Below are 72089 nucleotides of genomic sequence, written 5' to 3' on the forward strand. Positions count from 1 at the left end.
AAGCCCTGAAGAGGTGGCAGTCCCTAGGACCATTCATTATTATTAAAGCCCCGGGGAGATGGCGGTCTCGGAGCTGTGGGGGCCCCCCTAGATTCACTGTAATAATTGCCCCGGGGGAGTGGCAGTCCCCAGGGCTTCAGCAAGCCCAAGAAGGTGGTCCTGCACACCCCCTCCTTATTTCCAACATGCCCCCGGGACCTTGCCCACCCGGAGGTTCAACAATATCAAGCACGGGAGCTCGCACTTTAAAAAAATATTTTTTGTTGTGAATTTGCGATTTTTTAAAAAGTGCTTTTTTGCCCTGGTGAGATCCATCTGTGACACCAGCACCAGAGCTAAGCCATCAAGGTGTACCTGCTCTGTCCCTTTTTCTTGTTTTTTTCACTTTTTTCTGGGACTCAGCTGAAGCCGAGGCCCAAGATCTCTGCCAACCCTTCCGGATTTGAAGTGTTGGTAGCCAATCAGAGCTCTGCAGCTTTCTGCATAATCTCTTATTATTTGTGAAGTAGTTTGGGAGGATCCGCGGCCCTAGATATACAATTTTGTTTTCTGTTTAAAAGCTCAAAAACTGCTTAATGGATTTAAACCAAATAACCAAAAGCACAATCTGTGAAACAAAATCTAGCTTTCTGCCAAATTTGGTCTAATTCCATCGAGTTGTTTGGGCTGTAATCACCGAAGCGACGCTCTCAAAAATCAGAAAAAGTCTTGCCACTGCATGAACTTATTGTAATTCAGTGTTTATTGTGCAGAGAAATCGTCAACCCGTTTCTGCGTCCTCTGCACCTTTGTACCGACATAAATTGTGAGTAAGTTGTTTACATATATAAAATGTCACCTGTGAAGATAATGACCATGAACATTAACAAAGAATACTGCAATTACAATGGCACCATCTTTAAATGGAACATGCTTCATAAGAAAGCAAAGTGTAAAAAACTAAAATATGATTCATGCACTATTTTAAATCAAACTTATTCTAATTAATCAAAATCAACCAATAATATATAAATTCCTTAATGTCATTCTTTCAAAAACATGTAATGGATGCAATTGCTAAAACAAGATAAGTACACCATATTGACCCAGTGGCAAAGTCTATTTCTGTTTTAACAAGGTGTAAAGCCCAAGTGGGAAAACAGAGTTTATTTTATACCTCAAACACCTCATCACTTAACGATCACCCATCAACCATACCCAAACATGTTAAAGTCAACATTAGCAGATAATTCTGCATATGCAATCAGTTGCTATTGAATCTATCCTTCAAAATATTTTCTGGATGGCATTCTTGTCCCTGCAAGACATACATACAAAACTCACAATTAAAAAGAGATTAAAATTAAAAATAAACCTAACAATCTAAGATAGCAGCTCATTGAATAGGCCTATACACACACATAAGAGGTGTACATGTAACTCTTTGTCAGCATTTAACTCAAAAGGTTCTTTACTGTCCATTTCCAAAAATACTTTGATTCTAATCTTCACAATTCTCATTCTCTTTCACCTCCTGTGTTTTTTTGGGCCTGGTCAATGTCAATGTATGCTAGCAATGTGTAATCCCCCCATGTGTATTATGAAAGTGATGGGCTACCGTATAGTTACCATTATTGTTCCTAATGGCCTGCATATGTTGAAATATTCTTTTATGGACAGGGGGTGGTCCTACCAATATAAATATTTGGGCAGGGACAGAATAGTGCATAAACAGTTTTGCAGTTTAAGGATTTCTCTATTTTGATGACCTTCTTGAAAGGGGTGTGTAATTCTGTTATGTTCCTCCCATTCTCACACACCCTACCATTAAGGCATTTCTCGAAGCCTGGAGGGGGTTTCACCTATTGTTGTTTATTAGTATTTACTTCACTTTTCACTAGATAATCTCTCATAGATTTCATCCTTCTGAATGTAAATTGGGGTTTCTGGATGATACATTCACCTATAACAGGATTGTGTTTGCTGAGGTGCCAATGTTTGTTAAGTGCCTTTCTCTCCCATAGCTGCTAATCATGGTAATTAGTTATATATCTGGTGGCATTATTGTCTCTGTTAATCTTGACTCTATCTTTCCTACTAGGTTGGAATTTAATTTCATCCCGTTTCAGATTAAAGGCTCTAGATTTCACAATGGCTGAGATGACCTCTAAGTAGCCTCTTCCTTGCGACCTGGACACCACTTCACTCTGTGTAAATTCAAACTCGGCTTGGTTGCCGCAAATACCCCACACCCTTACCAATTCTCCATAAGGGATGTTTTATTTAAGGGCCATCGGGTGGAAATTTTGCACTTGAAGCATGCTGTTCCATATGGTTGTCTTCCTAAATATTGTGATCACCAACTTAGAAACTTGAACCTTAATTCTAATGTCTAGAAAGTCTAGCTGAGTCCTGTTCATTTGGCATGTAAAATGTAGTTTCAAGCTGTTGTCATTATTGACCTCAACAAATTATGGGCAGTATCCTCATCCCCATGCCAGAGAACAATCAGATGTTTTTTCCCCTGTCAGAGAACAAACAGGTCATTGATAAATCTCACCCATAGTAAAAGCTGGTCTGTTCACTCACTCATCTTTGCGCTGTGAAGTACCTGCTCCTCCCACCAGCCGATATTCAAATTTGCATAGCTAGGGGCAAAGCAGGTACCAACTGCTGTCCCTCTAACCTGTTGGAACAGTTCTCCATTAAAGAGAAAAATGTTCCATGTCAGACACAATTCTATCATTTTGAGGAGCATGATGTGTGAATAGAGTTTCAGGGGACTTACTCGCCAAACATTCTGCACTACTCTTAGGCCATCTGCATGGTGTATGCTTGTGTAAAATGTTGTTACACCCAGGCTCATCATAAGCATGTCTTCCTCCCAGGACACATCAAACACTAATCTGAAAAACTCTGAAGTGTCCTTAATATATGATGGAAGGGACCTCAGTAGGGGTTGCAGAAAGTGATCATTGTAAATGGATGTATTCTCAAACTAGTTCCCTTTTGGATCTACAGCAGGTCTGCTAGAAGGTTTAGTTGCATCCTTATGCACTTTAGGGATAAGATACAAAATGGGTCATTCACTCTCAAAAATATTTATTTGTCCCAATTAAGCAACTCAGAATCTCTCCATTCTACCAATTGACCAAAGATGTAATTTTTCATCTTATCCTGCACCTTTCTAGAAATCCTAGAATGACATTGCCTATCATTCAATTGTATGTAGGCTTGTCATATTAATTTCCTTGCTCCACAAAACAACATTGCACACCTTGTCCAAAACCTGGATTACACAGTCATCCCTGGATTCCCATTTGTTCATGACCTGTTTGAATTTCTTAGCCACATGTCAAGCTACTCTCATCAAATAAATGCATGCACTTTGTATTTTCCTCAATTCTGCAACCATAAATTCTGAAAACCACTTCAACATTGTCATGCATAGTCAGGGGGGATGATCCTGGATTTTGGTCTAAAATACGTGTTTATGTATATATATATATATACATCTGTATGTGTGTGTGTTCACTGAAAAAAACAGATGTAATAGTTAGGTGAAAATGGCTGGTAAAACATAGGCCATCATTACAACCGGTCGGTGATAAAGCAGTGGTAACACCGCAAACAGGCTGGCGGTAAAAAAAAAATAGAATCATGACCACGGCAGAAACCGCTAACACATACAGCCACTTTAACACACCGACCGCCACGCCGGTAGCATCAAACACCACGGCGGTAACCGCCAACAGCCAGGCGGAAGACAATGAACCGCCCACAACATTACAACAGGCCTATCCCCCACCTTTTCCTGGGCAGTACCAATGCCATCAAAAGCACGGTGGAAACAGTAAACCAAAGGGAAACAACTCACCTCTGGACACTCAAGGAGAACCAAGACGCCATGGAGCCCGAGCTGCACTTTTTTCCAATGCTGGTGTACCTTTTCATACACCAGGAACACGAACACCGGGAAAAACGACCACGGTGAGAACTGCACCTAGCACACAAGCGGGGGGGGGGGAAGAGAGTGACACATACACGCAACATGCAACACCCCCACCCCCACCCAACACCATACACACAAATAGATGCAACAACATTACATATACACCCTGTAACCCTCAGGAATAACGCAAGGACAAAAGGAATGGATTAAAATGAGTGTAATAGTACAGTTTTAGATAAATACGTCCTTCAACAATAAACACTGTGTACAATATATACAAAAGGAGGGACAATGCCCACTCCAAAATGTCTGTGGGCCATGGAGACATAACACATAGGCCAAGGCCACACTTGACTCCTGCCTCAATACGGAAGAACACTGCAGGGGCATCAGGTCGAAAAAACACAGGCCCCTCAGGGGGTCAGGGAATGGGGGGAACCTAAGCCGGAAGATGGTACAATGCCATTGGCCTGGAGGGGGATCCATGCCCACTGCTTGGTCCTGGGGAGTGCAAAGCCACAGTCTCTCTAGTGGGTGGTTTGTCCACTGCTTGGTCCTGGGGAGTGCAAAGCCTCAGTCTCTCTAGTGGGCGTTTTGCCCACTGCTTGGTTCTGGGGAGTGCAAAGCCACAGTCTCTAAAGTGGGTGGTTTGCCCACTGCTTGGTCCTGGGGAGTGCAAAGCCACAGTCTCTCAAGTGGGTGGTTTGCCCACTGCTTGGTCCTGGGGAGTGTAAAGCCACAGTTTCTCTAGTGGGTGATTTGCTCACTTCCTGCTCCTGGGGAGTGCAAAGCCACAGCATATCAAGTGGGTGGTTTGCCCACTGCTTGGTTCTGGGGAGTGCAAAGCCACAGTCTCTCAAGTGGGTGGCTTCTCCACTGGTTCTGGAGGGGGCTATGTCCACAGTGTGCTTCAGCCTGCCAAGGAGGGTATGAGTGGATACCTTCTTCCACTGGTTCTGGAGGGGGCTTTGTACCCAGTGTGCTTCATCCTGGATGGGGCAAGGTCACAGTCTCTCACTTGGGTGTCACACCGACAGGTGTTGCAGGGGCCAGGATGCACTGCAGCCCATGTAGTCACTACTACACACTGCTTGCCGGCGGTGACGGCTTCTCAGTGGATGGCAGTTACGCTGCAGGTGAAGGTGGTGTCAGTGGTGTTGGGAGGCTCCAGCCCTTCACCTGCAGCCTCGGATGGCTGCCAACTGGGGCTGCTGCTGCTGGCAGTGGTGCTGCTGGCGGCGGGGCAGGTGGCGGTGCAGGCCGCAGTGCAGGTAGCGGTGCTGGCCACGGTGGTGGTAGGCTCCAGCCCTTCACCTGCAGCCTTGGACAGCTGAAGTGCCATGGCTGGTGTTGTGTGCCCCTTCCTGCCCTTGGCAGATGGTGGTGCCTTCTTGCTTCTGCCAGCTGGTGTTTTCTCTTGCCCTTGCTGGCTGGTGGTGCCTCCTTCCCCTCGCTGGGTGGTGTCCCCTTCTTGCCCTTGGTAGGTGGCAGACTCTTCTTGCCCTTGGCAGGTGGTGCTGGCACACTGGCTGTGCTGACGGGTGCCTCCTAGGAGCCTCTCACACCTGCAGTAGCTGCAGAAACCACAGTGGTCGTGGACTGGGTGGCTGAGGTGCTGGGCTGGGTTCTGACCACCTTGGCCCAAACTGAAGGATGGATGGGAGGGGTAGGGAACAGGTCAAGGGTGGCGAGAAAAAGCTTCTTAGGGACACTGGGGCAGGAAGAGGGTGAAGGTTTGGGAGCGAAGGAAGAGGGAGTGGTAGTAGGAGGTGTCAGTCTGCTGTGTTTGGGTGCAGGTGCATGGGCTGGATGCTGTTGTGAGGTGGATAGCTGTTGGGTGTCTGTGTGCTTGCATTTGTGTACTTTGGGAGGAGGGATCACAGATACAGTGGGAGAGGACACAGGGGACGTGTGCATGGATGTGGGGGTAGTGACTGCCAGTGAGGGGTGTGTAGGTATAGGCATGCTGGTGATGGAGATAGTGGATGAGGATGTGGTGCATGCAAGTGTGAGTGGAGATGCTACTGGGAGGGAGGTGGACGATAAGGAGGAGGGGGACACAATGGAGGCAGTAGATGTTGGTGTGTCGGCATGTGGATGGCGCTTGTGTGAGTGCCTGTGGGATGATGTGTGGTGCTTGTGTTTGCCTGAGCCACTTCTGTGTGTTGATTTGGGTGAATGCTGGTCTGAAGGTGTGCTTGGGATAGGCTGGGGTTGAGGGGATTGGGATTGGGTAGAGAAAGTTGGAGGCTGGAGACACGGACAATGGCTGCCATCAGTGAGTTGGCCAGAGCCTGAAATGCTCTCTGTTGGGCCGCCACACCAGAGTGATTGCCCTCCAGGTATGCATTTGTTTGTCGCACATGCCCTGCTAGACCCTGGAAGGCATTCAGTATGGTTGACTGCCCAACAGAGAGGGATCTCAGGAGGTCAATAGCCTCCTCACTGAGGGCAGCAGGAATGACTGGGGCAGGGCCTGAGTTGCCTGGGGCAAAGGAGATGCCGACCCTCCTGGGTGACCGGGCACGGGAAACATGCTGAGGGGCTGCTGGGAGGATGGTGCTGGTACGGGGAGGCAGATGTACTTGTAGTTGAGGTGGGCACAGAGGTGTCTGCCACCGCCAGGGAGCTTCCATCGGAGGAGGAGTCGCAGTCGGTAATGTCCCCACCTGTCTCCGCCATGGTGCTCCCTTCAACGTCCGTCCCACTGGTGCCCTCACTGTCAGTGGATTTGGCCTCCAGGCCCATGTGGGATGCAGATTTCTCCATCGCTGGTGCCTCTGCTCCTCCGCCAGATGATGCTAATGCACACAAGAACAGGGTGACAAAACAAAAATTGGGGGGAGAGACAGCGGACACACTTGGTCAATGCCAGCAACAACGCTACCGTCGGTGTACACAACTCACAGGGAACAGCAGTATGCACTAGGCCATGCACTACCAGTTACAATGCTAGTCACCAGCCCATGGGGTACATTGCCTAACGCCATTAGCGGGACACCTGAAACCCACAGGACCTTGCCCAGTAGTAGATGCCCACCAACATTATTGTGGTTGGAGTGCATCTGAGCTTGCCCATCATGGAATCTACCCTGCCATGTTCGCCCTGGCCTAGGGGCACCCACAGCCCACATCCCCCACCCTGGTAACACCTTAATGCTCGCAAAGTCAAGAATCTGAATCTGTACTCACCCCCTCGTGGCTGCTGTGATGCCTTCAAGCGCTCATCCAACTCTGGATAGGCCATCACCAGGATGCTGAACATCAGGGGAGTCAGGGTACGATGGGCACCCTTTCCTCATTGGGAGGCCATCCCCAGCTGGGCCTCCACCATCTTCCTTGCCCAGTGGCGCAGGTCCTCCCACTGTTTGCGGCAGTGGGTGTTCCGCCTGTCAAAGACCCCCAGGGTCTGCACCTCCTTGGTGATGGCACGCCAAATACCCTTTTTCTGATGGGCACTGACCTGCAGGAAAAATACAGCAGAAAAGGTAATAGTCATACCGTCGGAGTGTTATACTCATGGCCCACCATATCCCTCCCATCCCCTTACGCAGAGACATTGACCACCACACATGGAACCCTCTACCCAGGACCCCTCAGCCCCCCACCCCTACATGAGGCTTACATACACAGCACTACATACATTCATGCCCCACGCATCATGCTCATAGTGTACTCAATTGTTGGTCTGGAGGACCATAAATTAAAGGGTACTGGGGTAGGACCCCATCCACCAATCTCTCCAACTCCTCCAAAGTGAAGGCAGGGGCCCTTTACCCAGGCACTCGAGCCATGGTTGCTTCCAGACACAGCAGCATTTGCAGTGTATGTCCTTTCCTGTTGAAGGTCAGGTAGCAAGTGAGTGAACAGATAGAAAATGGCGGTCACATCCATGGCGGTGCATACCTTCACCGCCGGCGTAAATCGCTCCTGGAACCCGTAGGCCCCAATGATAACCAATGTGGTGTTGCACGGCGGGCACCGACCTCAATGGTGCACAGCGCCAGCGGAATTACCTCATTTCCACTTGTCCCTCCTCACAGGTAAGGCAGCCTCCATTTCAGGGGGCACAGGCCATGGCACCTAACTGCGTCACAGCAGACATAGGCACATCAACTGACTTACAAGTTCACATACTGTTTCTGTAAAACATATATTCCATATTAATCTGAGTACATGTTTGAATATGACATTCTGCTCACCGTTTTTCACTTTAGAGTTCAACCACTGAGGATGAATAGGAGATGGAGACACCCCGTGTACAGACCCCTAGTGGATCTGGTGACAATGGAGGACAGGCACATTATCCTAACCTACCGACTTTATAGGGCCACAATCTAAGAGCTGTGTGCCCAATCGGAGCCAGACCTGATTTCAGCTATCCGCCCCCCCACAGGTATCCCCCCTCTAGTGCAGGTCCTGTCAGTGCTCAATTTCTTAGCAAGTGGTTACTTCCAAGCAACTGTGGCCATGGCATCAGGGATGTCACAGCCTATGTTCTCAAACGTGATGACCAGAGTGTTGTCTGCCCTGCTGAAACACATGCGCAGCAACATCATATTCCCCCAGGTGGAGGATTTGGCCACAGTGAAGGCTGACTTCTATGCACTGGGACATACCCCAAACATTATTGGTGCTATTGATGGTACACATATTGCCTTTGTACTCCCCCGGGGAAATAAACAGGTGTTCAGAAATCGAAAGAGCTTTCACTCTCTGAATGTGAAGATGGTGTGTTTGGCTGACCAGAACATCTCCCATGTCAATGCAAAGTATCCTGGCTCTGTGCATGATGCCTTTATCTTGAGGAATAGCAGCATCCCATATGTGATGGCTCAACTCTAGAGGCACTGGTGTGGCTAATAGGTGAGCCCATAGTTCCCACCCAGTTGATGTAGGTATATGGGTGTGGGGTTGTCCCTAAGGGTGAGTGTGTGGCTAACACATATCCCTCAATATTTACAGGTGACTCTGGTTACCCCAACCTCTCATGGATACTGACCCTAGTAAGAAATTCCAGGACAAGGGCAGAGGAACGTTACAATGAGGCACATGGGCAAACAAGGAGCATCATTGAGCACACCTTTGGCCTCCTGAAGACCAGATTCTGGTGCCTCCATCTGACAGGTGGATCTCACCCAAGAAGGTGTGCCAGATCATTGTTGCATGTTGCATGTTGCACAACCTGGCCGTGAGACAGCAGGTGCCTTTTCTGCAGGAGGATGATCCTGGGGATGGTTGTGTGGCAGTGGTGGAGCCTGTGGACATTGACGAAGAGGAGGCAGAGGAAGAGAATGTGAACAACAGAACTACAATCATCCAACAGTACTTCCAGTGACACACAGGTAAGACACTGTAACTCCACCTTTCATTGCAGTTTTGTGTTGGACATTGTACATGGCAGCCTGATTTCCCCATTTTTATGGCCACTTACTGTACCCTTTGGCATTTCTATTTTCAGATATCTGTGCCCCACTCTGGCTCCTGGTGTGTTTACTGCTGCCCACTACAGGCCATACCTCTGTAAATATAACTGTACATTTGAATTTCAATGTTTACAGCTTGTTTAAGTAATACATATTTCAATCAACTGACAGACTCCATACTTGAATTTGCTCCAAAAGGTGTTTATTTCTGTGATAATATGTGTAAGGGGTATTGCAATGGGCTGGGTTGATGGTGGAGAAATGTCCCGGATAGAGTCCAGTCTATTGGTATGACAGGTTCATTGTCCAAGGGGGCATAGAAAGTGAAGCAATGTCAGGATGGACAGGGTGACAGAGTGGGACACAAGGGTGACAATCAGGTGAACCTATTTCCTGGCAGGGGTCTTGGCAATGTTCTCTGACTTCTGCCTGGATCGCAAGGACCTTTTGCGTGGTCGTTCTCCTTCTGCAGGGGGTTGGGTGCTGGTGGCCTGTTGTTCCTAGTGTCAGTGGAGGGCTGTTCTTCAGTGTGGCTAGTGTCAGGGGCCCGTTGGTGTGCCACTGCCTCCCTCATGGTGTTGGCCATGTCTGCCAGCACCCCTGCAATGATGACCAGGGTGGTGTGGATGTCTCTCAGGTCCTCCCTGATCCCCAGGTACTGTCCCTGCTGCAGCCGCTGGGTCTCCTGCAACTTGGCCAGTATCTGGCCCATGGTCACCTGGGTATGGTGGTATGCTCCCAGGTTGTTGGTGAGTGCCTTGTGGAGAGTCGGTTCCCTTGGCCTGTCCTCCCACTGTTGCACAGCAGTCCTCCCAGCTTCCCTGTTGTCCTGTGCCTCTGTCCCCTGAACCTTGTGACCACTGCCACTGACCCCAGGTCCTTGATCGTCCTGTGTTTGTGGGGTTGCCTGGAGGTCCCTGTAGTGGTGGACACACTGCTGATTGACGTGTCCTGGGGACAGAGGGATGGGCCCGCTGGGTGGGTGCTGTGCTGGTGTTTCCAAGGGGGGAGGCACTGTGGTGGTTTGGGACTGTGGCTGGGTCACCGACTGTCCAGAGGTCCCTGATGGGCCAGGTTGGTCATCCTGATCTAGGAGTGTAGAGCTGCTGTCATCATTGTGGGCCTCTTCTGGTGGTGGACTGGATTTTGCTGGCACCTCCTCCCCGGTGACGTTGTGTGGGGGTCCTGTGGGGATGTAAATGCAGTGCTATTGTTTCTGCGTGTGCCATCTTGTGCATGGGTATGTTTCCCTCTATGGTTGTTATTACCAAGGCACTTTGGCTTGTGTGAGTTGTGATTTGATTGGCTAAGTGATTGTCATTAGTGTGCATGCTGTGGTAATGGGTGTCCATGCAGGCCTGTGATGGGGGTCCATGCATTGGTGTTGCATGCAGGGCTTGGTATTGGGATGGGTGGGTTGTGATGGTGGGGTATATGTGTGGTGGTGGAGTGATGGGGATGAGGGTAGGGGTAGGGGTTTGTGATGGCATACAGGTGGGGGGGGGAAGTAGTAAAGATTTGACTTCCCAGAGTCCAGTCCTCCTGCTGCTCCTGCCAGGCCCTCAGGATGCATGATCCCCAAGACTTGTTCCTCTTATGTTGTTAGTTGTGGTGGAGGAGGTGGGGGTCCACCGCCAATCCTCTGTACAGCTATCTGGTGTCTTGCAACCACGGAATGCACCTTCCACGTAGGTCGTTCCACCTCTTCCTGATGTCATCCCTTGTTCTGGGGTGCTGTCCCACGGCGTTGACCCTGTCCACGACTCTCCACCACTTCCTAGCAATGGACGTCTGCTGCACCTGTGATCCGAATAGCTGTGGCTCTACCAGGATGATTTCCTCCACCATGACCCTTAGCTCCTCCTCAGAGAATCTGGTGTGTCATTGTGGTGCCATGTGTGTAGTGTGAGTGGTGTGTGTGAGGGCGTGTGGGGTGCTGTGTTGGGGTGTGTGCTGTGAGGTGCGTGGATGGTGTATGAGTGATGGTGGTTTGTGGCTCAGATTCAGTGGGTGCTCCTGGCTTGTCTCTCTCTCTCTCTCAGTTATCAAATTCTTTGGGTCGTAAAGGGTTGTGGGTAGTGTGAGTGTGTGTTTTATAGTGGTGTGGGTGTGTGGGTGTGTGGGTGCGGCGTGTGAATGGGTGTCACGTGTGTGTAGTTTGAATTTCCATTGTGGTGTAGTTTTGTATGTGTGTGTGTATTTTGAGCACGGCGGTCTGTACCACCAATGGTTTACCGCGGTTGAATGACCGCCGCAGTGATTTGTGGGTCATGATGCTGTGGGCGTATTTCTGTTGGCGTAACGGTGTGGGTTTTGGTACTGCCACTTTATCACTGACCTTTGGGCTGCCGGACTCATGTGTGTGCCTGTATAGCGGCATATTTCTATGTGTGGATCATAATACCCATAGCGGTATACCGCTGCAATCGCGGTATGTTGGCTGCAGTGAGCATGGCTGGAAGCGGCACTTACTGCCAATGTCATAATGAGGGCCATCATGTTTTAAACAAACAGCTCCACTGAAATCTCAATTAACAATAACTTTTGCCATAAAGTAGCTATACCTCACACCACTGCCATGCACAGTGTTGTCATCAATGATGGAATTTCATATGTTACAATCATGTTATCAAAGATGTCATAGACTGTGTCACGATTGATGTAATACATGAGGTCATAAGCAGCGCATGGCAAATGTAAGATATTATTACCATACCTAACTATAGCATCACTTTAGCCTATGGATTTGTCAGTGAAATTCTATTTTTTTAACCCCTTCTATGCTAGGCCTCCCCTCCCAGGGTAAGCTTTTTTTGGGGGGGCTTTTTGGGGTAGTTAACACTTATACCCCATAACATTTTGTCCACATAAGCTATCCACGTCAAATTTGCGTTCTCTTTTTTCCAGCACCCTGGGAATTCTAAAGGTACTCATGGTTTCTGGAATCCCCTGCAGAGGACTGAGAAATTAGTTAAAATACAGCTTAAGTTTGGATTTTTTGGGGAATAAGTTGAAACAAATGCTGCAGAAGAAAATATCTTTTTTTTTCTGCAAATGATATCAGTGAAGGGTTTTTGGTACTTAGGTCTACACATTCTTAACTTTCAGAAACAGGCAGACGTTGACACATCACATTTTTCCACTGAAAACAGACTGTTTTACTGCAATGTGCCTAGCTGTGGATTTAGGGCCCTAGCTCAGCTACCACTTTGAGAAACCTAGCAAAACAATATTTTTTTTAACATGAGGCACATACGGGAATCCAGAATGGGGTGGCTTATATAGCTCTTACCAAATTTTTCTATCCAGAATCACTTCCAAACCTCAAAATTTGTCTAAAACACACAATTTCGTCACATTTCTGTTATGCAAACTTATGGAATCTGAGGGGCCCTACAAACTTCCTTCCACCCAGCATTTCCAAAGTCTCCCGATAAAAATGGTACCTCACTTGTGTTTGTTAGGCTTAGTGCCCACAACAGGAAGCGCCACAAAATTCAACTTGGACACATCACATTTTTTCACTGAAAACTGACTGTCTTTTTGCAATGTGCCTAGCTGTGGATTTTGAGCACTAGCTCAGCCGACACCTATAGGAATCTAGCAAACCTGTACGTTTTGAAAAACTAGACACATAAAGGAATTCAGGATGGTGTGACGTGGGTGTTTCTTATCACATTTGCCTACTCATAATCCTTTGCAAACCTCAAAATCTGTCTAAGAAACATATTTCCCTCACATTTCTGTGATGCAAAGTTCTAAAATATGAAGGGAGCCACAAACTTCCATCTACCCAGCATTCCCCCATGTCTCCCAATAAAAATGGTACCTCACTTGTGTGGGTTGGTCTAAAGCCCTTGACAGGAAATGCCCCAAAACACAATGTGGACACATCACATTTTTCCACTGAAAACTGACAGTTTTTTTGCAACATGTCCAGCTGTGGAATTTGAGCCCTAGCTCAGCCGGCGCATAGGGAAACCTAGCAAACCTGTATATTTTTTAAAACTAGACACCTAGGGAAATCCAGGATGGGGGTGGTGTGTGTGTCTCTTTTCATATTTTTCTACCCAGAATCCCTCGAAAATGTAAACATTTGTCTAAAAACACATTTTCCTCACATTTCTGTGATGCAAAGTTCTAGAATATGAAGGACGCCACAAGCTTCCTTCCACTAAGCATTCCCCCAAGTTTCCAAATAAAGATGGTACCTGTACTTGTGTGGGATGGTTTAATGCCCTTGACAGGAAATGCCCCAAAATGCAATTTGGACACATCACATTTTTCCCCTGAAAACTGACTGTTTTTTGCAACATGTCTAGCTGTGGATTTTGAGCCCTAGCTCAGCCGGTACCTAGAGAAACCTAGAAAACCTGTACATTTTTTAAAACTAGACACCTAGGGAAATCCAGGATGGGGTGACTTATGTGGCTCTTACCAGATTTTTCTACCCAGAATCCCTTGAAAACGTCAGAATTTGTCTAAAAACACATTTTCCTCACATTTCTGTGATGCAACGTTCTGGAATCTTAGGGGAGCCACACACTTCTTTTCACCCAATATTCCTCCCAGTCGCCAAATAAAAATGGCACTTTACTTGTGTGGGTAGGCCGAGTGTTTGCAACAGGAAATGCCCCAAAACACAACGTGGACACATCACATTTTTCCACTGAAAACTGACTGTATTTTTTGCAATGTGCCTAGTTGTTGATTTTGGGCAGTAGCTCAGTCGGCACTTAGGGAAACCTAGCAAACCTGTACATTTTTTAAAACTAGATACCTAGATGAATCCTAATGTCAGATCGTTTTTTGATAACAATGCGTCCATCAGACGGTGTTATTAACGGAAAGACTTAGACCTCATTGGGACGCTACGTAGTGACAATTGGGCCGTGTTACATTGGTCGTTCTTCATAACCGGCATTACCGATTGAGACAATGTGTAATTTAAAGATGGCGGACAATGTACAGCCACGGTGAGACAGCATTTCGGAGGGGTTACGAAATAGGAAACAAATGTCAAATGATGAGTCCTACTTCTCTTTTCCGTTTTTCTACAAACTACATTAAGTGGGATTTTGCAGGCAGTTGGCTTCGCGTTGTGGACACGGAAAGGCGCTTTTCTACGATGGGGTCGCCGTTAATAAGATATGAGTAGAATACACAAGCGGTCAAAGGGATGCGAGGTTCTTCAACATGGACGTGTCCCTGGAACATTTAACATGTCGGTTAATTTGGATCTCTTAGATTTTTGGAATTAGTGGGGAGTTTCTCTTCATGTTACTTTTTTCGGTTATGGCAATGCATTAACAATGCTGCTGTAAATATTATCAAACCTTTTCATTTTTAAATCTATTACAGACTAAACAGTGTCTGGATTTCTGAGCAACCTCTGGGAATTGCAGGTCAGTTTTGCCATGCCAATTAAGTGCACTTCACTTGGAATCTTTCCATTGGAGATAAATGAGCACAGGTTGGTTGAACTCCTAGGTGGACCTTCTTAGTCAAGCATTGTGGGTGTTTTGATTAGATATGGGACATTGCCTCTGTTATTTTACAAATGTACAGTGCCCCTGCACCCCACTGGACAACTATAGCCTGAACAGTTCACATCAAACACAGGAGGACGAGGTACAGAATTTTACAATACCTTCCCCTCATTGGGGTGGCAACTATAATATGATCACAGATGGCACTAGTGACTATTTTGACTTTCCGATCACTTAGAGACTTTTTCATTTTCACTCCCTTTGGTGATATAACTAGTACTAACCTGCAGGGAAGGAATACGTTTGCTGTTCATTTGCATGATAACTAAAACTGCATATACTTTCTCTCAAATGTCAATATTAGAGATACTACTGGGTAAGATATAGTAGGCTGGTTTCCACATGTCTTTAGGTTACATAGATTTCATGTGATGTTTGTGAGACTTTGGTGTAGTGGTTCTTTGTTCACAATGTTTATAGTTTTTAGAATTTGACATGCTTGTGGTGATTTTTATGAAGTTTTGTCTGATAACATGTCTTTTGATTAGTATAGACAACAGTTGAAATACTAATGGGACATTAAGTTGCATTAAGGGCTTTTATCATTTGTTTTGTCAGCCTTGAAAAGGTCCCTTAAGGGACTAAACACGCGTCGGCTGAATCTGGATCCGAGTTTGCAGTACATTTTCTTGCATTGCATATTAAGAACCTACATTGCCTCAAGTCAATATATTGGACAGCACACACCCGTGCCACGGACTAACTGGACCTGTGTGCTCTGACTTTGAGTCTTTGGAGATTAATTGTTTTTCACTCAATTAGATGAGTTGTGTTAAATTTGTGCTATCTATGTTTGTAATTCAATTGTGTTGTGTCATTCATGTTTGTTTTTGTGTGTGTTGTAGTTATGATTATTAGTTTTATTTTTATGTACACATGTGTGTTACATGGGTACTTTCTTTTGTATTAAATGTGAAACTTGAATAGTGTAGTCTTGGAGCCATTACACACAATTGTTATTTACTTGAATTATACTACGGTTATCTATAGAAGCTTTAACAGAAATGAAGGATCCAGGGATTCAACTATTATTTGAAGCAAACCATTTTTAGTGTGCTCCATTCTTTTTCTTGTTATAGTTGGTTGGTGCAAGTTATCTTGCCCCATAATGCATGTTTGACAACAGGCATGTTTAGGATGTACTGAGCACCATTTTGCGCACTCTATATCAAAGGAAAGTGCGGCCTCTCGGTAGGGTTTTCTGTTGTCAATTATTTTTGTGTAATGAAATAGGTCATTCCACTTCTTCTTGATGTCGTCCCTTGTTTTTGGATGCTGTCCCATGGCGTTCACCCTGTCCATGGCTCTCCGCCATATGCTGAAATCCAAATGTCATTTGCATCCTTTCCACTTCCTGCTCTGATCTAACTCTGTTCTCCTGCTTCTGAGACATTTTCCTGCAAACATTGCATTTGCTTCCATGACTCAGCTATGGACATCAGCATTGAGAAGACAGTGTTCTCTTGAGATTCATCAGTGAATGTTCCATTAAGTGTGGAGGCCACAACTGCACAATAAAGTGCCACTTTGTCTGCATACCTGTTGCCATTGGTGACATAACCACTATCACTCCTGTGAGCTGCACATTTAACAACATCATTTTCAGTTGGAAGCTGTAAAACTTCAAGCAGTCTCCTCACATGCTCAACGTTACAAATAGGAGAACGGAAAGATGTCATGAAACCTCTTTGTGATCGTAACTAACCACAGTCATTGACCCACCAAATCCATACTCACTAACTGTAAAAATAGTCGCTTTTATTTGGGTGGTCAAGCTGCAAGCTCTTGTAAGGGCAATGAATTCTGCAACTTGGGCTGAGGTAATACCTTGAAGCCAGGAGGCTTCCACAATATCTTGGATTATGAAAACAGTGCAAGCTGCTCTCAAAGAACCATGATTTGTTCTTAAACATGAGCCATCAATGAAAAAAACACAATCAGGCTCCTCTTTTATGGCAGATCTTGGCTTGTGACATCAAGACACTTATGCTAAAAAATTATCAGATACATAACTTTCAGGCAGGGGTTATTGGGCACTGGGGTTCACAACATGGCAACGCTTCAATGTCACATTGTCAGAAGTAAGGACTTGCTGCTCATATTTTGTTAACCTGGAATTTGTCATGTACTGGGTTTTGGGTCTGGTAAGTAAAACCTCAACCAATGAGGCACCATAACAGTTAAATGATGTCCCATTGGAATGTTTACACACCACTTTTGACTGATGCTCACGGCCGCTACTGATTTTAGACAACCAGGCAGCCCTGCAGTGATGGGGTCAATGGTTATTGAAAATTAGGCCACTGGTCTCCTCATGTCACCATGCATTTGAGAAAGTACTGAGAGAGTGCAGCCCTCCTTCTCACTGTAAAATAAGATAAAATTCTTTGTGTAATCAGGCATTCCTAGTATTGGGGTACGGCAGAGACTTTCTCTCAGCTCCAGAAAAGCTTTCATCAGAACTGGCACATCTGAGTGTCAGCCTCAGTAAAATGACTAGGGAAGAATGTGGAAGCCACTGTCTACAGTAGCCAACCATTCCCAGAAACATTATGGCTTGTCTTTTCATTTTAGGAGGACCCATTCTTAGAATGGCCTCCAATTTTTCTTGTGATACTTTTCTCATTCTCTTTTCCGTGATATGGCTCAAATATTGGACTTCTTTTTGACAGTACTGCAATTTGGTCAGGGACACTTTGGCCTTCTAAAGACCATCAGGGCCCCGGTTGCGGTCAGACCGATGGCAATGTGGCAGTCTGGAAGCCACATTATGACCATGGCATTACTGCCATGGTTGGACCGCTGGCACTGCCACTTATCAGCTGCCCGACGGCCTGGCAGTACTGGCAGTCCCAATCCGCCAGGGCAGCACTGCAAGCAACACTGCCCAGGGGATTATGACCCTCATCTCCGCCAGCATTTACATGGCAGCTGCCCTGCCATGTAAAGGCTGGTGGAGACAGGGTGCAGGGGGCCCCATGGTGGCCCCCACACTGCCTATGAACTTGGCATGGGCAGTGCAGGGGCACCGATGGCCAGCCCATCGTGCTTTTCACTGTCTGCTCTGCAGACAGTGAAAAGCACGAGAGGTGCTGGTGCACCCTATGCACCACAACATTGCCACCAGCTCAATTATGAGCTGGTGTCAATGTTGTGGGCTGTTTCCTGCTGGGCCAGTGGAAAACTCTTAATAGGGGCCGCCGGAAGGGGACCACACGGGCAGTAACCCGACCTCGGGAATTTGGCAGGTGGCCTTTATCGCCCGCCAAGCTCATAATGAGGGGCTTAATGTCTATTTTCATCTAGGTGATTTAAGAGAGCAATTGTATTCTTTTTGCAAGCTTCTCTTGTGCTTGATGCCACAAGAGGATCATCAATATACTGCACAAGGACTGAATTACAAGGAATCTGTAATGTTTCAAAATTGTTCTTTACAATCTGATTATAGATTGAAGGACTCTCAGTATGCCCTTGTGGGACTCGACATCATGCTAAGATTTTCCCAACAAAACACAAATGAGAATAGGAAATTACAATCCTCATACAATGGAATCAAAAAGAAAGCCTGTCAAAGATCCGCAACAGTGAACCATTCTGCTGTACACAGAATTTGGTAAGAAATGGTGCCTGGATTCGGTACCAGGGGACAACATGTGAGTACTGTATAATTTTTTTCCAAGTTTTGGGCTATTCTACATTTCCCATTTGGCTTCTGTAGTCCCATAATTGGTAGGTTGCAGAAACTCCTGATTATCTCTCTCACAATCCCTTTCTATAACATCTTGAATTATTGATGTTATTCCTGCTATTATTTCTGGGATCATGTGATATGGTAGTGTTCTCTGAAAGATTGCATTGGGCTTAATTGTGATGCAGAATGGTTCTACACCTGTCTGAGATCCTTCCATGTGAAATCCCACACTTCTAGGTTCACAGTCTCTTTCAAATCAGGGGCAATTCCTCTACTCTTCTCATTGGGTAAAGCCCTGTAGCATCTTTTTGACTTAACTTAAGCTGAACATCTTCATCATGAGTTTGTAACTTAACTCCTTTAGGAGTGCAATAGATTGTACAATTTAACTTGCACAACAAATCACATACTAGCAGGTTTACAGGACTAGAGTCACACACAACAAACTAGTGGTTTTCTTCTAATTAACCTATTTTTACTGGGGCTTCTTTTGAAACTGGACTTGTAATCTGCTTGTCTGTAACTCCTACAACTTGGAACTTCTTCCAAGAGAGGGGTAGGTCTGGGGATCCCACTGTTCTAATAGTAGAATGGACGGCTCCAGTGTCAATAAGAAATGACACTTGGTGTCCATTTACCACACCTTCTACAAATAGTACATTCTAGTCTACATTGAAGGTTGTGCCATACACACAATCTGCCTCACTTCTCAGGTACGATCATTGTGACATATCAAAGTTAAAACTCTCACTATCAGTCATAAGAAACTGCTGAATCATGTCCTGATTCTGTAACTGAAATGTATTTGTATTTACTCAGGGCATCTGGTTTATATTCATTTTTGGATTACCCATATTCTGTTGATCCCTAGGGGCTTGTTGATCCTACATCATTGGATCTTGAGTTTGTACCAGTACTTGCTTTTGCTGAACATTCCCATTTTGCATTTGCATCTGAATTCCTCCTTACATTTGATTATTAGTATCCATTCTATCTAGATTAAGCCTACATTCCCTCTTCCAATGCCTGACCTTGTTACAGAAGTGACAAGGGATCATTTTCTTCGAGTTGCAAAATCTACACCTTTAGTTGGATCAATAGGAACTCTTCAACCTCTACCCTGTGGAGCAACCATGCCTCCCTGAACACCTTGAATTCCTGCTTCAAATCCAACTCCTTGCATGCCATTCTGAAAACCGACCTCTTGATTTGCATCAACATTTCCTGCCATAGCTGATTCTGTAAATTGTTTTGAGCCATTTTCGTTTGATAATGAACTTTTCTTTAAGCTTTTCCTGCTTTATCTTCTTTTCATCACTACACTACTTGGCATACTTCAGAATCTCTTCCAAATAATTTGCGTGCCAACAAATCACATTCTGCTGTTCTGATGACTAATCTCTGTTTTTTAAAAGAGAACTAACTGAACCATGAAATAAAGAATACCATATCTTTCGACTCAACATGTGTTTAACTTCACATAATCCGAATCCTTTATGGTAACTCTGCCTTTCAGGAATGTAATCCCCTCAATGTTTTTACCCATCAACAGGAGGTGATAGTGCATTAGTGCAAGAATCGCTTGGTGGCTCTGAATCTGTCCAATGTACAGCAAATTTACATTCAGATCACAAATCATTTGGAACAATATCAAAATATGAATTCAAATCAAATCACAACACTTGAAATCCTGACAAACCTCTCAACATATTTGTACCACTATATAGGGTTTTCTCTTAACTTAGGAAATTGTTCATAAAATCTCCCCTACTCCAAAGCATATGAACATATCCTCCACCTGGTATTTTTCTCAATAGATAAGCTGAAGCTCCTCCCTCATCTGAGGGACCTGAAGGTGGCTTTCACTTTACTTCGGCTGACCACTGTTGGTTTATTTTTCTTTTCATGTTTATTTGCCCACTTGCTTTCTAATTTCTCAAATTCACTCAATTTGCAAACATATTTTATTAATTCAGTAATGTGCAATCGTATTTCTGAAGAATGAATTGTTTCAATTGATTTATCATCCAACTATATTGTGGACCCTTTCTGCAATGGAATGCTGTGTGAGAGATTGACTTAATATTTATTTGGCAATATAATCAATATGCCATGTACAGTTGCAGCTTGCCTAGTAATTATTTTGCACACATAAATCAAATATTTTTCTTGGTATTGATTCACATGATCCAAATCCAAACACCCTCAGTTTATTTCTTCCAATTCTATTTTTTATCTCAGGACTTTTAATGGTCTCTCCTTTTCTGCATTGTGAATAGTACTCAGGCTTTCTGCACTCTTTGCTTTTTCATTTTCCAGGCAGAATCCTCAAGCCATGGGGGACAAATCCCATCTTCAAACACATTTGTCTCACCTTGTGTTGCTATTGTCTCCCTTCCCTTAATGCATGTATAGTCTGTGATGTTATCCACACAACAATTTGTGAATTCTGTGAAGTTCGGATATACCCTGTAGCAGGCTCTCCTTCAACAGCTCTTGGAGCTACTGCATTAGGAACAATAATAATCGGAGCATTTGGTGCACACCTCTCTACTGGCTGTGATAACATTGGTAACAGGTGCTGGTATAATCACAACAGAAGGGATAACACTTGTAGGCATCACTGCCTGTACAGTCTCAACTTGGGCAGATACATTATTTGGTATCACAAGTGATACAACAGGCTGAACTACAACAGGTTGTACTGCAACATCCTGGGTTATTGGTAATAGCCATTCAATTTGGCATACATTTGGATCAACAGGGGCTGCAGCCATTGTAACATTTTTTGTTGTCTTTCCATCAGTATTTGTCACAAGACCCACATAAGGCGGTGCCTGTGCAGTCAATATCTCATCCAAAATATAATCTCCAGAATCAGTATCAGTGTCTGATTTCATTTAATCTTTTGTCCCCTTTTCCTCTTGGATATTTTTCTTTTTGGATTTCTCTTGTTTTTCAGATTGCTCATTTTTCTCATTTGTAATTGCAGGTTAGGATTTAGCTCCCTCACTATGTTCTCTCTCTATCTTTGCTGTTGCTCATCTCATATCTCATCGGTGTAACTTCTCATTGCTCTGTTTGTTCATGTTTGGCACTTTTCTCCAAGCCTATTGGGAGCTATCTTCTTCCATGCACTTAGTGCTTCAAATTGTGTAGGTATAGGAGGATGATTCATGTCACAAAGTGTTTCTTCTAGTCTGTCTATGATTCTCAAATTAAATGTACTCCATCTAGGAAGCTCAATCTCAACCAGCAGGAAATCACCTAATCAATGCAGTATCACCTTTGTGCATCAGGTTCCACTAACAATGACCAATATTATTAAAATCACAACAAATTGTTACTTCTAGTGTCTCAAAAGTGCAGTCGATGACATCTCACAACCAGCACTACAAATCATTATCAGACAAGAAAACTAGGCCCAGGCGTAGAACTCGGCAGACTGAGTTTGCAGAATTCGGTCACTTCACGCTACACGGAGCATCACAGAGTTCCTGATTTCTGCAATCTGCTGTGGAGCAGACTTCATTCTTGCCCACGAGGTTGGATTTTGGCCCTCTTTCATATGCAACATGATACTCTAGGGTCCTTAGTGCATGTGCAAGACTTTGCTTTTGCTCACGCTGTTTTCGGCCGCACCCACAAGACTTCATGTTTACCCGCGCTGCTTCTGGCTGCAATGGTGGCCAAAACAGTCCCACTCACAAATGTGAATGCACCTGGAGTAGATTTTCTACTCAAGATATATCTAATTCTAGTTAAAAGTGTTTTTGAGTGGATTTCCTTCTCTAATGGCCCCTTTAAGTTGTTTTTTAGATTGAGAAACCTTTTTTTTTCAAACAGGAAGGAGGTGTACCACAGACTGCATATTCCTGTTCCAGTCAGGCAGGCTCCTCCCAGTGCTTTCTTCAGTTCCCGGTCCCTTTTCACTTGGACTTGGACTCTCTTTGTCTCCTGGATATATCTTTGGATTTAAGGACTTTCATTTTGTGAAATCATGGAACTAAGTTCCACAACCATTGAATAAGGGTGTTGTTTGTTTGTTTGGGCATGCACCAGTATTTCTTTTTACTTTGATTTTAAAAACTTACAGTGGTGAATGGCCTGGAGTTTAAGTATGGGCCTAGCTATTTATTTTGAATTTCATTGATTTTTCATCTTTTGTAAAAGGAAACTGTGGCACAGCTCAGTACCTGTCTTTTTCTACATGTTTGTAACACTGGCAATATTATTTTACTATGTGGCCTAGATTTCCAAAGAGACTTCTAGTCTGCAGGCCCAGTACTAGTAGTCATCAGTGCATGAAATAAATATTTCAGTGGAATATGTTCTTAAAATTTCATTTAGGGCAGGGATGGCATTGGATTAAAGTAAATATTGTGGCTATTGTTTGCATTTAATTTTGTTGCAAAACGTGTATATGTTGTGTAGTAATATTTGATGGCGTAGAAGGATGTGTGTACTGTTGTTATTACATTTTTAGAGCTCAGTTATTTTTTGTGTTTTGCATTGCTGCATTAATGTTAGTGTTTTCTTCAGTGTTACCACCATACCTCTTTATGGCCAGTGTGTATGTGTTTGTTTGTGTTTGTCATCATCCACCATGTGCCTTTGTTCTCCATGTCGTGTTGCCAGGCCATTTTGCATGGGCTATGTCCATAGGCTTGCATGTGTTCTTTGTTCTCCATGCCTCTTTGTTCACAGTTGTTTTTTGACCATGTGACTGTCAGTAATTTTTTGCATACAGCCAGTTTGTCTTTGCCGCAGGCGTGCAAGTGTTCTTTGTTCTCCTTGCTGTTGTTGTTTGACCATGTTGCTGGCAGCCATTTGTGCATGCAGTCAGTGTTCCTTTGCCAGAGGCTTGCATGTGTTCTTTCTTTGCTCCCCAGGCCTCCTTGTTCCTTGTTGTTTGACCATTTGACTAGCAGCTATTTCATCCATCCAGCCAGTGTTCCATTGCTAAAGGCTTGCATGTGTTCTTTGTTTGCAATGTCTCCTTGCTCCTTGTTGTTTTTTTACCATGTGACTGGCAGCTATTTTGAGCATCCAACCAGTGTGTCTTTGCCATAGGCTTGAATGGGTTCTTCTTGGTTCCCCATGCCTCCTTGATCCTTGTTGTTGTTTGACTATGTGGCTGGTGGCCATTTTGTCCATCCAGCCAGTGTACCTTTGCCATAGGTTTGCAGGTGTTCTTTGTTTGCCATGCCTCCTTGCTTCTTGTTGTTGTTGGCCATGTGGCTGGCAGCCATTTTGTGCATCCAGCCAGTGTGTCTTTGTCATAGGCTTGCATGGGTTTTTCTTTGTTCCCCATGCCTTCCTGCTCCTTGTTATTGTTGGCTGACCATGTGGCAGGTGGCCATTTTGTCCATCCAGCCAGTGTCCCTTTGCCATTGGCTTGCTTGTGTTCTTTGTTTGCCATTCCTCCTTGCTCCTTGTTGATGTTTTACCATGGGCTGCCAGCCATTACGTGCATGCAGCCAGTGTGGCTTTGCCATTAGCCTGCATACAAACATCGTTAATTATTCATTATATATTTTAATGTTATATTTTCATTTTAATCTTTGTTTTCTATTTTAATTTTTTTCTATTATTTGTAAATTTATTTATTTATTTATTTATAATTTTTTATTTTATTTTTATTAGAGTTTTTATTTGAATTATCAATTTTTATTTTTATTTTAATGTTTAATGTCATGTTTTTAATTTATTTATTTATTTTTGTTTTACATTTTTTTTAGATTTTTCATTTCATTTTATTTAATTCTGCATTTTGCCTGTATCCATCTATACAGCCACATCCATTCCTCCATCCATCCATCCATCCATCCATACATCCATACATCCGCTAAAGGTGCATAGCCACAATACAGCATTTAGTTTCCTAAGATGCATAATAATTATATTTCTTCCTGGACACCCTGGCTGTGGTGCACTGCAGACATATCAGCAGCATAATTTATTCTTTTAATGATTATTCCATTTCCCCTGGACCATCTTGAGGCATAGGTTTTTTAAAGGATTTTTCCATTTACCCATGCACCTCTTTCTGACTACCACAGATGTCTCCTTTAAAACAGATGAAGATAAAGCAAAGAGCTTTGTCTGCATGTTGTCCTGCCTGATTTGAAATGAACTTTTATGTTGTAGTGCTGTGGTTTGACTCTACAATGTTTGATTAAATTGGTATTTATTACATAAAAAACCAACCATACTAAGATTGCATTTGTCTGTACTATTTCAACCTGCAACAATGCCACATTTCAATAGCTACATGTTTTTCTTAATTGGTTACTTTTCGGTGCACAAGAGAAGAGACATACTGCCAAAGAGACGGCCTGTACAGTTAAATCCTTAGGGGCATATTTATACTCTGCTTGTGCCGAATGTGTGTCAAAACTTTTGACGCACATTCGGCGCAAACCCTGCCCCATATTTATACTTTGACGCCCGACCCCGCGGACGTCAAAATCCCACCATGTGCGTCATTTTTTGGAAGGGGGAACCTGCCTTGCGTTAATTATATGCAAGGTAGGCGTTTCCTTCCAAATAATGACTTTAAGGCCTGTGCGCCTTATTTATACTCTGGCGTCATTTTGACGCACAGGAGGGGGCGGGCCTTAAAAACCGTCTCCCAGCCTGATGGGCACCGTTTTTTAATGCCTGGGTCAGGGCAGGCGTTAAAGGGATCTGTGGGCTCAGAAGGAGCCCAGAGGTGCCCTCCCATGCCCCCAGGGACACCCCCTGCCACCCTTGCCCACCCCAGGAGGACACCCAAGGATGGATGGACCCATCCAAGGGAAGGAAAGGTAAGTTCTGGTAAGTATATTTTAGCCTGATTTGGGCCCCCCTACATGACACTATGCCCAATAACCATGCCCAGGGGACATAAGTCCCCTGGGCATGGCCAGTGGGCAAGGGGGCATGACTCCTGTCTTTGCTATGACAGGAGTCATGTCAATGGGGATTGTGCGTAAAAAAAATGGCACAAGTCAGGTGTGAGGCCTGATTTTTGCCTCAGACCTGACTTGCACCATTTTTGTTACGCACAACCCCCATTTTCCCATACGCCAGTGCTGCCTGGTGCAAGTCATTTTTTTTTACGCGCACCAGTCCGCAGCGCCGGCCAACATCATTCCATAAATAAGGCGCCCGCATGGCGTGTTGGAATGCCGTTAGCCGGCGGTAAAATGTTTGACGCACAACTGCGTTGGCGCAGTTGTGCATCAAAAAGTATAAATATGGCCCCTAATCTCTTCCACTTGTGGAGCTTAGTGCCACTTTCAACTGAGAGCTTTAAGATGGCCTCAAAGAAAGTTTCTCCCACGAAAGTGGTCATTAAGAAGAAGAAGCAGCTTTCCACTAGTGGTGTGCTGAATGCAGCCTTTTTGGGATAGGTGTGCCTGCCGCACTGGCCTCTGGGGAGGAACCTGGGAGCATCACTTCCACATCTACATCAAGACCCCAACCTAAGTCTAAGACCATATCTGTCAGTGAGGCAGCCACTGCAATCATGGCGATGCCATCAAGCAGTGATGTTGAATTGTATTTGTCGCTTTTGCAAAGTACTACCAAATCGTTTCAGAAAGCAGAGCAAAGTGAACAGCAGTTGAAGCCAGCAATAGTAGATCTTCCCAAAGTTGGAGCACAACAGGAGGTTGAGATTCTTGCAGAGTAAGAAGCTCCTCTTTTAGAATCAATGGCTTCCAGAGCTCCAGCAAGAAAGTGGAATGGTACTACTTCACCATCTTCTCCAAGCACTACTTCTGATGACGATGTCAGGAGCACGAAGTGGGCCCCGGCAGAATCTGGGAGACGCCAAGAAAGGCAAGGGAAAAGAAAGGATTCAGAAAGCCTTAGAGTGATGGAAGGGGATGATGGTAAGGAGGATAATGACAACAAGCCAGTCATTGCGGAAGCCGGCACAGAGGTGTCTAACATTACTATCTTAACCTACTCCAAGGGATGTGACACAGACAGTACTGCAGCACCACCATCTCTCATATTTGTTATGCCGCAGCAGAGACCTGCATCAACCCACACTTCAGTAGGACTATGCACCACAGATAGGCAATCAACACTCCACTTGCCTCTTGTTCTTCTTCAGGCATTGGAAGTGTCCCAGTAAGAAAGCACTTCTCCCAAGTTTTGGACTTGTGTTTTCATTAGCAAACAGGAGGAGAACATTGCATCATGCTCCATTTGCCACTGCAATCATGGTGACACCCATGAGCAGTGATATTGAATTGCATTTGTCTCTTTCGCAAAGTAGTACCCAATTGTTTCAGGAAACAGAGCAAAGTGGACAGCGCCCGCAGGTCGATTTTCCCAAAATTGGAGCAGAACAGGAGGCCGAGCTTCCTGCTGAGCAAGCACCACTTCTTTTAGAATCAATTGCTCCTAGATCTCCAGCAAGAAAAAAGCAGAGTACTACTCCATCATCTTTCCCCAAGCACCACTTCTAATGACCATGACAGGGACATGGAGTGGATCCCAGCAGAGTCCAAGAGACACCAAGAGAGGCAAGGGAAAAGAAAAGTTCTAGAAACCCTTAGAATCATGGAAGGGGATGAGGATGATGACAATGAGCCAGTCATTGCTGAAGCTAGCACAGAGGAATCTGACATTACTATCCAACCTACTCCAAGGGATGTGGCACTAGCAGCACCACCAGCTCCCATATTTGTAAGGCCCCAGCAAAAGCCTGCACCAACTCGTACCTCAGTAGAAATATGTTCTGCAGAGAGACAATCAATACCCACCTCTATCCAGTTCTTCTTCAGGGATTAGCAGTGGCCCAAAATGAAAATACTCCTCCTCAGTTTGGGACTGTTTTACCATTAGCAAACAGCGGGAGAATATTGCCATATGCTTCATTTGCCACACTAGTATTTGTCGAAATAAGCCTGGTTCACATTATGGTACTGGAGACCAGACAACCCATATTAAAAAACATCAAGCAATCTGGTGGGAGAAGCACCTTAAAAAAATGGCTCAATATGGTTGCCGTGAGGAAGGTGAGGAGAGCCAAGAAATATCAGCTGTAAGAGGTCAAATCACAGTGGAAGATGAGGAAGAAGAGGGAGACATCCTTATGCAGAGCAGCTCTGTCCCCAGCAGTGCCTCAGAATCACCCACCTCAGCGACCTCATAATGGCACAGGAAGATTCAGAGTCAGATGGAGACACCACAGCATATGGAAACTGAACTACCATGCCGGATATTGGGCCTACCACCACCTAAATATCAAAAGTCACCTGTGTCAGTGACCACATAGAAGAAGAAAATCCAGGCTACAGTTACAGGCATGTTTAGGCAGGAAAGGGCCCTATGACCACAACCACTCAAGGGCACGTTTCTACAATGGGAAACGCAAAAATGTTAGTGCTGGACTGCCTCCCTTTTTCTTTTGTGGAAGGAGTGGGATTCTTAGAGCTTGTGGCAGCCCTCTGCATGAAATGGAAGGTTCCAAGCCGGACCTATTTTGCCAGAGTTGCTGTTCCTGTGCTGCATCATTATGTGCTGCAATTGGTTGGACAGGCTTTCCAGCAAAGTATTGTCCACACTATCCACCTGATGTGGATCAGTTGTCAGGCGAGTGATTACATGTGCACCACTGAACACTAGATCTCTTTTCTAGGGGTAAAGCAAAAGCTATCTACAATTCTTGGCCCTGAAGAAAATGTTCGCCATGGAGAAATCACACACAGCTACAAACATCTTGGAGGAATTTATTAGCAAGGTGTCTAAATGGCTGGGACCCAGAGGTCTTTGAGTTAGATTTGTTGCCACAGACAATGGCAGTAACATAGTTAAGGCAATGGCAGATGGCGGCTATTTGAGGGTCCTGTGTTTGGCGCACTGTATCAACCTGGTTGTGCAAGACTTTCTTTAAAAAAAGACATAGTCAACATTATACTGACCTCCTGCAGATGCATCAGCACTCATTTCAGCCATTCTTTTAAAGCCTGGAAACAGATGCAGATTATCCAGTGTGATGAGTACGAGTTAAAGCCCTGATACAGGAGATGCCAACACGTTGGTACTCAAACTATTATATGTTGAAACGTGTTTGAGCAGTACAGACAGATCAATAATAATGTCATTCAAAGAGGAGCTGATGAAATTGGGGAATTCATGACCATAGATGTGGACAAATAGAGCCTAGTCAAAAGCTTCATGCAGATGTTGATCTCTTTTGTGGTTTTCACACAGGAAGTTAGCAAGGAGGACAGCGCAATGGGCTAAGCTAACCCGTTATTGCATCTGCTACAGGATTAGCTAAAGAAGGTGTCTGAAAGGCTCGCATTTGGGGGTGCGAACGAAAACCCAGTAGCAGATTCCTTGGTTAATAGCCTAAGCTACTGCGCCACTTGTAATGCAAGGCTGCAAAATGACATCTAAAGAGTACATCTGTGCCAGCCTTCTTGAACCATGCAACAGAAAAATATTTCTGCTATCATTCCTTTTTCTGAGGGGAATGTTTCACAGTACAAGAGGTGGATCGTTGAGCAAGCAGGAGAACTGGAAGAAGAATGGCTGGAACTAAGAGTCCCACTCTGCAGTTCTGGGTTGCTGCCTTCAACTTTTAGAGAGGGCTGTCTAGTTTCACATCCACCAACCCCACCAACAAGAAACAACTGTGACAACAGCAACAGAAAATTCAGACCCAACTTCCTGATTGGCTTGGTTTCAAGTGGCAGGTCTCAAGTCTAGTGCAGCAATGAAGGAAAAAGCGATTGACACATTGCAGCACCAATGACCATTCATAGGATATTCCATGAGTATCTGAATAGCCCAAAAGAGATGTATGTGGATCAAAACCCATTGGTGCATTGGTATAGTAAGATGCACCAATGGCTAGAGCTCAGCAGGCTGGCAATAAAGTTTCTGGCTGTCCTGTAGCCAGCGTGTCTGCTGAATTTGTGTTAAGTACAGCTGGTGCAGTTGTTACAGTGAGAAGGACCAGTCTCTTGCCTCAAAACCTGGAATGATTGACCATGATCAAAACAAACCAGCATTTTATACCACCTGATTTTACTGTTCGGGAAACACTACAGAGGAGGAAGAGAATGATTGGTCACAATCAAGCATGTTAGCTGCCCAACTTCTGGGAGAACCACCAGAGTTTGAGGACTAACTCTACTTTCCGGATTGAGTATGCCAGTGCCAACTTCAAATTTTTGAATCATTTCTCATTCCGCTTCTTTTTCTCTTTCATTGAAAAAAAAAGAAAAATATGCTATTGCAACATTATGTTAGTGTTGATTTATGCTGTCTCACCATTGATTTTATAGTCACATATAAGCCTGGATTGGAGTTGGGCCCAGGTGCAGTGAAGAAGCCCTCACATACCCTTCAGGACATTGGAGATGATGGCTGCCTCCCTCACATGCCATTGCCTCTCCTATTTTTTTAGGCAAAATAGGCAAGGGCAATCATCTGCTAGTGCTCAATAATAGTTGTAGAGGGCAACAGAGCAAGGATCTAAGAAAATGACATACACTTTTTTAGCAGATTAAAAATAGCAGCCTATACTAAAAGACAACAGTGTAAACTAAAAGTCTAAGACACCAAAATAAAGATTTGAGATGCAAATGAAGTTAAAAAAAAAGAAAAATTCCCTTTTTTATTTACAAATGGAAAACCCTTCCTCTCCACCCACAACGGTCCCACCCCTCTCTGTGAACAAATAACCCCATCCCCAAAATGTCCAATGAAAAGTCCAAAGTCCAGCCCAAATCCCTCCCCACCCTCTCCACCCACAATTCCCTCCCACCCAAACAAAACGTTTTTAAAAAGGGCACTGTCAATATGGGTCTGGAGCTGGTCGAGGCTCTGCTCAGTGCTGGCGAGCCGGCTCTCCATCAGTCCATCTGCTGCAGGATGATTCAGAGCAATGCCCTGGTGTAGCGGGAGTGTGCAGCAGCACTGCAGTCAGGGATCCTGACTGGTGGTGATGGTGATGGTGATGTACTGGGCAGGAGACTAAGGGCTGGTGTGCTGCTCTGCTCAGTCTGAGGCAGCTGTTTCGGTGTCTTCCTCCTCCAGGATCACCAGGAGTACGTATTCTGCCTGAATGTTCCCCAGCGTCTGCTGTCACAGATGGGCCACTATCTCCTGCCTTGTTGGTGGTGGTCATCGGGCAGGGGTAGCTATCTCAAGAAAAGAAAGAATAACAAACATCAAATTGTAAACAATCCTCTGAACAAGCACTTCTTCAAATGATAGATAGTGGGTGGCACAGTAGCACTACACTGCTGGTTCCCTAGGGAAATTGCACTTTGATGTGAGTATTTATGATTAGGAGAGTCACAGGGCCACTATTTTATTTATTTACCCACACATGCTTCACAAAGGAAGAATTCCACTGTACAGTGACATGTATTGCTGCATTTCTAGTAACTTTTGAACCAATTGAGCTGGAACTATTTGTTTGTTAAAATCTGCAGATGGTGTGGCAGATGATGGATTATGTGGCAAATGTGACAAATCTATAATTATGCGAAAAACTCTGATGCTGCACACTCACACAATTTCAGAGGCCCTCATAATTAGGAATCTCCAATATTATCCTAGGAAAGGGCTAGGCCTCACAGTAGTAAAAAACAACTCTGAGAGTTTTTCACTACCAGGACATGTAAAACTCAAAAGTATATGCTCTGCCTTTTAGTTATTGCAGCTTTCCCTATGGGTTACTACCTAGGGCCCACCTTACTCCTTGTACCTTATGTAATAAAAGAGGAGTGTGAGGCTTGGCAAGGGAATGTGAAGCTTGGCAAGGGGTTTTAAATGCCAAGTCAAATAGAAGTGTAAAATGGCACACAGGCTGCAATGGCAGCCCGGATACATGTTTACAGTGTTGTTAGGTGGGTGGCATAAGCAGTGCTTCAGGCCCACTAGTAGCATTTCATTTACAGGCTCTGGGCACATGTATTACACTTTATTAGAGACCTGTAAGCAAATTAAACATGTCAATTAGGTATATGCCAATCAAACTATATTTTAGGGAGAGAGCACATGCACTTTAGCACTGGTCAGCAGTGGTAGAGTGCTCAGAGTCCTAAGGCCAACAAAAATAAATCAACAAAATACAAGGAAAGCAGGTCAAAAAGTTTAGGGAAAGGCCACCCTAAAGCTGTCAAGTCTATCAGGATTCTACAGTCTTTAAAACTTAATGTTGATAGCTATGAAAGCCTTCTGCTCTCACTTGTGTTTAAAATATGGCTTTTCGTCTGAGGGCTGCACATTTATTCCTACATGTTAATTACATTAATTTTCATTATTAAAATGCTACTACAAATAAAGGTTCTGTTTAGGTAAAAGAGTCAGCTGAAATATACTCTTTTAAAGAAGAAAAACAAAGAAAACACAGAAGTTCTTTAGTTATAGTTATCTCAAGTAACTATAACTTGTCCCCTAAAGTAGCTACACCTCACGCCCCTGCCCAGCATATTGTTGCCATCAGTTAGATAATTTCCTACGCTGCAATCATGTTATCAATAATGTCCTAGCACGTCATGATTGACGTAATATATGAGGTCATAAGCAGTACAAGGAAAATGTAAGCTATTATTATCATACTTAACTATAACATCACTCCAGCCTACAGTTTTCTCAGTGAATGTCTATTTTTTTATGCAAAGTAAGGTGTCCATTGCCTGTGGCCAGGTGACTTGGCCATGCAAGGCAGGAGGATGGTTGCAAGGCCTTGCTTACGGCTAGGCCCTGTGCCCAACACCCCCTCCTTCCAAGGTAGCCAGCCAACAACTGCAGTGAAGCAGGGCACAGCAGCCAATCGCCAACCATGGTACAGCAGGGAGATGGGCACAGGGCAGGGGCTTAAATGCTTAGCTGACTATGTATAACAATATCAAGGGTATCATTTTGAGTAAGGCAAACATACTAGCTTTATCAAAAAGTCACAAATAAGTTTAAACAAATGTACATTTTATCAATCCAAATATTACAATGATTAATACAAGTAAGTGTCATAAAATGTTTTGAATAAAGCCTTTAAAAAAAAAAAAACACTAAGATGTCTTTGAGTCTTTCTTTTAACCTTTATCAAGACAGACAGTGCAATGATAGAATCAACTATAAAGGTTTCCACTCTTCAACTGAAAAGCACACAGCTCCAGCTCAGAATGCTTTTAAAAGATAAGGTAAGCTCCCCTGGGGGTCATGTATTTAATGACCCAGGAGACTTACTGTTTTTTTTTTAATGCTGCTGGGGGAGAGGGGTTCAGCGCTCCCTGCAGTCCACCCACAACAATAACAACATTTGTTGGTACCTTTGCGTCTTTTAGGGGCATCACCAGCAAGACAATGTATACTTGAAAAATGCATTCCCTAGAGGCAAAATTAATTTAAAGTGGAGGGGGTTTGTGGCCCCTCTCTCCAAGCTAATACTGGCGGCCCCAATGTCCCATCATGGGTCCTAATGTGATTGTCCCGGTCCCACCCAGGGCATCCACAAGGAAATACTAGATGGGGGCTGCAAGGGTAAGCCCATGGACCCCACAGCCCCACTAGCTCCACTGTATGCACCCATCCTAGGTGCAATGAGAGACAGTTTTGCTCCCACCCAATGGGGGCAGGTCTTTTTCTCTGCTCTCACCAGAGAGAGCAATCTCTATTTCCCTGCCCACAAGAGGATGGTCAGGGAACAAATGTGCGCGCCAACCACACAGGAGCATTTCTGCAGCTCTTGCCAGGCAGAATCATATAAGTCTTCCCTGCCTGTGCTCTTGTAGGGAGGGAAACAGTGTCCCAGGGTGGGCTCACAACCACTGAGCCAGCTTCAGGAGATGGGGCTTCAGGGGATTTTCTAGACTCAGAGAGGGAGTCCACCCACTGCTTCCCTTCATTTGACTTTCAGCCCAGGGGATGGGGTCCCCGGGGCCTTCTGAGGCTCAGAATCGGAGGCCACATGCCCCTTCCCCTCCCACATTTAAATAATTTTGGCCTTGGGGCCTTGTGATACTCTAGGAGGAGGGGCTGCATTCTCCATCCCCTTTAATTAAGAATTACACTGAGAGACGGGGTCCCGGAGGCCTCGGGAAGGCATGAGAAGGGGGACTGCACATCCCCTTTCCCTTATTTACACATTAGCCACAGGGAATGAGATCCCCGAGACCTCAGAGAGTCTTGGGGAGGGGGCTGCATGCTGCATGAACAAGACTGGTTTGGCGGAAACATGTTGCAGGGGCTGGTGTACACACAATAAACACTGGTGATCCACTTTCTCCATGTGCCAGTGTTCTTCCTGACACCACACGCCTTCCCCCCGCTGGACAGCACAGATTGCAGCAGACTATTAGTTGGTATACATATATACACACCTATACATATATATATAATATGATATATATATATATATATATATATATATATATATATATATATATATATATATATATATATATATATACCTATACATATATATATATATATATTTACATATATATATATGTATAGGTATATATATATATATATATATATCATATTATATATATATGTATAGGTGTGTATATGTTTATATATATATATATATATATAAATATATATATTGTTTCCCAGTGGTTTTAAAGAAAATAGATCTTAACTGTGACTCATTTTCCATAATTCACCAGGCTGTAATTTGCAGGATATTTAGCAGCAACTGCTTCTCCGCTATGGAGGAGGAGCGTCGCCCCGCTGCCACAGAAGCAGCTGCAAAACTTTAAAAATAAAACAATAATAAAATAATGTTTAGGGAGGGAGTGATGTGCACTCACCTCAGTGCACATGAGTGTTCGCTTGCCGTCTCAGGACAGCCAGACACACATGCGCACTGTGCTGTCTCCAACCCGAACTGTGTTGCCGGGTTGGAGACAGAAGGCACAGGCTCCTAGTCTGCCTGGGAGTGCAAAGCCAGGGCACGCAGGCCAATCCTGAGGCTGCTCTCATGCATGCTGGTTAGGATTGGCCACAGGGAAGGCTGGAAGCCTGTACCTACCTGCAGTGCAGCTGAGACCTCAAGTGCGGCCATGCATTGGTGCGTGATGCGGCAGTGTGCTAGGGTCGATGTAAATTTGGCCGCATGATGCATAAACGAGGTAAGTTTGTTTTTATTACTATTTATTTGTTTTGTTCAAACCCTCGCCCCACCTCTCTGCCTTGCCACCAGCAGTGAATGATATTTAGCTTCCCTTAATAATAAATGTTGTCTTCCTTTCAGTGAAAGTAAAACAAATGCCAGAATGGCTTTTAGAGCAGTAGTCAGCAACCCGGACAAGCTCATCCATGCAAACTCATGCTTGATGAAATCGTCTACCAGTGAATTCTCCTAATTGTGTGAAATTGTAAATGCAGATCACAATCATCAGAAAGTTACACCCGCACATTGCATTTTATTTCCATGTTATTGTCTTTCTTTGTATATGTCTTGTTATACCTACTCTATATTGTTAATGCATTACATAAGAAAAGCACATTTTAGAATGAATGTGTTTACTTTTTTGATGTGATTTGCATGTATAATTTCACTTATATAATTTGTTGCATAAAACAATTTTTAAATATTAGCATTTTACCCTCAACAAAAACACATATTCCGCAAAACTGACAGACATATCTGTAGTCTCAGGAAAACAATGAATAATAAATGCGTGATGTGATATGACTATGTACACACTTTTACAATTATATAAGTCATATTCAATATGTTATGGTATTTCAATTTGTAAAATATGCTAATCACCCATGAAGTTATCCAGGCACCTGAGCAGGACTGAAGGCACCTGGTACCCACGAGTTTATTCAAATATCCAGGTCTTCAGCTTCATGTGGAACTCAAGAAGTAAAGAGGAGGCTCTGATGTGCTGTGGGAGTATGTTCCAAGTTTTGGGTGTGATGCAGGAGAACAAACACCCTCCTGCTCTGCTTTTGTGAATGCGGGGATGTGTGCAAGTAAGAGTGAGGCTGAGTGTAGTTTTCTGGCTGGCTGTTAAAAGCATATTCAGCTGTTCAGGTATGCTGTTCCAGTATTGTACAAGGCTTTGTATGTGAGTGCAGGGAGTTTGAATTGGCTGTGTTTGTGGATGGGGAGCCAGCGCAGCACTCTAATGTAAGGAGAAATGTGGGTGCAGCATGGGAGGTTGAGGATAAGTCTTGCGGCACTGTACAGGATGGTCTCGAACGTTTGTGTGAGCTGCTTGGAGATTCTGCTGTATATTCTGGTGTAGAGTTCATTGCAGTAGTTGAGTCTGTTTGTGATGTGTGCACATTTGCCTGGAATGTCACAGGGGCCTAACGTCTTAGAAAATAACTATTTACATGCAACTTCAGAGCATGATCCCAGTCATCCCGTGACTATGACTGTCAGATTTTCACACTGCCACAAAATGTATGTTGAACGGTCTATTTTTTGCACTAACATATGTGTTCATTCTGCCACAAAAAGTGTCAGGATGTACAATTCTGTGAAGAAAATCAATCGGTGTTAACAATGTGCATGATTTAAGTAAGTAAACATGAGTGAATATGACGATTGCTATGGGAATTCAAAGATCCTGACTCAACTCGTGGTAGGACTCGTTTTGTAGGTTCAAAGACTTCACATTCTCCTGTAACCAAGATACCATTTCTAAACAGCGATATCATACTCTGACTAGTAATTACGCACCTGTCCTAATCAGGGAGTGATTGACACATTCATCAGCAGAAGAATATGAACACCAGTGAACCACATATAAGCCCATCCCTTGAGATACATGAATTACCATATGTCAGGGTTTCCTAAGCTGGAATCTCTGTAACATCTTGTGATGTAAACGAGCAGTCTCTGATGAATCAAGTCTAGATTCGCAGTCCACCAAGGTCATTACCGGTGCTTAGTCAGTACTGAATTCCTCTCCTAGATCCCAACTAAACCGACTGTTATTTTAAATAAATATCACTCACTAACAAATGTTCTTAAGTGAGGCTCGATATTAATTCTGCAGTCATATGTAAAAGCAGAGCTGTATAGGATGTTTTTGAGACAGGGTTCAATACATGGAAAGATGCCCAGCTTTCCTTGTTGAAATTACTATCAAGGATCACAGATGCTTTTATTACTGTCGTAGGAACTGATTCTATCCAGTTGTGAGAGCAATTCTTGCAATGCAGAAGCATGATTACGAAATTGCAAATTTCATTTAGAAGTAAAGTTAAAAGTCAAATTATATTGGTGCATGTTAGAAAAATGCACATTTTAAAAAGTGGTGAAATGGGATCCCATTACAAAATAATGATTTGGGGCACAGCTACACGCATTTTAAAACTGCGGAATACGTTTTTATCATACGATTTTCTATTTGAACCTTAAAATTAGAGTATGTAGAACCATATAAAAGACAATTGTTGACATTAATGTAGCGTTTCACTCCTCAGAATTCTGCAGAGTCCCATATTAACTCCACAGAGTTCTGCCATTGAGCGGAAAATATGTCTGTTTTTCTGCTTGTGCTGCAAGTTAGCTGCATGGATGGCGCCATGTGGTGTTCAAGACCATGCAGCCATTCAAGTTGATTTTGCTGCAGCTCAAGTAGAAAATCTACTTGAGTGGCAGCAAATGTACAGAAGACCACTTGCAACCCCCTGGGACCTCCCACATTAGAAAATCACACTAGGGGCCACCAAATCTTGTTTACTCTCACATTTCTGGAGCCTCGCTGGAAACAAATCTGCCATGCTGCAATTGACTTAATTTGGCCAGAACTCTGTTACAAGAGTAACACAGTGTTGCCAAATTCCACCAAATACTGCCAATTCCATGGGCGGAATGAAACATTCCACCCACCTCTATATTGATGGGTACTAGTGACACATAATTTGCAAACCTCTGATACTTGCATATCATCATATTGATTAAAGAACATTGGGGGTCATTACAACCCTGGCAGTCTTTGACCGCCAGGGCTGTTTTGTCAGAAGCACCGCCAACAGGCTGGCGGTGCTTCCTTGGGAACTACGACCACGGCGGAAGCGCCGTGGTCGCACTGCCGGGACCGGCGGATTCCCGCCACTTTTGTCCCGGTGGTTTAAATCCCTCAGGGCAGCGCTGCCCAGGGGATTACGAGTCCCCCTCCTGCCAGCCTTTTCATGGCAATTTGAACCGCCATGAAAAGGCTGGCGGAAAGGGGAGTTGCGGGGCCCCTGGGGGCCCCTGCACTGCCCAATTCAGCTTTTCACGTCTGCATAGCAGACAGTGAAAAGCACGACGGGTGCAACTGCACCCGTCGCACAGCCGCAACACCGCCGGCTCCATTTGGAGCCGGCAACCGTGTTGCGGCTGAGATCCCCGCTGGGCCAGCGGGGATCTCCAAATAGGCCCCGCGGGAGTGCGGCCGCATTGGCGGTCACCCGGCGGTTTCAAATCGCCAAGGTTGAAATGAGGGCCATTGTTTTGGATATTCAGCCCCAAACACTCCTTGGAAAATCTTTGTCCCTCCTTCAGAAGAAAGCCCTCCCCTCTATATTCCCCACCTCATTTTGAGATGGGAGAAACATGGGTTTCATGATAGCAAAGCAGCAGGAATATTTCATGTGGACCTGATACCAGTAGGAATGGAGTCACAAGACCACCTATTTAGTACAGACCCTCTGACCCCATTTATTTCAGCATCCATACTGGCCACGACGACCACGTCAACCATTGCATCTCTGGATAGAAAAAGCCAAGAAATGCCCTCATGCGCTCAGAGAAAAGTGTGAGGAGGACATTGTTATTTTAGAAAGAAGACACCATCTTTCATGGTCTGTCATTGGAAATGTCTTACTTAGGTGACAGCATATCCACCATGACAGGCGTGGCATCACTTTCGTTAAGCACAGGAAAAATACCTGCAGATAGGACAAAGAGCCTTAAACTTAGTGGGCCGGTCGCAGCTGAGTGCCACCAGCCTTGAAATAAGGTCATTTCTGTTTATATCTTTGCAACCATGAAACTGCTTCTCTGAAGCATGAGGTCAATTGAGAGATCATAATTTGTACCTTCCTGACATTGGGCCACAGTCAGAGGTCATAACATTTGACATAAGATGTTTATAAAAGCATCCGGGTGTTTATTTTCTAGTAGATTAGTTTCGATAAATCAGTACATTAAAAAGATCGTCAGATGTACATATAATTCCTTTGCTTAGACTCGTGGGGAACTTGTGCCCATTTCTAAAAGTTTTTACTGTGAACCTTCTGCTGCTATTACGTTCTTCGTCATTATAAATATGCTTCTGATTGAACAATGATTACATCTGCTTTGAAATCAGTAGGTCAAAGAGTATGAAAAATCACAGCTCTGAACTTTGATATCAAAATCACCCTCATATAAGTGTGTTATACTAATCTCTCTTCAACCGGTTAATTCGATTGTGTAACTAGCTGTGATACAATCATATTGTTATGTAGCGTAGTGTCAACTGCAAAGCCACATTAAAATTATATACTTGTTAAATTTTCTCTCAAAAATACTTTTCAGAATGTGTCAAGTTGTTACATCTCCAACTAGTAATACAGGTTTCAGATTCAAGACGCCATTGAAAAAACATGAGTCTTTCTTTCTTAACAGTGGGTCAGAGAATGTGCCTGTTAACTTGCCTCTTCGCCTTACAATGCACATTCCCAAACGATACCATGGTTATATCTCAGCAAGATTTAATAAACTCATCTCGCATAATGTGTCATTGGAAAGTAAGGCGGTTTGGATTCATTTCCTTTATTTCTACAGGATGTATGGAATTGTACCTTCACCATTGACTCCAAAATGTGATGCAGTGATCGACTGGGGTGCATTTCTAAAACCACAAGTCACATCTTAGAATTAAGGTACCCTCGGAAATTTTCTAACATATAGCGCCAGATGTAATAAGGATTGTAATGCAGTCACTTTTCTACGGGAAGCCGTTCATGTCAAAATTACAGCTCCCTATATAGGACACCTCCTGGAATACATAGCGTGTTGTAAAATGAATATGACATACACCAGAATGAATGTACTATGGGTCAAAATAAATATGATACCTGGCAGAGTGAATCTGACTTGAACCAAAACAAATATGAAAACAGGCAAAGTGAATATGCTACTTAGTGAATTATTATGAACAACTCACACTCAGAATTGAATAAGAGATATACTGAAATATATATTAATCATACTGAAATAAATATGGCCCTCACTCTAAATAATAAAGCAATCACTGAAACACATACAATATTTATCAAAAAGAATGAGACATTTTTTTAAATGACTGACATATGCCAAGAGGAATATGACACACATTGGAATGAATATGACAGCTTGAAATGAATATAAGGTACTGAAAGGAAAATGCATTATTCTAAAAGGAATATAGGGCCTCATTACAACATTGGCGGGCGGCAAGCAAGTTGTAACCGCTGTGCGGCCACCAATGCGGCCGCACTCCCGCGGTGCCCATTTCAACATCCCCGCTGTCAATAAGTCACTTAGTACAACTGGTAGTGGGAAGGGTTCACACACAAGTAGGGCTCCCTTCACCCCTATAGGCCAGATCACTAGAGTGGCCCCTGTTAGAGATAGATCTACCTCTGCACACTCACACGTTACCTCTGTCTCAGAGGCATCCCACAATTCTAACCCTGCAAACCAGTACCTAGATAGAGAATTGAGAAAGCTGAGGTTAGAGGAGGCATGACTGAGCGCCAGACTGAGGCTAATGCAGCAACAGTTGGCCTTAGATAGGGAATCCCTGGCTGTGGAGAAAGAGAGGCAGGGTTTGGGGTTAGTTCCCCATGGTGGCAGCAGCAGTTTTAGAAATTCAAATGTTAGGGAACCTTCATTTGACTCTAGAAATCTGCACAAAGTTGACCCTCCTTACAAGGATGGTGATGACATCTACAAGTGGTTTGCTGCACTTGAGAGGGCCTGTAAAGTTCAGAGGGTCACTCATGTACAGTGGTTATCCTTCTCTGGCAAGGGGAGAGACAGACTTCTTATTGTCAGAGAGGATGATGCAGATAACTATAGAATTATGAAAAAATGCACTCTTGGATGGTCTGGGCTTAACCACTGATCAGTACAGACTTAAGTTCAGAGAGACCAGAAAGGAGTCATCACAGGACTGGACACACTTTGTAGATTGTTCTGTGAAGGCCCTAGAAGGTTGGTTAAATGGCAGTAAGGTGACAGACTATGAAAGTGTGTATAACTTTATTCTGAGAGAGCATATTGTGAATAATTGTGTGTCTGACTTGTTACATCAGTATCTTGTGGACTCAGACCTGACTTATCCCCAAGAATTGGGAAAGAAGGCAGACAAATGGGCCAGAACAAGGATGAGCAGAAAACCTCATATAGGGGGTGACAAGGATGCCAAGAAGAAGGATGGTAAGTCACATGACAAGGGTGGGGACAAAGATAAAAAAGCATCGGAGTCTTCATCAGGCCCACAAAAATCCTCTGGGGGTGGTGGGTCCAAATCCTCTTCTCACAAAGATATGAAACCTTGGTGTTATATGTGTGAAGCCAAAGGCCATTGGCAACTGACAGTCATTGCCCAAAACAAAACATCAAACCTCCCACCACCACAACCCCAACTGCAACCACTAGTGCCCCTAGTAATAGCAGTGGTGGTGGGACAAACACTACTAATAGCCAATCAAAGGGTGTAGCTGGGCTCACCATTGGTAATGGGGTTGGTCTAGTTAGGGAGATCACTGAGGCTGTTTTAGTTTCTGAAGGTGGCATTGACCTAGCCACTTTAGTTGCTTGTCCCCTTAATTTGGATAAGTACAAGCAGGTACCCCTGATTAATGGTGTTCAGGTTGAGGCCTACATGGACACAGGTGCCAGTGTCACCATGGTGATGGAAAAACTGGTTGCCCCTGAGCAGCACCTACTTGGTCACCAGTACCAAGTGACAGACGCCCATAGCAACACTGTAAGCCACCCCATGGCTGTTGTGAATCTCAACTGGGGGGGTTACTGGTCCAAAGAAAGTTGTGGTAGCCACTGATTTACCTGTAGCCACTGATTTACCTGTAGAATGTCTGCTAGGCAATGATTTGGAGATTTCAGCTTGGGCTGAAGTGGAGTTGGTGGCCCATGCAGCAATGCTGGGCATTCCTGGGAATATATTTGCTCTTCCCAGGGCTCAGGCTAAGAAGCAAAGAGGACAGGGAAACTTGGATCCTGGAATAATGGACCAAGAGCCAGATGTAGGAAGAAATGGGATTGCGACTCGCAAATTGCGAGTCGGAGCGACTCGCAATTTGTGACTCGCAATCCCATATGCAGGAGGGTGTCCCTGACACCATCTGCGAATCGCAAGAGGGTCGCAAAGACCCACCTCATTAATATATAATGAGGTGGGTCGCAATTTGCGACCCCCTTGCGATTCCCTGTACTCATAGGGATGGTGGGCTGCTGGAGACAGCAGACCTCCATGTCTGTGACTGCTTTGTTAATAAAGCAGTTTTTTTTTTTTTTTGGTATTGCAGCCCGTTTTCCTTAAAGGAAAACGAGTTGCAATACACTTGAGAAAATGAAACCATTTGGTTTCATTTTTTCAGAGTAGGCAGTGGTCCATAGGACCACTGCCTGCTCTGAAAAAATATTTTTAGAGCCATTCACAAAGGGGAAGGGGTCCCATGGGGACCACTTCCCTTTTGCGAATGGGTTAGCAGCAAGCACCCACTTCACATGGGTGCTAACTGCGAATTGCTTTGCGACCGCGTTCTCGGTCACAAAGTAATTCTGCATCGCGATGCGAATCGCAAATAGGAAGGAGAACACCCCTTCCTATTTGCGAGTCGCATTCCCATTTTGCGAGTCAGTAACCAAGTTACCGACTCGCAAAATGGGAATGTGCATCGCGATGCGCGTTTTGCATGGAGCAAACTGCGAATTTCACAGTTTGCGCCATGCAAAACTTTCCTACATCTGGCCCCAAGTGCTCCCAAAAACTAGGGTTAAGAAGGGCAAACCCTTGTACACTATCCCTCCCTCCACAGATGATTCCCCTTTTGAGGAAGAGGAATTTTCTCCCTGTACAGAACCTACACAAGGGGAGCTGGAAGCTGATACAGCTGAGCTTTTGGGTGCAGGGGGGCCTCCAAGGGAAGAGCTGAGTGTGGCACAGCAAACCTGTCCCACATTGGAGGGCCTCAGACAGCAAGCTGTCAAGCAGCAAAATGGTGATGTCACTGACACACACAGAGTTTATTGGGAGAATAATCTCCTTTATACTGAATCAAGGGACCCTAGACCTGGTCCCACCAGGAGAATAGTCATCCCCCTTCAGTACAGGGTATTCCTCCTAAATCTGGCTCATGACATCCCTTTAGCTGGGCATTTAGGCCAGAGTAAAATACAGGACAGATATGTTCCACATTTTCACAAGACACAAAGGAGTTTTGTCGCTCCTGTGTCACCTGCCAAGCCAGTGGCAAGACTGGTGGCACCCCAAAGGCCTCCTTGATCCCACTGCCAGTGGGTGGGGTGCCCTTTGAAAGGGTTGGGGTTGATATTGTTGCCCCCCTCGACCCTCCAACAGCTTCTGGCAATAGATTTATCCTTCTGGTGGTGGACCATGCCACAAGGTACCCATAAGTTATCCCCTTAAGGACCATTCCAGCTCCTGCAAAGGCCCTCCTGGGAATCTTTTCCAGGGTGGGCTTCCCCAAGGAAGTTGTGTCAGACAGAGGTAGTAACTTCATGTCTGTATGCCTAAAAGCAATGTGGAAGGAGTGTGGTGTTACCTACAAGTTCACCAGCCTTATCATCCAGAAAACTAACGGACTGGTTGAGAGGTTTAATAAAACTCTCAAAGGTATGATTATGGGACTCTCTGAAAAACTCAGAAGGAGATGACTTCTTTTCGCCTACAGGGAGGACCCCAATAATGAGTGGGCTATAGCCCCTTTGAACTCCTATTTGGTCACCCTGTTAGGGGTCCCCTTGCTCTTGTTAAGGAGGGTTGGGAACAACCTTTAAAAGCTCCTAAACAAGACATTGTGGACTATATACTTGGCCTGAGTACATGAAAAAGGCTAGCAAAAACCTTCAGGCCAGCCAAGAGCTACAAAAGCAATGGTTTGACCAGAAGGCTGTCCTGACAGAGTACCACCCAGGACAGAAGGTGTGGGTATTGGAGCCTGTGGCCCCAAGAGCACTCCAGGACAAATGGAGTGGACCCCATCAAATTGTAGAAAAGAAAGGTGAGGTCACCTACCTGGTGGACCTGGGTACTGCCAGAAGCCCCCTTAGGGTGCTTTATGTCAGTCGCCTAAAGTCTTACTATGACAGGGCTGACTTAACCCTACTCATGGCTACAGATGAGGGACAGGAAGAAGAGAGTGACCCTCTCCATGATCTCTTCTCCAACACTGAAGCAGAAGGAAGACTGTGAAAATCTCCTTGATCAGTTTTCTGAACTCTTATTACTCACAGCTGGTACAACTACTTGGTGTGAACATACAATTGACACTGGAGACAGTTTACATGTCAAATGTAAAATTTACAGGTAACCTGACCATGTCAGAGATTGCATAAAAGCTGAAGTTCAGAAAATGTTAGACCTGGGAGCTATTGAGCCCTCTGATAGCCCCTGGGGGAGCCCAGGGGTGCTTGTCCCCAAACCGCATACCAAAGAAGATAAGGGAGAAATGCGGTTTTGTGTGGACTATAGGGGTCTCAATACAGGAACCAAAACAGATGCTCACCCTATACCCAGGGCAAATGAGCTAATAGATACACTGGCATTTGCCAAGTATCTAAGCACTTTTGATTTGACTGCAGGGTATTGGCAGATCAAAATGTCAGAAGATGCTAAAGCAAAAACTGCATTTTCTACCATAGGAGGGCATTATCAATTCACAGTTATGCCCTTTGGTTTGAAAAATGCACCTGTCACTTTTCAGAGGCTGGTGGATACAGTCCTCCAAGGTTTGGAAGCTTTTAGTGCAGCATATTTGGATGATATTGCTGTCTTTAGCTCCACCTGGGATGATCACCTGGTCCACCTCTGGAAAGTTTTGGAGGCCCTGCAAAAGGCAGGCCTAACTATCAAGGCTTCAAAGTGCCAGATAGGGCAGGGGAAAGTGGTTTATCTGGGCCACCTGGTAGGTGGAGAACAGATTGCACCACTACAGGGGAAGATTCAGACCATTATGGACTGGCTCACCCTACTACTCAGACCCAGGTCAGAGCCTTCTTAGGTCTCACTGGGTATTACAGGAGGTTCATTAAGAACTATGGCTCCATTGCAGCCCCTCTTAATGACCTCACCAGCAAAACGATGCCTAAAAGGGTATTGTGGACAGCTAACTGTCAGAAAGCTTTCGAGGAGCTTAAGCAGGCAATGTGCTCTGCACCTGTCTTAAAGAGCCCAAACTGCTCCAAAAAAATTGTTGTTCAAACAGATGGTTCTGAATTAGGGGTAGGGGATGTACTATCACAACTGAACTCAGAGGGCCAGGATCAACCTGTTGCTTCCATTAGCAGAAGGTTGATCCCTAGAGAAAAGTGTTGGTCTGCCATAGAGAGGGAGGTCTTTGCTGTGGTCTGGGCACTGAAGAAGCTGATACCTTACTTGTCTGGGACTCACTTCATTGTTCAGACAGACCACAAACCTCTATTATGGCTTAAACAAATGAAAGGTGAAAACCCTAAATTGTTGAGGTGGTCCATTTCCCTACAGGGGATGGACTATACAGTAGAACATAGACCTGGGAGTACCCACTCCAATGCAGTTACACTCTCCAGATATTTCCACTTAGACAATGAAGACTCATCTGGGCAAGGTTAGCCTTATTGTCCCTCGTTTAGGGGGGGTTGTGTAGGAAAGTACCATCTTCTGTACCCCCACTTGTACCTGTATGTCAGTAGATTTGTGCCTGTCTCACTGGGATCCTGCTGGTCAGGACCCCAGTGCTCATAGTTTATGGCCTAATGTGTGTGGCTGTATAGTGCTTGACTGTGTCACTGAGGCTCTTCTAACCAGAACCTCAGTGCTTCTGCTCTCTCTGCTTTTAAATTTGTCACTGTAAGCTAGTGACTTCATTTACCAATTTCAATTGGCACACTGGACCCCCCTAATAAGTCCCTAGTATATGGTACCTACGTACCCAGGGCATTGGGGTTCCAGGAGATCCATATGGGCTGATGCATTTATTTTGCCACCCATAGGGATCTCAGACAAACTCTTGCACAGGCCTACCATTGCAGCCTGCGTGAAATAGTGCACACACTATTTCACAGCCATTTTCACTGCACTTAAGTAACTTATAAGTCACCTATATGTCTAACCCTCACTTGCTGAAGGTTAGGTGCAAAGTTATTAAGTGTGAGGGAACCCTTGCACTAGCAAAGGTGCCCCCACATAGTTCAGGGCCATTTCCCAGGACTTTGTGAGTGCGGGACGCCATTACCCGCGTGCACTGCATAGAGGTCAATACCTATATGTAGCTTCACAATGGTAACTCCGAATATGGCCATGTAACATGTCTAAGATCATGGAATTGTCCCCCCATTCCAAATCTGGTATTGGGGAGCCAATTCCATGCATCCTGGGGGTTCCAGAATGGACCCCCAGTAATGCCAAACCAGTTCTCTGAGGCTTGCACTGCAGCTACAGCTGCTGCCACCTCACAGACAGGGTTATGACCTCCTGGGATCTGAGTAGCTCAGTCTCAAAAAGGCAGAACAAAGCATTTCCTCTGAGAGCATGGTGTAACACCCTCTCCCTTTGGAAATAGGTGTTACAGGCTGGGGAGGGGTTGCCTCCCCCAACCTCTGGAAATGCTATGAAGGGCACAGATGGTGCCCTCCTTGCATAAACCAGTCTACACTGGTTCAGGGACCCCTTGTCCCCTGCTCTGGTGCAAAACTGGACAAAGGAAAGGGGAGTGACCACTACCCTGTTCATCACCACCCCAGGGGTGGTGCTCAGAGCTCCTCCAGTGTGTCCAAGACTTCAGCCATCTTGCTTTGCAAGGTGTGGGGGCACTCAGGAGGGCTCTGAGTATCCAGTGCCTGCAGGTGACGTCAGAGACCCCTCCTGATAGGTTCTTACCTGATGAGGTAGCAATCCTCCTCTCAGGGCTATTTATGGTCTATCCTGTGGGTTCTCTTCAGATTCTGCTTGCATGTTTTCTTCAGCAATCCTATGCAACTACTACTTCACCCTCTGACCTCGGATCAACTGCAGCCTGCTCCAGGAACCGCTGTAACAGCAATAAAGTATCCACAAGGGATACTTTTCTTCTGCAACTTCAGCTCCAGCCAGCAACTGCAACAGTTCCACGGTGTGCACGCTCTGGGGACTTCCCGTCTTCATTATGCACCAGAAGAGCCGAAGAAATATCCTGTGGGATGACAGATCCAAGATGATGACTGGTACCCTTGGACTCCTCTCACAGCGACGAGCATGCTCCTAAGGACACATAGGGTGGACCCCATTGACATAGGCTATCCTGAGGTCCTGCTGACGCAATTTGGAGGAGATAGGAGCTTGCCTTCCCTGAGAGTGATGGTAGCCCTGTGTACTGCGTCTTCTTCACCTCCTGAGGCCTCTGTGCACTATTTGAAGAATTCCTTTGTGCACAGCCTCGCCCAGGTCCACAGCACTCCATCCTGTGACACTCAACTCGCTAAGTTGTTCTCTTTGTAGGTTAGAAACATATGTTTAAAGGAGTGTTTTGTGGTACAGGTACATACCACCGAAACCTACTCTGAAGTGACATGAGTCTGCATTTGCTAGGCCACATGTCCACACATGTACAGGGAAGATACTTTCCGTGCCCACCATGCCAAGCCCTTTCATTGTCACTCAAGTATAAGGGTGAAGTCTGTACTATGATAGTTGTCTGTAGGGACTGTATGCATTGAGTCAGTGTTGCAGAGTGTAAATGTGTTTGTCCAGTCAGGCCTAACGAGTTTACCCTTCAGAAACCACATTGCTGTGTGGTGTTTCATTGTGGCTCACATCACAGTACATGTTGCTGGAGCATCGAATACCTGATGTCATTAGGCTTGCTTAGTCATTGTAGGCCTTGAGCAGGTTAGTGGGTTAGTCTGCAGATGAATCCAAAAGTGTGTAAAGATGTCCCTGTACTTATTGGCATGTGCTTCATACTTGTGGTGTGTTGACAAATTGCCCATTTTATGCTTGGTGTTTCTGACGTGTGTGACACAACCATTTGATCAAAAACTTGTGTTTGTAATCGCTTGATTTGTCTCTTGCATCCATGTAGGTAAACACCCATCAAAAGAAAGAGATTTGGAGAGCCATTGCCCAGGAGGTGCAGACCCTGGGGTTCCATAGCCGGCAAAGGGCCCACTGTTGCAAGAGGCGGAAAGACCTGAGGTGCTGGGCCAGAAGATCTCAGAGATTCAGATAGGGCTGTCCTCCCAAGGCGGGCGGGCACACCTCGAAGCATGACCCTCCCTAGGGGCCCGCATTGTGGCAGTAGCATACCCAGAACTTGATGGGCATTTGCAGGGAGCACAGCAGCCACAATGAGTACAGGACATATTACTGCCTGTCACACAGCCAAGTTAATGTGTTAGGTTCTGACATCTCCTCCTGATGACTGGGAATGGACCATGTGTGACACACAAGATGAGTAACTGTTTGTGTAGATATGTAATTTGGTGCATATTGATGTGCCTTGCCTAGTATCCCAGGGACCTAGATCACAACTGAGTACAATCCACAAAACAATTGCTCTCAGAGGACAACACATTGGTGGTCATTACAACCTTGGCGGTCTTTTAACAAGACCGCTGAGGGACCGCCATGCGGAAGACTGCCAGTAGTGGCGGTTTGCTGCTCGGCGTATTATGACCGTTGGCTGCCCTCTGTCGTTTTTCCGACGGAGAGCCGCCAACAGCCATACTTGCGAGCGGCGGGGAAGTGGAGGTTGCTCCACCTCCACCGCCACGCCAACAGAACCCCGCCGAGCTAATCACTTCCTGTGATTCTGCGCGGCGGTGTTCTGTTGGCGGTGTGGTGTTGGCAGAGCTGCCCCCATGGCTCCCGTCCCCTCCCGGCGGATCGACGGAACAGGTAAGTCGATCGTCCGTTAGGGGAGGGGGGTGGGGGGGGTGTTGTGTGTTGTGTGGGTGCATGGGGGTGTGCGTCTGTGTGTGTAGGGGGGTGTGAGTGCGTGTATGCTTGCGGGGGTGTTGCGTGTTTCAGAAATGTGTGCGTGTCTGTATGTATGTCTGTATGGATGTGTGCGTGAATGTGTGAATGTGGGTGTACGTGTCTGAGTGTGTGTGTGGATGTTGGCATGTATGTCGGTGTGTGTGCGTGTATGTGTGTTGGTGGAGGCCACTTCCCTTTTGCGAATGGGTGAGCAGCAAGCACCCACTTCACATGGGTGCTAACTGCGAATTGCTTTGCGACCGCGTTCTCGGTCACAAAGTAATTCTGCATCGCGATGCGAATCGCAAATAGGAAGGAGAACACCCCTTCCTATTTGCGAGTCGCATTCCCATTTTGCGAGTCAGTAACCAAGTTACCGACTCGCAAAATGGGAATGTGCATCGCAATGCGCATTTTGCATGGAGCAAACTGCGAATTTCACAGTTTGCGCCATGCAAAACGTTTCCTACATCTGGCCCCAAGTGCTCCCAAAAACTAGGGTTAAGAAGGGCAAACCCTTGTACACTATCCCTCCCTCCACAGATGATTCCCCTTTTGAGGAAGAGGAATTTTCTCCCTGTACAGAACCTACACAAGGGGAGCTGGAAGCTGATACAGCTGAGCTTTTGGGTGCAGGGGGGCCTCCAAGGGAAGAGCTGAGTGTGGCACAGCAAACCTGTCCCACATTGGAGGGCCTCAGACAGCAAGCTGTCAAGCAGCAAAATGGTGATGTCACTGACACACACAGAGTTTATTGGGAGAATAATCTCCTTTATACTGAATCAAGGGACCCTAGACCTGGTCCCACCAGGAGAATAGTCATCCCCCTTCAGTACAGGGTATTCCTCCTAAATCTGGCTCATGACATCCCTTTAGCTGGGCATTTAGGCCAGAGTAAAACACAGGACAGATATGTTCCACATTTTCACAAGACACAAAGGAGTTTTGTCGCTCCTGTGTCACCTGCCAAGCCAGTGGCAAGACTGGTGGCACCCCAAAGGCCTCCTTGATCCCACTGCCAGTGGGTGGGGTGCCCTTTGAAAGGGTTGGGGTTGATATTGTTGCCCCCCTCGACCCTCCAACAGCTTCTGGCAATAGATTTATCCTTCTGGTGGTGGACCATGCCACAAGGTACCCATAAGTTATCCCCTTAAGGACCATTCCAGCTCCTGCAAAGGCCCTCCTGGGAATCTTTTCCAGGGTGGGCTTCCCCAAGGAAGTTGTGTCAGACAGAGGTAGTAACTTCATGTCTGTATGCCTAAAAGCAATGTGGAAGGAGTGTGGTGTTACCTACAAGTTCACCAGCCTTATCATCCAGAAAACTAACGGACTGGTTGAGAGGTTTAATAAAACTCTCAAAGGTATGATTATGGGACTCTGAAAAACTCAGAAGGAGATGACTTCTTTTCGCCTACAGGGAGGACCCCAATAACGAGTGGGCTATAGCCCCTTTGAACTCCTATTTGGTCACCCTGTTAGGGGTCCCCTTGCTCTTGTTAAGGAGGGTTGGGAACAACCTTTAAAAGCTCCAAAACAAGACATTGTGGACTATATACTTGGCCTGAGTACATGAAAAAGGCTAGCAAAAACCTTCAGGCCAGCCAAGAGCTACAAAAGCAATGGTTTGACCAGAAGGCTGTCCTGACAGAGTACCACCCAGGACAGAAGGTGTGGGTATTGGATCCTGTGGCCCCAAGAGCACTCCAGGACAAATGGAGTGGACCCCATCAAATTGTAGAAAAGAAAGGTGAGGTCACCTACCTGGTGGACCTGGGTACTGCCAGAAGCCCCCTTAGGGTGCTTTATGTCAGTCGCCTAAAGTCTTACTATGACAGGGCTGACTTAACCCTACTCATGGCTACAGATGAGGGACAGGAAGAAGAGAGTGACCCTCTCCATGATCTCTTCTCCAACACTGAAGCAGAAGGAAGACTGTGAAAATCTCCTTGATCAGTTTTCTGAACTCTTCTTACTCACAGCTGGTACAACTACTTGGTGTGAACATACAATTGACACTGGAGACAGTTTACCTGTCAAATGTAAAATTTACAGGTAACCTGACCATGTCAGAGATTGCATAAAAGCTGAAGTTCAGAAAATGTTAGACCTGGGAGCTATTGAGCCCTCTGATAGCCCCTGGGGGAGCCCAGGGGTGCTTGTCCCCAAACCGCATACCAAAGAAGATAAGGGAGAAATGCGGTTTTGTGTGGACTATAGGGGTCTCAATACAGGAACCAAAACAGATGCTCACCCTATACCCAGGGCAAATGAGCTAATAGATACACTGGCATCTGCCAAGTATCTAAGCACTTTTGATTTGACTGCAGGGTATTGGCAGATCAAAATGTCAGAAGATGCTAAAGCAAAAACTGCATTTTCTACCATAGGAGGGCATTATCAATTCACAGTTATGCCCTTTGGTTTGAAAAATGCACCTGTCACTTTTCAGAGGCTGGTGGATACAGTCCTCCAAGGTTTGGAAGCTTTTAGTGCAGCATATTTGGATGATATTGCTGTCTTTAGCTCCACCTGGGATGATCACCTGGTCCACCTCTGGAAAGTTTTGGAGGCCCTGCAAAAGGCAGGCCTAACTATCAAGGCTTCAAAGTGCCAGATAGGGCAGGGGAAAGTGGTTTATCTGGGCCACCTGGTAGGTGGAGAACAGATTGCACCACTACAGGGGAAGATTCAGACCATTATGGACTGGCTCACCCTACTACTCAGACCCAGGTCAGAGCCTTCTTAGGTCTCACTGGGTATTACAGGAGGTTCATTAAGAACTATGGCTCCATTGCAGCCCCTCTTAATGACCTCACCAGCAAAACGATGCCTAAAAGGGTATTGTGGACAGCTAACTGTCAGAAAGCTTTCGAGGAGCTTAAGCAGGCAATGTGCTCTGCACCTGTCTTAAAGAGCCCAAACTGCTCCAAAAAAATTGTTGTTCAAACAGATGGTTCTGAATTAGGGGTAGGGGATGTACTATCACACCTGAACTCAGAGGGCCAGGATCAACCTGTTGCTTCCATTAGCAGAAGGTTGATCCCTAGAGAAAAGTGTTGGTCTGCCATAGAGAGGGAGGTCTTTGCTGTGGTCTGGGCACTGAAGAAGCTGATACCTTACTTTTCTGGGACTCACTTCATTGTTCAGACAGACCACAAACCTCTATTATGGCTTAAACAAATGAAAGGTGAAAACCCTAAATTGTTGAGGTGGTCCATTTCCCTACAGGGGATGGACTATACAGTAGAACATAGACCTGGGAGTACCCACTCCAATGCAGTTACACTCTCCAGATATTTCCACTTAGACAATGAAGACTCATCTGGGAAAGGTTAGCCTTATTGTCCCTCGTTTAGGGGGGGTTGTGTAGGAAAGTACCATCTTCTGTACCCCCACTTGTACCTGTATGTCAGTAGATTTTTGCCTGTCTCACTGGGATCCTGCTGGTCAGGACCCCAGTGCTCATAGTTTATGGCCTAATGTGTGTGTCTGTATAGTGCTTGACTGTGTCACTGAGGCTCTGCTAACCAGAACCTCAGTGCTTCTGCTCTCTCTGCTTTTAAATTTGTCACTGTAGGCTAGTGACTTCATTTACCAATTTCAATTGGCACACTGGACCCCCCTAATAAGTCCCTAGTATATGGTACCTACGTACCCAGGGCATTGGGGTTCCAGGAGATCCATATGGGCTGAAGCATTTATTTTGCCACCCATAGGGAGCTCAGACAAACTCTTGCACAGGCCTACCATTGCAGCCTGCGTGAAATAGTGCACACACTATTTCACAGCCATTTTCACTGCACTTAAGTAACTTATAAGTCACCTATATGTCTAACCCTCACTTGCTGAAGGTTAGGTGCAAAGTTATTAAGTGTGAGGGAACCCTTGCACTAGCAAAGGTGCCCCCACATAGTTCAGGGCCATTTCCCAGGACTTTGTGAGTGCGGGACGCCATTACCCGCGTGCACTGCATAGAGGTCAATACCTATATGTAGCTTCACAATGGTAACTCCGAATATGGCCATGTAACATGTCTAAGATCAATCCCCCCATTCCAAATCTGGTATTGGGGAGCCAATTCCATGCATCCTGGGGGTTCCAGAATGGACCCCCAGTAATGCCAAACCAGTTCTCTGAGGCTTGCACTGCAGCTACAGCTGCTGCCACCTCACAGACAGGGTTATGACCTCCTGGGATCTGAGTAGCTCAGTCTCAAAAAGGCAGAACAAAGCATTTCCTCTGAGAGCATGGTGTAACACCCTCTCCCTTTGGAAATAGGTGTTACAGGCTGGGGAGGGGTTGCCTCCCCCAACCTCTGGAAATGCTATGAAGGGCACAGATGGTGCCCTCCTTGCATAAACCAGTCTACACTGGTTCAGGGACCCATTGTCCCCTGCTCTGGTGCAAAACTGGACAAAGGAAAGGGGAGTGACCACTACCCTGTTCATCACCACCCCAGGGGTGGTGCTCAGAGCTCCTCCAGTGTGTCCAAGACTTCAGCCATCTTGCTTTGCAAGGTGTGGGGGCACTCAGGAGGGCTCTGAGTATCCAGTGCCTGCAGGTGACGTCAGAGACCCCTCCTGATAGGTTCTTACCTGATGAGGTAGCAATCCCCCTCTCAGGGCTATTTATGGTCTATCCTGTGGGTTCTCTTCAGATTCTGCTTGCATGTTTTCTTCAGCAATCCTATGCAACTACTACTTCACCCTCTGACCTCGGATCAACTGCAGCCTGCTCCAGGAACCGCTGTAACAGCAATAAAGTATCCACAAGGGATACTTTTCTTCTGCAACTTCAGCTCCAGCCAGCAACTGCAACAGTTCCACGGTGTGCACGCTCTGGGGACTTCCCGTCTTCATCCTGCACCAGAAGAGCCGAAGAAATATCCTGTGGGATGACAGATCCAAGATGATGACTGGTACCCTTGGACTCCTCTCACAGCGACGAGCATGCTTCTAAGGACACATAGGGTGGACCCCATTGACATAGGCTATCCTGAGGTCCTGCTGACGCAATTTGGAGGAGATAGGAGCTTGCCTTCCCTGAGAGTGATGGTAGCCCTGTGTACTGCGTCTTCTTCACCTCCTGAGGCCTCTGTGCACTATTTGAAGAATTCCTTCGTGCACAGCCTCGCCCAGGTCCACAGCACTCCATCCTGTGACACTCAACTCGCTAAGTTGTTCTCTTTGTAGGTTAGAAACATATGTTTAAAGGAGTGTTTTGTGGTACAGGTACATACCACCGAAACCTACTCTGAAGTGACATGAGTCTGCATTTGCTAGGCCACATGTCCACACATGTACAGGGAAGATACTTTCCGTGCCCACCATGCCAAGCCCTTTCATTGTCACTCAAGTATAAGGGTGAAGTCTGTACTATGATAGTTGTCTGTAGGGACTGTATGCATTGAGTCAGTGTTGCAGAGTGTAAATGTGTTTGTCCAGTCAGGCCTAACGAGTTTACCCTTCAGAAACCACATTGCTGTGTGGTGTTTCATTGTGGCTCACATCACAGTACATGTTGCTGGAGCATCGAATACCTGATGTCATTAGGCTTGCTTAGTCATTGTAGGCCTTGAGCAGGTTAGTGGGTTAGTCTGCAGATGAATCCAAAAGTGTGTAAAGATGTCCCTGTACTTATTGGCATGTGCTTCATACTTGTGGTGTGTTGACAAATTGCCCATTTTATGCTTGGTGTTTCTGACGTGTGTGACACAACCATTTGATCAAAAACTTGTGTTTGTAATCGCTTGATTTGTCTCTTGCATCCATGTAGGTAAACACCCATCAAAAGAAAGAGATTTGGAGAGCCATTGCCCAGGAGGTGCAGACCCTGGGGTTCCATAGCCGGCAAAGGGCCCACTGTTGCAAGAGGCGGAAAGACCTGAGGTGCTGGGCCAGAAGATCTCAGAGATTCAGATAGGGCTGTCCTCCCAAGGCGGGCGGGCACACCTCGAAGCATGACCCTCCCTAGGGGCCCGCATTGTGGCAGTAGCATACCCAGAACTTGATGGGCATTTGCAGGGAGCACAGCAGCCACAATGAGTACAGGACATATTACTGCCTGTCACACAGCCAAGTTAATGTGTTAGGTTCTGACATCTCCTCCTGATGACTGGGGATGGACCATGTGTGACACACAAGATGAGTAACTGTTTGTGTAGATATGTAATTTGGTGCATATTGATGTGCCTTGCCTAGTATCCCAGGGACCTAGATCACAACTGAGTACAATCCACAAAACAATTGCTCTCAGAGGACAACACATTGGTGGTCATTACAACCTTGGCGGTCTTTTAACAAGACCGCTGAGGGACCGCCATGCGGAAGACTGCCAGTAGTGGCGGTTTGCCGCTCGGCGTATTATGACCGTTGGCTGCCCTCTGTCGTTTTTCCGACGGAGAGCCGCCAACAGCCATACTTGCGAGCGGCGGGGAAGTGGAGGTTGCTCCACCTCCACCGCCACGCCAACAGAACCCCGCCGAGCTAATCACTTCCTGTGATTCTGCGCGGCGGTGTTCTGTTGGCGGTGTGGTGTTGGCAGAGCTGCCCCCATGGCTCCCGTCCCCTCCCGGCGGATCGACGGAACAGGTAAGTCGATCGTCCGTTAGGGGAGGGGGGTGGGGGGGTGTTGTGTGTTGTGTGGGTGCATGGGGGTGTGCGTCTGTGTGTGTAGGGGGGTGTGAGTGCGTGTATGCTTGCGGGGGTGTTGCGTGTTTCAGAAATGTGTGCATGTCTGTATGTATGTCTGTATGGATGTGTGCGTGAATGTGTGAATGTGGGTGTACGTGTCTGAGTGTGTGTGTGGATGTTGGCATGTATGTCGGTGTGTGTGCGTGTATGTGTGTTGGTGGTGCCTGCGTGCGTGTCGGGTGTGTATGTGTAAGGTAATGTCGGGGTTGGGGTGGGAAGGGGGGCCCTGCCACCTTTGGGGGGTGGCAGGGGTGGTGGGGGGTGTAGGGGAGGGAGTCGGGTGGGGGTGGGGGGTGGGGGAGACCCCTATCAGTACCAGGGAAGGAATTTCATGGCGGTTCCTACCGCTGGAAATCCACGGCGGTAAGCCGGGTCACAATACCGGCGGCGGTATTGTCACGGCCGCCGGGCTGGAGACCCAGGTCTATAGCCCAGCGGTCGTCTCCACCCTGGCGGGCAGAACGGGGAAGCGGCGGATGACCATGGCAGTAACCGCCATGGTCATAATACTAAAAAAAAGACCGCCAGCCTGTTGGCGGTCTTACCGCCGCTTTAACACCGTCCTCCAGGGTTGTAATGACCCCCATTGCTTTGTACAGTGATCAATCAAAGAAGGTTTGTTGTTGTAGTGGGTCTAAATTCTATGCAACAGACCACTACTCCTCAGTGTTACAGTCCAAAGAAAATGAAGTGATGGATCACTGTCCTCAGCCATGTGTCTGGTTAAGTGAGTAAATTGGTATCTGCTCCCAAGAGGCCACTTGTTTTCAGTGTATGATGAGTGCTGGTGCCTCACTACTGTCTGACATGTGAAGGTGGCATCACATATGTGACAGAGCATACATTGTTCTTTGGGTGCAGCTACAGATCAAAACTTTCCCTTGGTAAGTGGTGAATGTCCAGTGACATGATTTATGCCCCTGTTTCACTGTTGCCAAAATTCCCTGTGCTGACATGTTAGTATATGTCCCATTCTCTTTTAACAAAATGTGTACACTGCTGTTTCATGCTTCGTGTACATGTGTTCACAGGAAGATTTCTGTATTCCCTCACATATAGTTGCATGCCAACCTGTCTTTGGAATTGGACATATGCAATGGGTCAACATTTTATGTGGTGCCACAGACAGGAGTGTCTCACCATTGATTGTTGGCTCACACATACTCTCACCCGTCACTGCATGTCATTTGGCATGTACAACTTCAGTAGCAATGAGAGATATGACATGTAGGACTAGAGTTTTTACACACAATGTCCATTTCCATGCCATTGATGTGGCATCAAGTGGCAAAGCGCACTGCACATGTTAAATGGGAAAGATTTGTTGCCTGACTGTTGGCACACATCATGGAGTGACTTGCAGTTTTGTTGGAATCATATTTGGTTGGATAGAACCATTCATTCACGGACATCTGGATTTGCAGGACCAAAATGGAGACAGTGATGTAGCTTCCCATTGGGTAAGATGTTCAGGGCCTTCTACAAGTTCTTGTAAATCCCTAGGTCTTTCCAATATTCAAAGAACTAATGGCTTCTACTGATGCAATCAGAGTTTGTCATTGTAAGGGGTGCCATATAGTAGTGGTGGTGATTTTCCGGGGGCTAGCTGTTTCATTGTGTTATGTATTTTAGCAACATATCTCCCTGTCAATTTGCACATTTTGACTACAGTGTACATATCCTTGCCAAATGTGTAGTATATCTGAGCAACATTAGTACTACCTCCGTGACTCAATTAGGACAATTGACACATGGTGAAGTGTGCATTGTTGATATGTTTTCAGTGTGACGTGAGTATTTCCATGTCACCTTCTTCAGGATACTGTACTGCTGTCAGCAACATTGCAGGATTTGGAGCATCATTTCTTGTTGTTGTGTTATTGAGTATGTGACAAATCGATGTCTGCATGACCTTGTGTGGGATCTGTTGGAATGAACTTGGAGTTGGCCTACTATTGTATGACAACAGGTAACAGGTATGCTCCATGAGGCAAAGCATTGAAGGTGATATGGTCTTCTACTTGTTCAATGGTTATTATGATTGCACAACTTCTCCCATGGAATTGGAGATGTGAGACCTGATTTTTCTGTGGGCAACTGTTGACAGTTCATATGACATACATGCATATGTATGATTCATGTAGGAGCCACCTTGAAGTAGTTTGTTGCTGGGGCCTACTTGACATCATGGTACTGTTTGTAAGTCACAGCTTTTGTTTAGGTGTGATCAGGGACATGTGGAGACCCTTTTCCCCTTTGTATTTGGAGCATCATCCCACGCAAGTGAAGGAGACAGGGTGAAACCAAGTGGGGAAGCATCTGGCCACTGTACCTCCAGTCATGACACCACCGACATGGAGGGACCCAGTGGCCCGGAAGGTGAGGGGAGTGCCACCGAGGACAGAGGATCAACCTCGTCATCTTTAGATTCTACCTCCATGGCCACTCCCTAGTGGTGGGGGACCCATCAGGACCTGTTCCTGTCCCATCCTTGTCCGCCACCACCAGTCCTAGCGCCACCATTCCTCTTTGCTCCCCATCCAATTGGCCATGCCAACTCACCTAAGAAGGTGGGCATCTCCTTTGCCCTACTTACCTCAGTGCCAGCCCCTGTTACTCCTGCTGCCCTGAGTTAGAAGGCTATTGACCTCCTGAGGAGTATCAGGAGGTCAATAGCCTTCAGTGGGGACAGACTGCCATTGTGAATAACATCCAGGGGTTGGTAAGCCAACTTTAGACAAATGCTTTCCAGGAAGACATTCACAGTGACATGTCAATCAATCAATCAATCAGGAATTTGCAAAGCGCCCTACTCACCCATGAGGTTCTCAAGGCGCTGAGGAGGGGGGGGGAAGAGAGAGTTTTCCCACTGCTCAAACAGCCAGGTCTTGAGAAGTTTCCTGAAGGTAAGGAGATCTTTGGTCTGGCGCAGGTGGGTTGGAAGAGTGTTCCACATTTTGGTGGCGAGGTGCGAGAATAATCTACCACTGGTTGTAGTTCTGCAGACGTGTGGAACGCTTGTGAGGGCGAGGTCGGCGGAGCGGAGATGCCGGGTCGGGGTGTAGAAGGAGAGCTGTCTTTTGAGGTATTCTGGTCCGGTGTTGTGCAGTGCTTTGTGAGCGTGGGTGAGGAGTTTGAAGGTGATTCTTTTGTTGACTGGGAGCCAGTGCAGGTTTCTCAGGTGGTCTGTGATGTGGCAGTGGCGGGGGATGTCCAAGATGAGGCGTGCAGAGGCGTTCTGGATGCAGTGCAGCCTCTTCTGCAGGTTGGCCGTGGTTCCTGCGTAGAGGACATTGCTGTAGTCCAGTTTGCTGCTTACGAGGGCTTGGGTGGCTGTCCTTCTGGTTTCGGTGGGTATCCATTTGTAGATCTTTCGGAGCATGCGGAGGGTGTTGAAACAGGAAGAGGAGATGGCATTGACTTGTTGGGTCATGGATAATGGAGAGTCCAAGATGAATCCTGGGTTGCGTGCGTTGTCGGTGGGAGTCGGAGCGGCTCCGAAAGTGGCAGGGCACCTGGAGTCATCCCATGCGGAGGGGGTGGAGCTGAAGATGAGGACTTCAGTCTTGTCGGAATTGAGTTTGAGGCATCCATTCGCCAATGGCCTTCATTCCTTCGTGGAGGTTGGTCTTGGCGGAGTCCTTGGTGAGGGATAGGATCAGCTGGGGGTCATCGGCGTATGTGATGATGTTGAGGTTGTGGGATCAGGTGATGTTAGGAAGCAGGGCCATGTAGACGTTGAAGAGGGTCTGGTTGAGGGACGAACCCAGGGGTACGGCGCCGATGATTTTGGTGGCCTCCGAGCGGAATGGGGGGAGGTGGACTGTCTGGGTTCTGCAGGAGAGAAAGGAGGTGGCCCAGTCCAGGGCTATGTTGCGGATTTCTGCATTGCTGACGCGTGAACTTAGGGTGTGGTGGCAGATGGTGTTGAACGTGGCTCAGAGGTCCAGGAGGATGAGGGCCTAGGTTTCACCTTTGTCCAGTATGGTTCTGATGCCGTCGGTGGCAGCGATGAGGGCGATTTCGGTACAGTGGTTGCTGCAGAATCAGGATTGGGAAGGGTCCAGGGTGCAGTTTTCCTCGAGGAAGTGGGTTAGTTGTCTGTTGACAGCCTTCTCTATGAATTTTGCCGGGAAGGGGAGCAGGGCGATAGGCCGTAAGTTCTTGAGGTCCTTTCGGTCCACCTTGGATTTTTTTAGGAGTGCGTTGATCTCGGCATGTTTCCAGCTCTCCACGAAGGTGGCAGACTCGAAGGAGCTGTTGATGATCTTCCGTAGTTGGGGTGCGATGACGGAGCTTGCTTTGTTGAGGATGTGGTGAGTGCAGGGGTCATATGGAGAGCCGGAGGGGATGGTGTTCATGATTTCAATGGTGTCTGGCCTACAGAAATCTTTTCAGGCTCTGGCCTCCTCAATGATGACAGCAATCAATCCCCAATCCTCCCTCCCACATCCTCTCTCTTCCCTATCCAAATTCCCTATTCCCCTACTTGTCCTAAGCACACAGACACATCTGCATGCACCAACCTCAACACACACAAGCAGCACACAGTGACACAAACTCTACCAGGCACACCGGCATGCAGGCACTCAACATTCACCCACAGACAACACATCAGCCACCATTTCAACAGACAATCCCACTGACCTACACACCACATCCACCATTCCCACAGACACCACCACAACACCCAGTGACACATGCATCACACCCACAATACACCCAGACAACACCTGTGAGGAAGTAGCCTCTTTGTAGCATGGTTACCCCCACTTTTGGCTTGTTTGTGAGTTTATGTCAGTGTCTCTTTACTGTCTCACTGGGATCCTGCTAGCCAGGACCCCAGTGCTCATAGTTTGTGGCCTACTGTGTGTGTTGTCAGTAGTGCTAAACTGTGTCACTGACGTTCTGCTAACCAGAACTTCAGTGTTTATGCTCTCTCTGCTTCCAAATTAGTCACTATAGATTAGTGACTTCATACGCCAATTCCAATTGGCACACTGGACCTCGCCTTATAAGTCCCTAGTATATGGTACCTAGGTCCCCAGGGCATTGAGGTTCCAGGAGATCCTTATGGGCAGCGGCATTTCTTTTGCCACCCATAAGGAGCGCAGACAAACCATTTCACAGGACTGCCATGGCAGCCTGAATGAAATAGTGCGCACACTATTTCACAGCCATTTTCACTGCACTTAAGTAACTTATAATTCACCTATACGTCTAACCTTCATTTACTGAAGGCAAGGTGCAAAGTTACTAAGCATGAGGGCACCCTTGCACTAGCAAAGGTGCCCCCACACAGTCCAGGGCCAAATCCCCAGACTTCGTGAGTGTGGGGCCACCATTGCACACAGGCACTACATATAGGTCGACACCGATATGTAGCTTCACAAAGGTAACTCTGAATATGGCCATGTAAGGTGTCTAGGATCATGGAATTGTCCCCCCATTCCAAATCTGGTATTGGGGAACCAATCCAATGCATCCTGTGGGCTCCACCATGGACCCCCAGTACTGCCAAACCAGCTCTCTGAGGCTTGCACTGCAGCTACACCTGCTGCCACCTCACAGACAGGGTTCTGCCCTCCTGGGGTCTGAGAAGCCCAGTCCCAGGAAGGCATAACAGAGCATTTCCTTTGGGAGGAGGGTGTTACAGGCTTGGGAGGGGTAGCCTTCCAGAGCCTCTGGAAATGCTTTACAGGGCACAGATGGTGCCCTCCTTGCATAAGCCAGTCTACACCGGTTCAGGGACCCCCTGTCCCTGCTCTGGCGTGAAACTGGACAATGGGAAGGGGAGAGACCACTCCCCTGTCAATCACCACTCCAGGGGTGGTGCCCAGTGCTCCTGCATTGTGTCCCTTTCATTAGCCATCTTGTTTTCCAAGGTGTGGGGACACTGTGGAGATCTCTGAGTGGCCAGTGCCAACAGGTGACGTCAGGGACCCCTCCTGATAGGTGCATACCTGGGTAGGTAGCCAATCCCCCTCTCAGGGCTACTTAGGGTCTCTCCTGTGGGTTTCTCTTCAGATTTGGCTTGCAAGTTTCCACCAGGAATCCTCTGCAACTCCTGCTTCATCCTCTCACCTCGGATCAACTGCAGACTGCTCCAGAAACCGCTGTAACTGCAACAAAGTATCCAGAAAGGCTACTGCAACTCTACAACTTCAGCTCCAGCCAGCAACTGCAACGGTTTCCATGGTGTGCACACTCTGGGGACTCCCTGTCTTCACCCTGCACCAGAAGGACCAAAGAAATCTCCTGTGGAGTGACAGATTCACTTCCCTGCTCCAGCAGGCACCTTCTAAGATGACGACAGGTTCTCTGGGAATCCTCTCCTGATGACGAGCGTGCTCCTTGGAACCCCTTTGGCACAGACTGTCCTAAGGTCCAGCTATCCAAATTTGGAGGAGGTAAGAGCTTGCCTTCCCCGTTTGCGACAGTACCCCTGTGCACCACATCATCTTCACCTTCTGAGGCCTCTGTGCACTATTTGCAAGAATCCTTCATGCACAGCCTGGCCCTGGTCCCCAGCACTCTATCCTGTGACACTCAATTCGATGAGTTGTTCTCCCGCGGCGTGGGACCTTCTTTTGTAGTGCTGCAGCAACTGGAATTTGCACCTTCTTTGTCCCTGTGTCCTAGGACCTCTGTGGGTGCTGCCTGGTCATCTGTGGGTTCCCTCCAGTGTTGTGAGCCCCCTCTGCCTTCTCAGTCTGTGTTGAGGCACCCAGGTCCCTCCTGGGTCCAGGCAGCGCCATTTTGACACAATCCGAGACATTGCTTGAACCAAAGCTTGTTGGACTAATCCAGCACTACAACTCGCCTGAGTCCAACATCTCCATGTGGGACATCATTTGCATCATGCAGGAACCCACAGCCATCTTCTTTGGTGCTCTTCTGCAGACTTCTTCCAACCGGAGAATCCTCTTTTGCACCACCTTCTAGGTTGGCAGGGGCTCCTGTCCTTCCTGGAATCTTCTGCGACTTCTGGACTTGGTTTCCTCTCTGTTCAGGTCTTCAGGTCCAGGAATCCACCATTTGTTGCTTGTAGTCTTGCTTGGTTCTTGCAATAACTCTATTCACAACTTTTAGTGTGCCCTAAGGAAACTTGCAGTGCTTTACTCCTACTTTCCTGGGCTCTGGGGTGGGGTGTTTTACCAACCTTTGTGGTTTTCTTACACTCCCAGTGCCCCTCTACATACCACTCTTGCCTAGGGGGGAATTTGTGATTCGCATTCCACTTTCTTAGTATATGGTTTGTGTTGCCCCAAGGCCTATTTCTTCCTATTGCATTCTATGGTATTATCTATTGTTTGCACTATCCTATGACTATTTACTTACCTGATTTTGGTGTCTAGTGTATATATTTTGTATAATACTTACCTACAGAAGGAGTATTGCCTCTAAGATAATTTTGGCCTTGTGTCACTAAAATAAAGTACCTTTATTTTTGGTAACACTGAGTATTGTCTTTTATTGTGTATAAGTACTGTGTAACTATAAGTGGTATTGCAGGAGCTTTGCTTGTCTCCTATTTCAGCCTAAGCTGCTCTGCTACAGATACCTCTATCCGCCTAAGCTGCTAGAACACTACTACATTTCACTAATAAGGAATAACTGGACCTGGTATAAGGTGTAAGTACCTACCCACTACGAGCCAGGCCAGCCTTGTACAACAGCTCACAACCCTCAGCCCCACACACCTCAGTCACCATACCCCCAGACACCACCACAACACACACAGACACATCCAACACATTTGCTGTTGTTTTTTAATATCTGACTTTGTGGGAAGTGTTGGTCACCCAAGACAAGGGTAGATGTTCACTGTATGGAAATGTGGGTGTTGATCCAATTGGGGTGTCATTGCATTGTGTTATGCTTGCCAGGGTAAGTATTTCATCTTGTGTTGGCCAATGTCAGCATGAATGGTGTAGATTTGTCCCCTGATATAGATTGTACTTTTGTCTCATGTGCAGGAGCTAGAGTTTTGTTTGTCCACACATAGATGGTGTTAAATTGTGGTAGCTTCCTTTGGATTCGACTGACCATGTGTCCACTTTGATGTGTGTACCTTACAGCTACATCATCTAGATGTCTGGACCTTGCTGTTGCCGTTGTATGTGCTTTGTTGACCTGCACATACAAACATGGCAGCTAGGCATATCACTTGGCTCAAATATTGTTTGTCCCTGAGATACATGAAGGGTCAGTTCCTATGCAAATGCTGTTTTAGGGGCATGTGCAAAGTGAAATGTGTCCATGAATGCTCCTGATGTCGCCATCACTAATATGCAGGTATTGTTTGCATTGTGAGCTTTGGATATTCATCTCACAACCTATTGTGCATCCCATTGACCTTCCATTGTGTTGCAATGTGGGTGCTGTGTGGGTCCATCGATGAGCAGCACCTGCAGCAGGACGTGTGTGTGATGTGCTCCATGGCGGCAGAGGTCATGTAACACTGCCTGCAGGTGAGTTGCTTCCTTTTTGCTTTCCATTTCCACCTGCTGGGATGTGGTGGTTGGACTGCCACGGTCACGCTGGCGGTAGGCAACATCATAATGTTTCCATCCGAAACACCGGCTCCGTTGACCTTTTTGGCCTGCCTTGCCACCGCGGTGGTCTGCGCTGCCTCGTGGTGCTGGCGGGACTGCGGCACTCTTTCCCTATGGGACTGCCAGCATCGTAATACTGTGGTCTGACTGCCAAGCAGATGGCAGTCACACCACCGCCATGGTGGTGCACAAACCGCCAAACTCGTAATGCGACCCTTTGAGAATATATAACATTAATTTCGATATGTAATATTCATTTTAAAGCAAATCCACATAAGTTCAGAGCAAGCCATATTCATTTAAACAGCAGTCATATTCATTTAAACATGGCTTGTGTTAATTTCAATATTTGCCTAATTCATTTCAAAGCATGTTACATTTATCTCACAGTTTCATTTTCATTTTAAAAAGTGTGATATTCATGTTACAGAATGTCATATAACTTTTGATGTGGGCCATATTAATTTCATCAGGTGTCATATTCATTTCAAAGTGGCTCATATTCATCTTAACATGTGTCATATTCCTTTCTATGAATGTCATTCATTTCAATGGATGTCATATTCACCTTAACACCTGTCATAATAATTTTAACACGGGTCATATCCTTTTCAACATAGGTCATATTAATTTCAATATATGCAGTATTTATTTTGCTGTGTATCATATCAATTTCAAAGCACAACATATTCATTTTGACAAGTTTCATTTTCATTTCAGCATTGGTCATATTCAGTTCAAGACATGTTGAATTCATTTTGGTGGAGCTCATATTTGTTTCAATACATGTCATATTCATCTTAGTGTGTGTCATATTTATTTCAATGGATGCTTCATTCATATTAACACATCTTAATTATAAGATGAACCATATCTATTGCAACATATATTGTAATAATGTCAATGCATATCATATCTCGTTCAATGCAAGCCATATTCATTGTGATAAATGTCATGATCATTTTAACGTTACTCGTATTAATTTTAAAACATGTAAAATTCATTTCAATGGAGGTCATATTTATTTCAACATAGGTCATATTCATTTTAACATGTTTTATATTCTTTTCAATCAATGTTAAGTTTATTTCAATGGATGTCATATTCATATTAACACTTGTCATATTAATTTAAAGATGCAACTTATCCATTTTAACATATATCATATTAATTTGAATATGTATCATATTAGTTTGAATATGTGTCATATTCATTTCAAGGCGTGCCATATTCATTTTAACAAATCTCATGTGAATTTCAGCTGTGGTCATACTCATTTGAAGACATGTCAACTTCAATTCAATGGGGTTGCATTAATTTCAACACAAGCCATATTCATTTTCAATCATCTCCTATTCATTTCTGTGTGTCTCATATTCATTGCCATCTCGGTAATATTAATTTCAACACAATTCAAATTCATTGCAACATGTTTAATGTTAATTTCAAAGTACATTGTATTAGTTTCAATGTGCATTGTTTTCTTTTCAGAATATAACATATTCATTTCAATACTTTATATTATTTTCAATCTGCCATATTAATTTCAATTTATGTCATATTTCTCTTGGTATAAGTCAATCATCTCAAGAAATGCCCCATTCTTTTTGGTGAATATTGTATTCGTTTCAGTGATTGCTTTATTGTTTACAGTGAGGGCCAAATTAATTCCAGTATGACTTATATATATTTCAGTATATTTCTTATTCAATTTGGTGTGTGTGTTATTCATATTAATCACTAAATAGCATATTCATTCTGCGAGGTTTCACATTTGTTTTGGTTCAATTGAGATTCACTCTGCCATGTATCATAATTATTTTGACACATAGTAAATTCATTCTGGTTTGTGTCATATTCATTTTGCAGCACGCTATACATTTCAGGAGGTGTCCAATATGGGGAGCTGTAATTTTGACATGAACGGCTTCCCATACTTTTCTTCTTCACATTGATGTGATGCAGCCCGACATTTTTTTGTTGTGCAACAAGTGTACTCGTCTGTTGCAAAGCAAAACGGCCATCCAGAATTATTCACATAAATCCTGTTTCATGTATAATAATGAGGCAGGATACCCTCTGAGAATTCTAATGGAGGATGGGGATGCAGTGATGTAGGCCTGTGAGGAACAGCGCACCTTCATTACAGCATTCACTTTTGCAAAATCTCAACGTTCCAACTCCTTTCTAGTGAAGTGACGGTCGACAATAACAATAAAGTTGTTATGAGATGAAGGTACATCAGAATGAGCATGCAGTGGTCGTCTTCATTCCATTCCCTTTTGGATGCCATCCCATTCCCTTTTGGATATTGGCATCCCATGAATGGTTTATGACTGCCACTTGTCATAAAACATTGATACATATGCTTCTTTCTTTTCCATGTGTGCAGAAAGAAGTTACATTGCAAATATATTGAGTCACAAACTGATTTAGCCAATGCTTAATTTGTAAAAGAATGACTACCTGGTGACAAAAGCTCTGCTCAGAAGGCTGCTGCCAGAACTGATAGTCAGTGCATTGAATATCCACGCTGCCTAGTACTGAACTCACCTCATGCCTCTTAACCTTTCGGGTGCCTTGAACGAGGTCACCTCGTCCTACACCCGGGAACTGGTGCTCCCCACCCACCCCCCCAAGGCAGGGATGGAAGGGGAAGCCCTTCCCCTTCCACCCCGACCCCCCACCCCTCCTGTGACGTCAGCGCGCAAGCGTGCGCTGGTTTGTCACAGGGCCTCCCCCATCGCGCTGGAAGCCCAGCTTCCAGCGCGATCGAAAGAGAAATGCTTTGCATTTCTCTTTCGATCACGTGGGGGAGGCCCAGAGAGGCTTCAAAGGGAAGGAAATGTGTTTCTTTCCCATTGAAGTCTCTATGAGCGTTTCAAAAGCCGGATTGCTTGCAATCCGGCTTTTGAAACGCCCACTAGACACCAGGATTTTTTTGTTGTTTTTGAAATTGGCATAAGGGAGCGACCCCTTGGGCAAGGGTCGCTCCCGGGGGGGGCATTTTTTGAAAGGCCTTTTCTGTCCCCCCCGGGAGCAGAAACCTCTAGGCACCAGGGTCATTTTTTTTTTTTTTTTAGGTCGGGAGCGACCCCTTAGGCAAGGGTTGCTCCCCTAGGGGCAAATTATATTTAGGCCATTTCTGCCCCGTTGGCCTATTTTGATGAGGCCAAACTGCCCCCAAGGGGGACAGAAACCACTAGACACCAGGGAGTTTGTTTTTTTACGTGAATTTCACGCAAGGGGAGCGACCCATTAAGCAATGGTCGCTCCCCCGGGGGGAAAATTTATTTTAGGCCATTTATGCCCCCCTGGGGGGGCAGATCAGCCTATTTTGATTATGCCGATCTGCCCCCAAGGGGGGCAGAAACAACTAGGCACCGGGGATTTTTTTTTTTTTTTGCGCCAATGTCATGCAGGGGGAGCGACCCCGTAGGCAAGGGTCGCTCCGGGGGGGGTGGGGGAGCAAATTTATTTTAGGCCCCCCCCAGGGGGGGCAGAAACCTCTAGGCGCCAGGGCAATTTTTTTTTTGTGTGTTTTTTTTGGGTTTGTTTGGTTTTTTAGAGATGGGGAGCGACCCATTAGGCAAGCGTTGCTCCCCTGGGGGGCAAATTGTATTTAGACCATTTAGATCGGTCGATTTTAGGTCAATCTGCCCCCAAGGGGGCAGAAACCACTAGGCACCAGGGATTTTTTTTTTGGCAATGTCACGCAGGTGGAGCGACCCCGTAGGCAAGGGTCGTTCCCGGGAGGGGGGGTTGGGGGGGCGTGGGGAGGAAAATTTATTTTAGGCCATTTCTGTACCCCGGGGGCAGATCGGCCTATTTCGATTAGGCCGATCTGCCCCCAGGGGGGGCAGAAACCTCTAGGCGCCAGGGCAAAAAAAATTGGGGTGTTTTTTGTTTTGTTTGTTTTTTTAGAGATGGGGAGCGACCCATTAGGCAAGGGTCGCGCCCCTGGGGGGCAAATTGTATTTAGACCATTTCTGCCCCCCTTGGGGGCAGATTGGCCGATTTTAGGTCAATCTGCCCCCAAGCGGGCAGAAACCACTAGGCACTGGGGATTTTTTTTGTTGGCGCCAATGTCCCGCAGGGGGAGCGACCCCGTAGGCAAGGGTCACTCCTGGGGAGGGGGTTCAGGGGGTGGTGGGGGAATTTATTTTAGGCCATTTCTGCCCCCCCGGGGGCAGATCGGCCTATTTCTATTAGGCCGATCTGGCCCGGGGGGGGCAGAAACCTCTAGGCGCCAGGGCATTTTTTTTTTTTTTTTTTTTTTTTTGTTTGTTTGTTTTTTAAGAGATGGGGAGCGACCCATTAGGCAAGGGTCGCTCCCCTGGGGGGCAAATTGTATTTAGACCATTTCCGCCCCCCTTGGGGGCAGATTGGCCGATTTTAGGTCAATCTGCACCCAAGGGGGCAGAAACAACTAGGCACCAGGGATTTTTTTTTTGGCGCCAATGTCACGCAGGGGGAGCGACCCCGTAGGCAAGGGTCTCTCCCGGGGGGGGGTTGGGGAAGCGGGGGAGCAAATTTATTTTAAGCCATTTCTGCCCCCCCGGGGGCAGAAACCTCTAGGCGCCAGGGCAATTTTGTTTTTTGTGTTTTTTTTGTGTGTTTTTTTTTTTTTTTTAGAGATGGGGAGCGACCCATTAGGCTAGGGTCGCTCCCCTGGGGGGCAAATTGTATTTAGACCATTTCTGCCCCCCTTGGGGGCAGATTGGCCGAATTTAGGTCAATCTGCCCCCAAGGGGGCAGAAACCACTAGGCACCGGGGATTTTGTTTTTTGGCGCCAATGTCACACAGCGGGAGCGACCCCATAGGCAAGGGTCGCTCTGGGGGGGGGGTCAAATTTATTTTAGGCCATTTCTGCCCCCCCTGGGGCCGGCTGAGCTAGAGGCCAAAATCCACAGGTAGGCACTTGGCAAAAAACACCTCTCTTTTCTGTGAAAAAATGTGATGTGTCCACGTTGTGTTTTGGGCCATTTCCTTTCGTGGGCGCTAGGCCTACCCACACAAGTGAGGTACCATTTTTATCGGGAGACTTGGGGGAACGCTGGGTGGAAGGAAATTTGTGGCTCCTCTCAGATTCCAGAACTTTCTGTCACCGAAATGAGAGGAAAAAGTGTTTTTTTGGCCAAATTTTGATGTTTGCAAAGGATTCTGGGTAACAGAACCTGGTCAGAGCCCCACAAGTCACCCCATCTTGGATTCCCCTGGGTTTTTAGTTTTCAAAAATGCGCTGGTTTTCTAGCTTTCCCCAGGTGCCGGCTGAGCTAGAGGCCAAAATCCACACGTAGGCACTGTTTTCTATGAAAAAATGTGATGTGTCCAAGTTGTATTTTGGGCCATTTCCTTTCGTAGGCGCTAGGCCTACCTGCACAAGTGAGGTACCATTTTTATCGGGAGACTTGGGGGACCGCTGGGTGGAAGGAAATTTGTGGCTCCTCTCAGATTTCAGAACTTTCTGTCACCGAAATGTGAGGAAAATGTGTTTGTTTAGCCAAATTTTGAGGTTTGCAAAGGATTCTGGGTAACAGAACCTGGTCAGAGCCCCACAAGTCACCCCATCTTGGATTCCCTTAGGTCTCTAGTTTTCAAAGATGCACAGGTTTGGTAGGTTTCCTTAGGTGCCGGCTGAGCTAGGGGCCAAAATCTACAGGTAGGCACTTTGCAAAAAACACCTCTGTTTTCTTTCAAAGAATTTGATGTGTCCACGTTGTGTTTTGGGGCATTTCCTGTCACTGACCCTAGGCCTACCCACACAAGTGAGGTATCATTTTTATCTGGAGACTTGGGGGAATGCTGGTTGGAAGGAAATTTGTGGCTCCTCTCAGATTTCAGAACTTTCTGTCACCGAAATGTGAGGAAAACATGTTTTTTTAGCCAAATTTTGAGGTTTGCAAAGGATTCTGGGTAACTGAACCTGGTCAGAGCCAAACAAGTCACCCCATCTTGGATTCCCCTAGGTCTCTAGTTTTAAAAAATGCACAGGTTTGGTAGGTTTCCTTACGTGCCGGCTGAGCTAGGTGCCAAAATCTACAGGTAGGCACTTTGCAAAAAACACCTCTGTTTTCTTTTTAAAAATGTGATGTGTCCACATTGTGTTTTGGGGCATTTCTTGTCACGGGCGCTAGGCCTACCCATACAAGTGAGGTATCATTTTTATCAGGAGACTTGGGGGAATGCTGGTTGGAAGGAAATTTGTGGCTCCTCTCAGATTCCAGAACTTTCTGTCACCGAAATGTGAGGAAAATGTGTTTTTTTAGCCAAATTTTGAGGTTTGCAAAGGATTCTGGGTAACAGAACCTGGTCAGAGCCCCACAAGTCACCCCATCTTGGATTCCCGTAGGTCTCTAGTTTAAAAAAATGCACAGATTTGGTAGGTTTCCCTAGGTGCCGGTTGAGCTAGAGGCCAAAATCTACAGGTAGGCACTTTGTAAAAAACACCTCTGTTTTCTGTCAAAAATTGTGATGTGTCCACGTTGTATTTAGGGGCATTTCCTGTCGTGGGCCCTAGGCCTACCCACACAAGTGAGGTATCATTTGTATCGGGAGACTTGGGAGAACGCTGGGTGGAAGGAAATTTGTGGCTCCTCTCAGATTCCAGAACTTTCTGTCACCAAAATGTGAGGAAAATGTGTTTTTTTAGCCACATTTTGAGGTTTGCAAAGGATTCTGGGTAACAGAACCTGGTCAGAGCCCCACAAGTCACCCCATCTTGGATTCCCCTAGGTCTCTAGTTTTCAAAAATGCATAGGTTTGGTAGGTTTCCTTAGGTGCCGGTTGAGCTAGAGGCCAAAATCTACAGGTAGGCACTTTGCACAAAACACCTCTGTTTTCTTTCAAAAAATGTGATGTGTCCACGTTGTGTTTTGGGGCATTTCCTGTCGCGGGCGCTAGGCCTACCCACACAAGTGAGGTATCATTTTTATCAGGACACTTGGGGGAACATAGAATAGCAAAACAAGTGTTATTGCCCCTTGTCTTTCCCTACATTTATTCCCTCCTAAATATAAGAGAGTGTGTAAAAAAGAAGTCTATTTGAGAAATGCCCTGTAATTCACATGCTAGTATGGTCACCCCGGAGTTCAGAGATGTGCAAATAACCACTGCTCCTCAACACCTTATCTTGTTCCCATTTTGGAAATACAAAGGTTTTCTTGATAGCTATTTTTCACTCTTTATATTTCAGCAAATGAATTGCTCTATACCCTGTATAGAATGAAAACGCACTGCAGGGTGCAGCTCATTTATTGGCTCTGGGTACCTAGGGTTCTTGATCAACCTACAAGCCCTATGTAGCCCCGCATCCAGAAGAAAAAGTTTCAGAGTAAAACGTAGAGAAAAATTGCTGTTTTTTTACCTCAATTTCAATATTTTTCTTTTTTAGTTGTTATTTTCTGTAGGAAACCCTTGTAGGATCAACACAAATGACCCCTTGCTGAATTCAGAATTTTGTCTACTTTTCAGAAATGTTTCTGGGATCCAGCATTGGTTTCATGCCCATTTCTGTCACTGACTGGAAGGAGGCTGAAAGCACAAAAAATTGTAAAAATGGGGTATGTCCCAGTAAAATGCCAAATTTGTGTTGAAAAATTGGGTTTTCTGATTCAAGTCTGCCTGTTCCCGAAAGCTGGGAAGCTGGTGATTTTAGCACCACAAACCCGTTGTTGATGCCATTTTCAGGGAAAACGAACACAAGTCTTCTGCAGCCACTTTTTCACATTTGTTTGAAAAAAACGAAATTTTCACTGTATTTTGGCTAATTTATTGGCCTCCTTCAGGGGAACCCACAAAGTCTGGGTTCCTCTAGAATCCCTAATATGTTGGAAAAAAAGGACGCAAATTTGGCTTGGCTAGCTTATGTGGACAAAAAGTAATGAGGGCCTAAGCGCGAACTGCCCCAAATAGCCAAAAAAAGGCCTGGCACAGGAGGGGGAAAAGGCCTGGCAGCGAAGGGGTTAATTCCCCTGCCAGAAGCTCCCTGCCCCTTTACCTCTTGCAGGTTCCTGCTTTCTCCCTTTGTGACCGTTATTCCATATTTCTCTCGCTACTTCTTTCCTCTGTTTTCCTTTTTTAGCTCTTGGTA

Source organism: Pleurodeles waltl, chromosome 2_1 (genome assembly GCF_031143425.1).
Source record: "Pleurodeles waltl isolate 20211129_DDA chromosome 2_1, aPleWal1.hap1.20221129, whole genome shotgun sequence".
Lineage (NCBI taxonomy): Eukaryota > Metazoa > Chordata > Amphibia > Caudata > Salamandridae > Pleurodeles > Pleurodeles waltl.